We start from the raw sequence: 72,089 nt of genomic DNA on the forward strand, positions 1-72,089 counted from the left end.
ATTAATTAGTCTAAGAAATCTTAAGAGCAACTATGTTGACACAAACTGTCCAGATCATTAGTTTCCAAAACGAATTAAACAAAGGAAAGAAGGAACAGGAAAAAATTATTCAAGAAATGAGGGAATGGAAACAAAAGGCAACAAATAGGCAGGTCACAGTGAGAGTTGTTCTCTTAGATGCAGGAGAAAAAGGGGAAGTGACTCATGAGGCACGTAAAAAACAAACATTAAAAGAGGAATTAAGAGTGAGTAGAGGAGTAATAGCAGCAATAAAGTCTGGTAGTAACCAGTGGATCAGCGACGAAACAGAATCAGATGAAGAGGGTTTTGATTCTCCCTCTTACAACAATTCAGAAGAGTTTCCCTCAGGACCTTATGGTCCACTAAGCAAAGAACTGAAAGAATTACAAAAGCCGCCTTCTATGGCCCCAATAGTTACAACTATTGTTACTAAAACTACTGCACATGGCAATGAGGGAGGATGAGAAGAGCAAACGGAGGAAAGATCCTATACCCCGGAACAAATTAAGGCCTTAGGGAAATCCATGGGTTTTCTAAATAAGAATACCATAGTCAGGTACTTAGCCAAAGCATTAGGGATGCATGGGTTAACAGGAAGAAACTTTTGAGCTTTGATAAAAGAATGTATTAGCTCAGAAGACTTTGCTGAACTTCCTTGCAAAATCCAGGGTAGAGGACAAAGAGATAGAAATGTGATAGAGGAAGAAATTCTTCTCCCTAATGAAGACCCAGTTGTGTGGTTCCATAAGGAAAAACAACAACCAGGGGAAAGGCCAGAACAAACATTCTGGGCTAACCCCATTATGATGCCATACAATTCAAAAGAGCCTTGTTGCTCGGACTCAATCAGATTTTGAGACTGGCTATGGTCTCTGACCACCCTGAACTTACCTCATTACATGAAATTGAAAAGGCAAAAAGGTTATATAAAATACAAAGGGAAACTTTCCCATCCCCAAAGAAAAAAACAGAGTATCTGTAGTAACATTATCCAATAATGGCCTACAGGGAAAAGGAGATAAAAGAATGGGACAGCATAACTTAAGCAGAGGAGAACAAAGAATAGAGTAAAAGAAAAGTAAAAAGCTTGTTGCTCATGAGAAAAAGAAAACTTTTGATTTAGGTAGAAATTGGCTTTGGAAAAAATTGTCACAATACGAGCCTAGGGATCAGATTAATGGGTTGCCCACTGAAGAACTGCTACGAAGACTGGCAAGTCATGAAGTCAAAAAATCACATCTACGGCTCCCCAACACTCCAAAGATCATGGAATCATAAAACTGGAAGGTCATCTAGTCCAGTCCCCTGCACTCATAGCAGCACTAAGTATTATCTAGACCATCCCTGACAAGTGTTTGTCTAACCTGCTCTTAAATATCTCCAATGATGAAGATTCCACAACCTCCCTAGCAATTTATTCCAGCACTCATCCTTTGTAATTTGACCTAGTTTCTACTTTTTGTAGGACTCTTTTTTGATTTTTAGATCATTGAAGATCTCCTAGTTAAGCCAGGGTGATCTTTTGCCATACTTCCTATCTTTCCTACATAGTGGGATAGTTTGCTCTTATGCCCTTAATAATGTCTCTTTGAAAAACTGTCACTGTCATCATCTGTTTTTCTCCAGACTTGCTTCCCATGGGATCTTACCTACCAACTCCCTGTGTTTGCTAAAGTCTCCGTTCTTGAAATCCATTGTCTTTATTTTGCTGTTCTCCCTCCTACCATTTCTTAGAATCATTAACTCTTCCATTTCATGATCACTTTCACCCAAGCTGCCTTCCACTTTCAAATTCTCAACCAGTTCCTCCCTATTTGTCAAAATCAAATCTAGAACAGCCTTTTCCCCTAGTAGCTTTCTCCATCTTCTGAAATAAAAATTGTCTCCAATACATCCCAAGAACTTGTTGGATAATCTGTGCCCAGTTGTGCTCTGTCTGAGTAGTTGAAGTCCCCCTCACCACCAAGTCTTGTGATGTGGATGATCGTGTTAATTGTTTAAAAAAAAGCCTCATCCACCTCTTCTTCCTGATTAGGTGGTCTGTATTAGACCCCAACCATGATATCATCCTTGGTTTTTACCCCTTTCAGCCTTACCCAGAGACTTTCATCTAGTCTGTCTCCTATTTCCATCTCACCTCAGTCCAAGTGTATACATTTTTAATATGTAGGGCAACACCTCCTCCCTTTTTTCCCTGCCTGTCCTTCCTGAGCAAGCTGTACCTTTCTATACCAATATTCCAGTCATGCGTATGAACCCACCAAGTAACCTAACAGCCAGGCATTCACTTCCAGAATGCATCTGCCTCTGCCTGGGTCCCTACCCTTGACCAGAAGTATAGAAGAGAACACCACCTATGCTGAGAGAATGGCTGAGAGAATGTCACCCCATTGAAAGAGCAACCAATCAGAGGCTGAGAAAACTCTATATCACTCAGAGATGACCAATCAGAGACAAGCTGGGTAGGCTGAAATTGTATATAAGGCGACAGGCAAGTAGGCTGAACTTGTAGTGGTTCGAGACCTTCAAGAACAGAAACTGCAAGACTCCTATTTTGGAAGAAAAGGGTTCCTAGTCAGCTTTGGGTGCAGTCTTGTGAAGCTTTGGGAAGGGGTTGTTTTGGGGTTCCAGAAAGACACTGCCTGCAAGAAGCCTCAGGAAGCAGCAGCAGCAGCAAGAGAACCCTGAGGTTGTCCTGGTGACAGTTGCTGTAACAACCAAGCCAACGGCCTCCACCAGCATCAGCTCTATAACTGATGCTGGAGGACTAGTCACTCCCTGAACTGCCTGCTTGATCAAGCTTTAGTATTGTGTCTCACCTGAGAGGAACAGCACTGAGACAGAGCAGAAGGACCTTGAAGATTCAAGAGATACTGAAGAATAATAGAAGTGTAATTTTTCATCTATTGTTAAGGAATGTGGGTTTTGCTTGTAAATAAAGTTGGATGCCAGTGGTCTGAGTGAGATCTTCCCTACTGATCTGGTAGCCACTTGGCCAGCGCCTACGGAATGTTTAAATGTCAAATGGTAAATGTTTATTGTTAGTGTTAGATGTTAAATGTTACTGATAGTGTTAAGTGAATGATTACCTTGTGATAGATTATATAGTCTGTATCAGTTATTTGATGCACTGTTTTATTTTTAAACTGTAATTCTTGCTTTACTCATTTCCTATTGTTTTTATGTAACTACCTAATCCCATTAATAAATGGTTATTTCTATTTTTAAAGAATTTCTGTTTGTTTGTGTCAATCCTTGAGCAGAAGGTGGTATCTGTGTCCTTTCAGGGGTCAGCAAGACTATGTTGCTCTGGGGAGCACTCTGCGGGTCAGAGACAAGCCCCTTGGGAAAACCCTAGCAATTCCTTTAGAGCAGACCACAACCTTGTTTACCCTTTGTCAGACAAATCTGTGGGTAATTTAATTGGCATCTAAAATCTTTAAGGTAACAGTTGGGGTATTCAGAGTCCCCATAACTTCCCCTTACCAGGACCAACAGAGTGTAGTTGAATAGCCAAATAAGTAAAAGGCATAATATGGGGAAAAGTGGTTAAATCTGGATAATGGCAGTGTACTTTGGTGATAACAGACCAATGGATGCAATTATTGAAATCCATTGCTGAAATGCATACACAGATGGGAATAGCACTTAAAGCAAATGCTCAACAAATGGATAAGAAGATGGGACCAATCTTGCACCCTCAGGAATAGCAGATACGGGACAAGGTCATGTACAGGCAATTTAAAGAAAAAGATCATGTGCTTAGCCCTATATGGGAAGGACCAGTAAGAATAGTAAATAAAGCAAGTCCCACAGTGTATCAGTTAGATATTCAACAAGGGGAAAAGAAAGTTTCTAAATGGTTCCATTCATCACAATTAAAAAAAGTGGAAGGGAGACCAAAAATAGTTACAATAATATCTCTCTTGTTATAGAGACAGGCAAAAGATAAGTTAGGAAAAATGCAGAGCGAAGGAGTATGGAACAAGATGTGGGATGAGGAAGATTGGTATCCACCTTCCATTCCCTCTACCTGGATAGAATGAGATTTAGAGGAGTTCCTGGAAAGTTTACCTGGTCTGTGACCAGAGGTTTTGCCTCAGTTGCCTGAAATGCCTTACAATTCAAACTGGGAATTTGCAGAAAAACCTCGGAAAGGGGTTTAAAATTGGAAAAATTATAAACTGCTTAACTGAACATAAAATGGGTGGTGATAATATCAGGATCCTTTGTCATGCTTAGGATAATAATTAGTTTTAGAAATAAATCTTTAATTAAATAAAAATTAAGAATAGTTTAAATTAGAAAATACAATGATGGCAGCTATAGGGGTTATGTAATGGGAAATCCCATGGGAATGTATGGGAGCCCATAGAAATAAATAGGGATGATGCAATCAAGGCAAGGTATTGCATCCCATAGAAATACACTGTAGCCCATAGAAACAAATGGGACTTCCAGACAGGAAGTAGCTAGGGGTCATCTAAAGGTCTATAGCAGCTTCACAGCACATGCTCACAAGCATTGTTCTCAAGCAGCTCTTACAGAAGCAGCAGCAGTCCACACAAGGTTCTGAGGTTGCCCTGACAACGGCCATTTCTGCCACTCCACCAACAGGAGGCCACCACAGCAGCTACCAATCAGGCTTCCATATCTGCCATCTGAGGAGAAACTTCACCTCAGCAGGAGCAAGCGGCCACCCAACGCAGCCACTATCATCTGTGATTCACCCCCTACAAACGGCGATCTCTAGCTACTGACATAGCTGAAGGACCCTTGTAAGACAACTCAGAGGGACTTTTAAGAAGCCTTCTGTAAGTCTTTTATCTTAGCATCCCAGAGCGTATGGGTGCCAAGTGTAAATGAAGTTGGATGTATGTGGTCTGAGTGAGATCTTCTCCCTACCCATCTAATAATTGCCTGATCAGCACTTGTTGGATGCTTAGTATTAAGTATTTACTATTAAATGTTTAACTGATATATTTTCACGTTTAATTGTTCTATTGTTATAAGGCATAGAGCAGTGGTGGGCAACCTGCGGCCCGCACGGTGCACGTTGCCCATCACGGTAATCTGATTGCGGGCCACGAGACATTTTGCTGACATTCCTGGCCAATGGGAGCTATGGAAAGTGTCAGGCTACAGGGAAAGGAAGCGGACGTGCTCTGTCTTTACTAATATGTTCCAGTGTCCAACAGTTTGAAAACATCTAAGGTCAGAAATAAAAGAGATCAGATAAATACCTTTAATCAAAAAAATGACAACCAAAAAGAGAAAGCTAGAAGACGAAGATCGAGAATTTCAAAATGATTGGACTGAGTCTTACGCTTGTATAGCGAGTTCAGCTGGACTCCCATTGTGCCTCATTTGCAACGAGAAATTATCCAACAATAAGAACTCAAACCTAGAAAGACATTTTGAAAAGAAAGATTGAACGTTTGCTGAAACCTATCCAGCTGGAGATGTGAAGAAAAAAGCAGTAGAGGAGCTCCGATGCAAAGCAGAGTAAACAAGATGTACGTTTGCTAAATGGATGAAGGCGGCAAGCAGAACCACTACTGCTAATTTCGTGGCATCTCAAGAAATCGTCAGAAGAGGGAAGCCATTCACAGATGGAGAATATGTGAAAGAATGTTTCATTAAAACATCTGAGCACCTCTTTGGTGATTTTAAAAACAAAGATGAAACAGTTAAGAAAATTAGAGAAATGCCATTATCTGCGAAGACTGTAAAGGACAGAACTATTAAGATGGCAACAGACGATCAGCACCAGGTTTTTCTATTCCCTGCGATGAGACATGCGATGTGGATGACATCACTCAGGTTGCCTTACTCGGCAGATACGTTAAAGATCAAGGTCCTCTAGAAGACTCAAAGGACAAACTTGGAGCAAAGATATTGCATCTGCTGTCACTGAACATCTGAAACAAAAATATATTGACATAAACAGAATAATTTCTATTGCTACAGATGGAGCACGGTGCATGAAGATTTCATTTCTTTACTTAAAAAAAGTATGGAGCACGATGTAATTTCATTTCACTGCATAACCCACCAAGAGGCACTGTGTGCACAAACTTTTCCAGAGGAAATCTCAAAAGTAATGGAAATGGTCATGCAGATCGTTAACAAAATAATCATCGGCAGTTTTGTGAGTTTCTTTGAGAAGTTAACAGCCAATATTCTGATCTTCTCATGTATATCAAGGTAAGATGGCTTTCCAGAGGCACAGTCCTGGTGAGGTTTGTGTCATGTCTTGAGGAAATTAGGGTGTTCCTCCAAGAAAAGGGTCTTAAATATACAGCACTAACAGATCCTCAGTGGCTGCAGAAATTCAGTTTCATGGTGGATTTACCTTCTCTTTTAAACGTGTTCAATCGGAAGCTACATAGGGAAAAGGAAATACTGCAATTTCGCTTCTGAAAGAAGTTCTTTCATTTGAATGAAAGCTGTCTTTGTTCACAAGGAACATTGAGACTGGCATGTTAGTGCATTTCCCAACACTGAAGCAATACAAACAAATGACTGTGACTTTGACATTAAGTTCCTTGCAGAAACAGTCATCAAAATGCAAGCTGCATTTTCTGACTGATTTCATGAGTTCAGAAGGGAAAAGGCCACTTTGTCATTTCTGTTGAAACCGCTTGAAGCTGACACTTCTGCATTAAATTTGTAGAAACAGATCAACTCAAGTAGTGGACATGCAAGACAAGGATTTATGGAATTCAAAATTGAAAGATCTTGTCACTGAACTCGAAAATCTGGAAAGGCAGAAATCTACCCTGGGGCTACAACACAAGTGGTCTGAAATGGATGACCTTAAATGGCAAGACCAGATAGAATCATAGAATATCAGGGTTGGAAGGGACCTCAGGAGGTCATCTAGTCCAACCCCCTGCTCAAAGCAGGACCGATCCCCAATTAAATCATCCCAGCCAGGGCTTTGTCAAGCCTGACCTTAAAAACTTCTAAGGAAGGAGATTCCACCACCTCCCCAGGTAACGCATTTCAGTGTTTCACCACCCTCCTAGTGAAAAAGTTTTTCCTAATATCCAACCTAAATGTTCAATGACTTCCATTGCACTTCAATGTTTGGAATTGTCTACCAGATCGTACAGTCATCTGAAGAAATACATATTTGGGCTTCTCTCAATCTTCGGTTCAATGTACTTCTGTGAACAAGTGTTTTCCAACGTGAATTTCATCAAAAATAAACTGAGGAGCCAAGTGCAAGATATTAGTCTTGAGTTCTGCTTGAAAATGAAAATTACAGAATATTCACCGAACATTGAGCAACTCTCTAAAGATGTCCAACAGCAGAAGTCACATTAAAAGTATTGGTGAGTAGCAATAACTTTAATATGTTCAATTATTATTAGTTGATAAATTTTAACTCTACAAGAAGCTTTGCATCTCATGTAGCTCTCGAAATATTTTGGTCAAAGACAAAAACAAAAAATGGCTCTTCTTTTTTGAAAAGTTGCTGACTCTTGACCCAGACAAGACAGAGGGATTATACAAGAGCTGTAAGTTTGATTTTCTATCAATTTTAAAGAATAACTTTGTGTGCATATGTCAATAAAGCTGGATGCCTGCTTTTAAGTGTGACTTACTCAACCCCATTCTGTGAGAGGCCGACCACTGCTCACAGAATGGTAACTGTTAATTCAGTTTTAATGCTACATTGTAGTGCTGTTTTATGCATATGCATCAGGGACTTGTATGGTACTTTGTAATAAGTCCAATTTTTTTATTAGAGGCCTTATGCATATGTATAAAAAATTCAGTGTGTGCAAATATCACAACATTGTATTTGTCTTAGTCTGTAGTCTCTTGTACCAGTTAAAAGTATGATCTCAAAGAGTAATCCAATTGTGCTTTATTACCTCTTATACATTGTATTTTTTCCCTTTTCATTTCTGCTTTAATTGAACATACTATAACCACCTAATTTTCTCTCAATAAATAAGACTTTGTTTTTGAAGATTTACTGCTTGCTTGTCTATTCTTGATTGGAGGGCTGTATCCGTGTTCTTTCAAGGGTCAGCAAGGTTAACTTGCTTCCCTGGCAATTCCTTTAGGGCGGGTTGGTTACCGGTTTAGGTAAATTGGAAATTAAAGTTGTAAATTAGAAATATTATTTTAGGCAGTGTACCTGGCTTAATATAATTGAATTAAAATCTTCTGGTAACAACTGTTCCATGAATTTTGCCTTTGACCAATATGTAACATCTGCCTAGATGGACCCTTGGTCTGATACAGTATGGCAATGCCTGTTTTCCTACAAAGTTTACACACGAACTCTGCACTGGCTACCACTAAGCATCACACACAAAATTCTAAACAGCCTGGGCCCAGCTATGGGAGGCAACGACTTCCATTGTACTTGGAGCTTGTCAGAAACATAGGGACCTTTGTCTTCGGCAACCCACTAAATCTAAACTGGGCCAAATTCACCAGAGTGTTCCACTCATAAAATGAGAATCTACATCCTGGACTTGCTGATGTTTGTGTGGCCTTACAGTTAGTTCCAGGTATAGCACACTTCAGTCTGCAGTCTAGTCCAAATGTAAAGATGGGGCCATAGGTGTGCGCACGGGGTGTGCCGGATGTGCTCAGGCACATCCTAATCAGGGCTGCCCCAAGTGCAAAAAAAAAAAAAAAGGGACAGCCGGATTGCCAGAGATGGGGGGCACGGGAGTCCGGGGTAGGGGGGGCCCTGGCCCGGCCTCTCTTCTCCGCCTCTGTTCTCCCCCGAGGGAGCAGAAGCTTGGTGGTGCTGCGCACCCCAGGCTGTGTCCTGCTGCTCCACAGCAGCCAGCAGCCAAGCTCCTGCCTCTTCCCTCAACGTGCAGCATACTCACCCCTCCTCCTCTCACTCTCTCTCCCTGCCCCCATTCAGCTGTGTACTGGGGAGAGAGAGGAGGAAGCGGAGAAGAGGCGGGGGCAGGGCCTTGGGAACGGGGGTGGAATCCCTTCTCCAGCCCCCTGCTGTGAACGGCTCAGAACAGGGGGCTGGGAGAACCCCCACAACTCCAGCCCACCTCCCCAGCCCTGACCCCAGCACCCCCCTCCCACACACCCAACCCTCTGCCCTGACTCCTGCACCCTCCAACCCCAGCCCTGACTCCTGCACCCCTCACACACCCTGCCCTGACTCCTGCACCCCCTCACACACTCCAGCCCTCTGCCCTGACTCCTGCACCCCCCACGACCCCAGTCCTGACTCCTGCACCTCCACACATACCCAACCCCCCACACCCCATCTCCTGACTCCTGCACCCCCCACACATACCCCCCAAGCCCCATGCCCTGATTCCTGCACCCCCCCACATCCCCACCCCGAGCACCAAATGGGGAGCTCCTGCGCCCTCCTGCCCATATATTCACCTGCACCCCTTGCACTAAATGGAAGCTGCCCCAGGTAAGCGCTTCCTATTCCTTACATGGGCGTGTACTTGGCGCAGTTCACGCCCGCCCTAGACACCTGTCCCTTTTGCGCATGAGGGAGACACTGGTGCATGTATATCTGGCGTGCGTCAGGTTGCAGCCCCTATTCTGGCTCCTTCTAGATATATTATTTTCCACTGCTCAATCCATTCACACATCAGGGCAGAGTTCCTCTGGGCAGCATCTGCTGGCTCCCTTGACACCTTAGAGGAGTGGTGGGTTTTCTGCTTGGTGTCCCCATCAGGTTCCCCTCGTTTAGCCCTGTGACCTCACTCCCGTTCCTGTTATATCTTTAGTTGTCCCCCACAAACATTTAGAATCCCGGACCTATACATCCTCCCCTTAAGCTGTGGGGAGATCCTTTAGCTTCTGCCAGCCCACTTCTTGGATCCCAACAGGACCACCCTTCTGGGGCTACAGAGCTGACATGGGGAGTGGGAGGCAGCTGCTATCAACTCCTGGCCAGGTTTACTTCGACTCAGGTCCGGGTGCACTACAGCGTGGATGCCTAGAGCCCTAGATTCCACCACAGAACAAAAAAAATTTGTAACCTAGGATTAAAATGCAATGTAGACGCTCAAGTCCAGGGTTCCCTCACATGGGTCTGCTGACTGGACTCCGAATAACCCTAGTGTTTCACACTGCAATGTAGACATATCCAGAGGCACTGAATAACTGTAGTGCTGACGGAAAGATGTTTCTTCTGCTTCACCCTCTTCCCAGGCCCCGTTTATCACAGTCCCCTATTTCCCACAACAGACACCCCTTCCCACCCATAGACGTCTACCCGGGCTGTGGAAGGGAACTGAGCACCCCAGCAGGATAGGAGCCAAACGTAAGGACACGCACCTCCCCACCCTGCTCCAGCGCCAGGCAGGCAGCAATGATCGCGGGAACGCCTCCCAGAGCGGCCCTGCCCTGCACCCCCTGGCAGCCCTGCGAGAATGGGGCACCAGGGTAGCTTGGCTGCGCTGTGTAAGTGCAGGAGAAGGGTGACCCCCTCCCCCCACAACAGACACCTGCCGAGCCGGGAACGAGGCTGCGCAGAAAACACCAACACCCGCTACCCCTTATCGCGCGCGCTCGCTGTCTTGCCCTATATGTGCTGTGAAAGGCCGCGAGCCCTAACGTCGTTTCCCCATCTATCTCGCGGGATTTCCCCCCTAACTTCTCGCGAGAATGAAGGGAGGCGGCCTCGGCAGAGATGGAACCGCCGCAGCGCGTGCCTACCGGCCTCCCCGCGATACTGGCGGTAACTTCCCCCGCCCACCCTGGCGAGGGAGAGAGAGAGTGCGCGCGGGGGTGGGGGATCTTCATCAAGCACGAGAGGGGCCGTGGGGCGGGGCGATGGATGGGTGAGGCCGGGGATCTGTGCGGAGCCGGTGGGTGGGGGGCGGTGAGGGGGGTATTAACGGGGCCCCGCTAGGGGGAACTGTTGGGCTCTGGTACCTCAGTCTGTGGAATAGGGGGAATTCGGCTGCCTTTGGGGCAGTAATCAGGGACCTCTGGTACGTGACGTACCGGGCGTTATTGGGCTCTCTCCCGTATTCTGGCGGCGGAAAGGGCTCTCTGGGCATGAGGGAGTGAAGCTGTCCAACCCCTCCTCACACAGGCCCAATTATGGGTGTCCCTGGCCTCCGAATGTATGCGAGGCCCTACTTTGCAAACACTGGTGATGTGAGGCATCCCACTGCATGGAAGTGAAGTGACTCACACGTGTAAGTGTCCGTAATGTCACAGACCAGTCTGTTTTACTTCATTTTGTTTGTTTCTTTCCTTAAAGGAAGCTTTAAGTTGGGGCTGTCTGCTTTCATGTTAAATCGTTTTCTTAATCTGCATTCCAAGGCTGAGCTTTTCTGATGTCAGTAATTTAGAAGAGTAAAGTAAAATTCCAGGTTTGCCAGGAACACACGTAAACCGTCTAAGATTGTTATATTGTTAATACGTAGGCCTAGAGTAACAAGGTTAGTGTGGGTACACGCAAGATGAAAGTTTTTTCTCTTTCGTAAAAGTTTCTTAGTTGATTTTATGTTTTGTCTGCAGCAGACAGACTGGTCTGAACCATGGCTGTTGGGACTTGCAGTTTTCCACATCCTCTGCTTTCTGATCACTTGCTTTTCATTCCAGCGCTACCACCTGCAGATAGGGCATTTTCTCTGCATGGGTGAGTAGAGAATTAATAACTTACCTGAGTTTGTGTTTCAGTTTGAAATCGGCATCCATATCTTTAAAGTTATATATATTATTATACACCTTCTCTATTGCACACTAGTGATTATAATTTTGTTTGCGTTCATTTGTTATTATATACGATCACACACCACTTAGTAATGTAATATACCACTCAACTGTGTGTGTGTGTGTGTGTATGTATGTGTGTGTGTATATATATATATATATATATATATATATATATATATATATATAATAAACTTCCCCCTTTTTACTATAATAGGCCTGATTTATTTGTGCCCTGTTTCCCAAACAGCTTGAACTAGTAACTCAAAAAAATAGTTTAAATCTTTTGGTCTTGTTGAAGACTTGGCTTTGCTTAATTTAGGGTGGTTTTGTGGTTGAGAATTATTTAGCAGTTAAGTGGTTTGTATGTACTTTGTGTCTATATTGGCCGCATTGAAGATGACAAAGTTGAATAGCAAGGAGGTAGTCTTGGGAAGAATGGGGACTCTGTGTTTTTTTAAAGTGTTTACTGTATGGTAGCCTTGTCTGAACACAGAAGTTTAAATAAGCATGTTCGGTAATTGATCAGCAACGTAACAACGTTAACCAGTACGACTTTAAGTAAGGAGTTACTATATATAAAAATGTGTATAGACTCGGAACTGATCACCAGCTGTGCATTTGTCAAGAAATGTTCAACCTAATATTAGTTTCCTTCTGTGATCCAGTTGCCTTGGTGTATTGTGCTGAATATATCAATGAACTGGCTGCTATGAATTGGAGGTAATTACATTAACTTTTATTTTCATATTTAAATTTTGCTTTTATTGGGAATGCTGGTTTTTCTGTACAGTCCTCAAAGGCAATTTCTAAATGAAGTGTCACATCCCTCAACAGTGGAAAGTAGGATAATGAATGGTTTCATTAGTTAACAAAAAAAAGAACATTAAAATTATAATACAATATGTGCTAAGTATTATATTTTGTTTAGTAGTGTATACCTAACTCTTATCCTTAAGTGAGAAAATGGATTGTTTTTATGCTTGTTTGACCATCTTTAAAAATAACTTTACAGATTCAGGTTATTTGGTTTTTGTTTTAGTTCAAACTAACCCCAGAAAACGTGTGAAAACTCTTAAGTAACAAGTGAAAACAAGGTTAGGTGTGTTTTTGAGAGGAGGTGGAAGGTATTTTTGCTTTTGGTCATGAAATTCATCCATATTTTTATTTGCGCAAGAACATTGAAATTTTTGCATGATTGGTCTCTACTCAAGAGACATAATGCTGGAACAGCAAGTTGTGATAAAACTTGTCTGTTTATATGTCTGAGTCAAGCCTGGGCAAAGTGGGAGGTATGACTTACTGAGGTCAAACTTGGGTGCCTAAAACTAAGCACGTAGGGCCAGATTTTTAAGGGTATTTAGGCACAAAGTTGCACATGGGCAGCTGGTGGAATTTTCAAAAGTGCACAACTACCTAATTGCCACTGAAATCAATGGAGTTAGACACCTAATTGCTTTTTAGAATCCCATTAGATGCTTATCTGCCTCTGTCAAGGTTCCTCCCCCACTCTGAACTCTAGGGTACAGATGTGGGGACCTGCATGAAAACCTCCTAAGCTTACTTTTACCAGCTTAGGTTAAAACTTCCCCAAGGTACAAATTAATTTTATCTTTTGTCCTTGGAATAACCACTGCCACCACCAAAAACTAACTGGGTTTACTGGGAAACGTAGTTTGGACACGTCTTTCCCCCCAAAATCCTCCCAACCCTTGCACCCCACTTCCTGGGAAAGGTTTGGTAAAAAGCCTCACCAATTTGCGTAGGTGACCTCAGACTCAAACCCTTGGATCTGAGAACAATGAAAAAGCATTCAGTTTTCTTACAAGAAGACTTTTAATAGAAATAGAAGTAAATAGGAGTAAAGGAATCACCCCTGTAAAATCAGGATGGTAGGTACCTTACAGGGTAATTAGATTCAAAACATAGAGAATCCCTCTAGGCAAAACCTTAAGTTACAAAAAAGACACACAGACAGAAATAGTCATTCTATTCAGCACAATTCTTTTCTCAGCCATTTAAAGAAATCATAATCTAATGCATACCTAGCTAGATTACTTACTAAAATTCTAGGACTCCTTTCCTGGCCTATCCCCAGCAAAAGCAGCATATAGACAGAGAGACACAGACCCTTTGATTCTCTCCATCCTCCAAGCTTTTGAAAGTATCTTGTCTCCTCATTGGTCATTTTGGTCAGGTGCCAGCGAGGTTACCTTTAGCTTCTTCACCCTTCACAGGTGAGAGGATTTTTCCTCTGGCCAGGAGAGATTTTAAAGGGGTTTACCCTTCCCTTTATATTTATGACAGCCTCTTTAGGTGCCTATATGCCTTTAAAAATCTGGCTCTTAATCTGTATTTAGACACCTAAAAAAAATTGGCCTGATTTTTTTCAGAGGTACTGAGCATCTATATCTTCCCATGACTTATGAGAGCTATAGGTGTGCATCACCCTGAAAATTAGTTGTTTTTATTTAGACATCTAACTATTGATATGTGTGCCAAACTTAAGATATGAATGCTTGAAAATTCTGGCCCTAATGCTTAAATACTTCATGTATTCAAATATCGGGAATAATTGAAATTGGTGCCTACAAAAGAAGGGCTATTTCATAAATGTAAGTGTGTGTTTTCTTTCTGATGCGTAAGCATAGCTTCCTAATGTGAATGTGCACAGACAATTTTCAAAGAGGAAGTTGTATCTATTAGTCACTTTGGGTATGTCTACACTGCAGTTGCGTACCCACAGCTGGCCCATGCAAGCTGACTTGGGCTTGCGAGGCTTAGGCTAGGGAGTTAATGTGGTAGCCCAAGTCAGCTGTCACAGGCCAGCTGCAGGTTTTTAATTGCAGAGACATACCCTCAGTTGCGGTGTAGATGTTGGGGCTCAGTTTGCAGCCTATCCATTAGGATCCAATGTGGGAGGCTCCTTGAGCCCAGGCTGCAGCTGAGCCCAAACATCTACACGGAAGATAAACATCCCGAGTCAGCTGGCACAGGCTAGCTGCAGGTTTTTAATTGCAGTGTACATATACCCTCAATTCTACCACATTAACAAAAATATTGTGCAGAAGTGAAAGGGTAGAATTGGTTACAGTATGCATACAGGCAGAACATACATGTACAGGAATTATTTTTTATTGAAATGTAATGTATGAAGTATGCTGAGTAACACGTGTTTTATTTATTTCAGGTTATTTTCTAAATACCAATATTTCGATTCAAGAGGGATGTTTATTTCCCTAGTATTTTCAGCTCCCTTGCTGTTGAATGCTATAATAATAGTGGTATGTGTTTAATTTAAGTTTATATTTTTAATAAAGCAGATTATAAATTTAATGTGTCCACATTATATGTAAATATATTTACTTTTTCAGGTTACCTGGGTTTATAAAACATTGAATGTAATGACTGAATTGAAGAACCTACAGCAAAAAAGAAGAGCAGAAAAAGAAAAGAAAAAGTGAATATTAATTGATTTATTTTTAATAACACTTTATGTAACCATTCCTTCCATTTTATTAATATACATATATATATATGGTACTCTTTCCCACCCAGCCCCGTCTTGAACTCTGGGCTTGTCAGCTACAAATGGTCATTGTTTACATGTGATATGAATATGGCCATGCAAACAGAAAAAATCTGATCTTAAAAAACCTTCATGCTCTTTACCATACAGTAGTTTGTTTTGTGCTGAGCCAATGTTTTAGCCTCTGCTAGATTAGACTTTCATATCTTCTGCTCAATAATCACTAGTCTATAAATTATATATTTATTTCATAGGCTGCTCATTAAGGGTCTGATTTGATATCCATGTAAAGTTAATTGGAGCTTTGGTACGGATTTCAGTGGGTGCAGGATTATACCCCATCTGTGCCTACAGTGCTTTATTATGAAATTAAAGTGTCAATACATTGAAAAACAACTGTAAAAAAAAAAGTGTTGTGGATCTCGTGCATCCCACCAGGTGTATGTTAATAAGCAACTTTTACAGAATCAGTTTACAAATAAAAAGGTTTGTTTTTTTCCCTAACTCTCACTCCTGTAAATTTAAGCTGAGACATGGTGGTCAAGATGGGTTCTGAAAAAGATTTGGCGGTCATGGTGGATAATCAGCCGAACGTGAGTGCCCACTGCAACACTGGCCAAAAGGACTATATTGTGATCCTGGAGAATCTCAAGTAAGAGTAGGGAGGCTGTTTTATTTCTGTATCTGGCACTGTTGCGACCACTGCTGGCATACTGTGTCCAGTTCTGGTGTCTACAGTTCAAGAAGACAGTTGATATATTGGAAAGGGCTCACAGGAGAGCCACAAGAATGATTTAAAGGATTAGAAAACATGCTTTATAATGACTGAGCTCTTTAGGTGGGATCCCAAAAGGGACTTAGACATTTGCCACACAGCATCACAGTGCCTAACTGTAGGCAACAGGAGCAGTGGGACCCACAAAGCTGAGATAGCATTTAAGCTTCCTATATGATGTATGGGAAGAGCTAGGCACCCAAGAATGTGATCTTCAAAGATAGCACACTAGGCAGGGAGTCGCCTAAGCTAGCAATGGCAAATGCTGACAAGAGTGGTGTGTCCTAAGACCCAGCTGTCTGTCAGAGATAGTGCCTGTCTTTGCTTAGCAAGCCATGACAAGGAACCCATCTGGAATCAGGTGGCTTAGGAGCCTACAGCATTTTTTTGCAGAAATGAGTGGAGGCCTCTAATGTTCCGTAGAAAATGGGGCACTGCCATACAAAATGGGGCACTGCCTACTTGATAACTTTTAGCACAGTGGAGAGAGCACTCACCTGGGATGGGAGAGAGCCAGGTTCAATTCCCCTCTCTGCCAGAGGAGGAAAAGATTGGATTAGGTGGTCTCCCACACCTCAAGAAGGTGCTATAATCAATGAGCTATGGGATATTGTGATGTGGGTCTCTCTCAATCTCCTAAAATGTTCCACTGTGGATACATGATGTTTGAATGGAGGAGGGTGACTGGATGCAAGATTTTCCACTTCCCAGGTTGGTGCTCTAATCACAGTGCTACGGTCATATTCTCTGTCACCCAATGACTGTTCCACTGTGGCTAAAAACCTAGTTATTGGGCCAGAGCCGAATGCAGTATAACTGAAAAGATGATCTGGTACAGACTTCCAAAGAACATATTAACATTAAAGACTGAATATTAATCTACATAAGCCAAATAATAAGATCCCAAGTTTACACACACATATAAGCTTGAGTAGTCTCCTTAATGCCAGTGAGACTACTCATAGGAGTAAAGTTAAGCATGTGCACAAGCTTTTGAGGGACATGGGCCCAAGTTTGTATCACAAGTGTATTTAGGTTGTGGTAAACATGTTCAGTGATTTGGCTGCAGATAATTTCCTTGATCCTCTATACAATAAGACTGACTATTGAGAGATCAAGTGTAGCTGTGTAAAAACTCTTGCCCCTCCAGTGGAAAAAGTAGGATTTTGTGAAAAGAGGTACTGGTTGTTTGCCATACTAGGACTTCATAAGTAAGAAATCCGCCATTTTCAACAAAATGTGTTCAGTGTTGTAAATGGTTATAAGTCACCTTTAATCTAATTAATAAATTTGCACAGTCTGTCCTTTTAATGTGAGATTAGGAAAATGAAAAATAGTTTTTCTAAAACTGTATGAAATTTTCATGGGATCAGCCGTTACAAACAAAACTGCTATTTCTGAACTTAGACATAGAAGAGAATTCATAGAGCAGTTCTCTTAAGTTTTATAAATAAATATAACAGGGAAAAAATAAGGATCCCTTTCTGTTTCCAAGCATCCCGTACTCTCTTTGTCTTTTTAGGCGCTGATCTTGCAAGCTGATCAGTGGGGACAGTTCTCTGCACCTTTGTGGAGCCGAACCAAAATCAGGGAAGCTTGTGCAGGCCCAAGAGTCCACCCACACAGATTTCCTTATAAGGGCTGGGCCCTTCAGCATCAGGGACATGTCTCACTTTGTCTTGTACAGCAAGACCACAGTGTTGGAGCATAATAAATAGCATAGTACAATCCTGAACAGAGTAACACACATGCCAATATAAAAACTTTGATAAGTAAAAATGACAGTTTTAGCATTGAGGAAGTTGAATATCACCATAATGATACAATAGTTTGCATACTTTTAAGTGGATAGAAGCTGGATATTTTCTTTGTTAAAAATCAATTAATATGAAAGCACAGTGGCTTTTTTTTTCTAAAGTGTGGATATGTGCACATTGGAAGAGAATAGGTGCCAAATCAATAAAGTAGGTATTTTTAAAAATTGGAATAGCTTTTTTTCAGTTCCAGGAAACTCTCAAAATACACTTTAGAATTCTAAGTATAATTGAAGCAGCACATGGTTTTAAGTCTTCTCTATTAAAAGGTCTCAAAGGTAAATAGCAATATGTTTAAGAAAAATAATTTAGTCTTATAAATTAATGACTACAAACTGAGACAAATGTGATTTTTTTTCCAAATGTTATAAAATGTAAATAACAAAAATATTCCAGCATTTTTCCCCCCACGGGATTATCAAGCCTTACCTACGTTGATTACTTTTCCTTTAGATAACCTTTTCATGTAACGTTATGAAGGAAATTTTAAGTTTTAGAGTGAGGGAAATACATAAAAGAATAATAAAAAAATGGTTTTCAAATTATTTTTTTTAAAAAGTGTTTTTTAACCATAAGGGCATCCCCCAGAGAATTAAACGGAAAGTGGTGATTGTGTTGGTTATAATAGGAATAGATTTATGAAGTGATGGAACAATAAATGTAACCTAAAAGCCTACTTGCTGACAAACCTAAAATAATTACATCGTTAATTCAGACAGTTTTTGCTGGTTTCAGCTTTCTATATGTGTAAGTAACTTGGGACTAAATTTTTATTTGTGGTGGAAAGCCTGAATCAACATGCTTTGCCTGGAAGATTTCAAAGGAGGTTTTGTGAGAATGCTCCAGGTTCAATGACAAGGAGTCTAAGATACAGCCAAGGGATAGCTGCTCTACTAACTACTGCAGACTTTGGGCTAAAAAGGGGAATTTGGTCATTGGATTCATGTAGCTTGCAGGGACAAGCTTCACCTCCAGCGTGCCCTGATCTTCTCAGTGCTACAGGGAGAGTCACTGTGGAATAATGCTAAAAGGTGCATGAGGAGTATGACATCCACCTGCCATCCTTCCTGTAGCCCAGCTTTCGCTGTATTTGAATCATGGCAATTCTGGGGCATTATGGGTCTTTTCAAAGGGGGGCAGCTAGGACTGTGCCCTAAATTTCCTAAAGAACCCTAAATGCAATAGAATTTGAAGTTATCATTCCAAATGCAAAACTGGTTAATGAACTGAGCTTGAGGTGAATTTGCCCACAGACACTTGATTCGGCTCTGTCTGGGAACTTGACAAGAGGAGGAGGAGAAGAAAACACAAGCCTCCAAAAAGAAGTAGGAGTCGGTTTTTAACAATTTTCATTCTATATAAGAGGGCACATTCTCTGGCTTGGAACATGTTTACTGAAAGTAATGTGTTTCTTCAAGTTCAATAAGACAAAGTCAGATTATTTTGCCCCCTTTTTATTTTAAAGCTAAACTAAATCCATTAGGAATGAGGACACCTACTAGTACTGGCATAGACACCAATACAGCAAAACACTTAGGGCTAGATTTCTGAAAGGTATTCAGATGCCTGAAGACACAGATTGGTGCCTAATGGGATTTTCAAAAGTTTTTAAGCAAGTTAGGCACCTAACTCCCATTGATTTCAATGGTATTGACCATTAACTTTAAAACATGAATTGTTGATGGGACTACTCACATGCATAAAGTTATGCATAGACTTAAGTGCTTTGGTGGATCAGGGCCTCAAGTAGCATACTCACTTTGATAAATTTGTCATGTATGCATTTCAGAAAATGTTCAACATAGCTTCTCTCAGAGTACTATATTAACTTTAAAACTAAGCTTTTTTTTTTTTTCTTTTTGTAAAGGATTGTCATATATCGGAGGAAGGGTTTGGTTTGCTTTTTTTACGTAGGTTTTAGTATAAAAATGTTGGGAAAAAGTTTGAAGTAAGAAATAACTTGAATTTTGGTGATCAAAATTACACTGAAGTTTTGGGCTCAAGACTAGTTATAGATCAAGAAAATGTCAAACAACTGGGTTTAAAAAAAAAAAAACAGCAAGAAAGAGGTTATGTGTTAGGGGTTCAGATGATAAAGAACCAAATTTCTAATTAGTGAATATTTTATTCCTCTGTCATCATTGTTTTGAACAGTTTCTTACATACACATATATTAGTCTTATGCTTTTTAACATGACTGGGGAAAAATACTTGCATACACTGTAACTTTACAGCATGAATAAAACCAGTTTGTGCAAGTTGTTAGACTTTGGTTATCTCAGCACAGAAAACTCAAATACTATGTCTGTTCATATTTGTATCCAATGTAAATATTTTTAAATGCAAAACACCCCTTAAATCTTGTATATGTTCAAGAAATATGGGTCAGTTTTGAGTATGGTAATATTGGTTTGCATCCAATACAGGTGTAATATGAGTAGGGACTACTACAGTTAATTAAACTAACCAGTGAATGGCAATGGTTCATACTCAAAAACTGATTTATTTCTCTTGCAGTATTTTCCATACTACCCATCACCATAGTAGCTAAGCAACTAATTGCAACATATAGGAATGAGCAAGAATGCTTAGACTGTAAACACTTGAGAGCAGATACTTTGTGTTATATATATTTTTACTACTGTAAAGTGTCCCATGCACTCATGATTTAAATAAAACCCTCAACAGGAAAATCACTTTAAAAGGATAATTTATGCATCACAGTGCACTGTAAGGTTCAAATCCAGCAGATATGTATATACTTAATGTAGTAAAGTTAAGCATGTTGGTAAGGGCTTGCAGGATAAAGGCCTATTACTGTAAATAGATTTAAATTAAATAGTAGTGGAATTGGTTAAAACAAAGCAAATTTCTTAAAATGGACAAACTCCAAGTGCCAGTTACGACGTACACACAAACTTAGCCCAGAATCAAATGAACAGCATAACCTACCCTTTCATAAGTTTAGTTAGAGCAGGGCTTCTCAAACTTTAGCAACGTATAGGCCCCCATTTTGATTTTAATTTTTTTGCAGATCCCCAAGCTCCCTCCTTAGCCTCAGGCCCTGCCCCACCTCTTTCCGCCCCTGCCCCTCCTTTTCCCTGCTTCTTTATGCCCCCATCCCTGCTCCTCCTCCTGCACACTGCTGAACAGCTGTTCCCCACTGCATAGGAGGCTTTGGGAGGGAGGGAAGGGGAAGAGTTGATCACCTGGGCCCCTGGACCCCCTGGGGAGTACCCTCATGGACTCCCAAGGGTCTGCAGACCCCAGTTTGAGAAACTCTGGGTTAGATGAATAAGAGACAGATTCCAAAGTCGAGGGCCCTTCATGGGACGCATCATACCAAACTAGTCGTTCAGATCTTAGGACTGTAAGCACCTCAGAGACCTCAGTTGTCGTGGAAGGAAATGTGCAGAAAGGCAGTCTTTCATAAATTAGGACCTAGGGCTTTCTGAATCAAGGTGCAGCCTTAGAAGGGAATGTGAATAAGAACAGCATACCATTCTGGGACATGGATACGGATCTTTGATCATACAATAGAAATAATGATGTTTTAGTAGCACCTCAACTGGTCTAAGAATCCATATAGTGGTATCTGAATATATTTGTGGATGTCCAGCCATCAGCACAAGCTCGATGTGGATAAAACAACTAATTTCCCCCCCATGCTTCATTCCCACTACCTCTCTTTCTCAATCACTATTGATAACAGCACTGATATTGATAACATTGATCATTGATAACGTTGTTATCAACAGTGATCTCAATCACTGTTGATAACATCCTTCCTGTCACTCAAGCCTGTACTCTGGGTGCCATCCTTGACTCAGACCTATCTCTAAGTCCTCACTGTGACCTATGGTGCCTAGGGCAGCCCTCACTGGAAATGCCACGGTCAGGGCAGGCTACAAAAGGGAGAGCAGAAACTCCCAAGGCTGGTGGGTAACACTGACTTCAAACTCCTCAATCAGTCACAAACTCTGCTTCTGATCCCCCCCACTGGTGAGCAAGAAGCAAAATCACACAGCCCCTTTATTGTTTTCTGGCTCTCTGGCTCCTAGTCAGCCCAGAGGTTCAGTGCCATGAGAAGTTATTTAAAAAACTCTGCTCACATATACAAAATGTTCTTCTGACCCCAAAGGGTCAGCCACGTTACCAGGTCAGTGTAAGCTTGGATAAGCAGGCTAGGCAGTTCTTATGCCAATCTGTCTGGGAGTGTCACCCAGATGCACAGCATATGTTTGAAATACAGATATACCCTACATATCTATAACATAAACAAGATTACAAAATACCCAAAGATTACCCAAAATACCATGCTGCTAGCCAATCCTTTAGTGTCTAAAACTAAAGATTTATTATAAAGAAAAAAGAACAAGAAATGGTTAAATATTAGAGCAGTCACATACATACAAAGACTTCAAAGTCCATATATCAGGTTCCTAGTGGTATTGATGAATTTGCTGGCTTGAAAGTCCCTGTGGAACACAACCACAGCTTGGATGGGTCATTCAGTCCTTTGTTCAGAGCTTCTATTGTAGAAAGGTTACTCCAGAGGTAAGAATCAGGAATGAAAAGAAAATGGAGAAGATGCAACTGCCTTTTATAGTCTTTTGCAATGCAGCTTGAATGTCCTTTGTTCCAAACACAAGCTGCCCAGCACGTGACCTGGAAGCCTTAAAGTTCTGTCCATAGGCATGCCCCTGCATGCCTTTCTGAGTCATAAGGTGCATCCCTGACCCTTTCAATGGGTTCATTGTACAATTTATGTCCCTTGATGGGCCATCAAGCAGGCTAGGCAATTCTTATGCCAATCTGTCTGGGAATGTCACCCAGATGCACAGCACATGTTTGAAATACAGATATACCCTACATATCTATAACATAAACAAGATTACAAATTTATAACATTTTCTCAGATACCTCACATGGCATATCTGACACAACTCTTTGCCATTTTACAGTATTGGTAGTCATAATATCCTAAAGTGTTTCCCAGATTCCATACAACATCACACTCACACCCAAGCTATGTCTAAGACTGTCTCTACTGTATGGTGGTGCATACTACAGGGGTATAAATTGCAGAGTGCATCAAAGTGTGCTGTTTGAAAGAGGACTACTTTAATGCAAACTAGCTACCTTTAAGTTCTCTCCAGCAGTGTCCACATGGGGCAGTTAGAGTGCAATGCTTTGGTGCTCTTTGTAGTTCATGCTCTCATAGTCCCCACTGCGGGACAGCATAGACAAAACTTAAGCCTTACTCATTCTTTTTCAATATCATCTCCAAGGCTTGGTCTGACCCAGCAACTTATGTCGGTATAACTACAATACTCAGAAATGTAGAAAATCCACACCCCTGAGTGATGCAGTTATACCAACTCCCAGTGTAGACAGTGCTATGTTGATGGGAGGGCTTCTCTCATCAGCATAGCTAGTGCCTCTCAGGGAGGTGGAGTACATAAGAGGACAGGAGAAGTCCTCCTGTTGGCATAGGAACGGTCTTTGCTGAAGTGCTAGAGCAGCACAGCTGCAGCCTTTTAAGTGTAGACAAGCCCTAATATATGTCCTTTCCTGTCCATCCACACAGCTAAAACTTTCATCAAGGCTGTCATCATCTTGTGTCTCGATTACTACAACATCCTTCTCTCTGGCCTTAACAAATGTAATCTTTTGCCACTCGTATCCATTCATAATGCTGCTGTAAAGATAATTTTTCTGAGGTGTTGCTTTAAACTTGTTACCCTTTCTTTCCATCCACTGGCTTCCCTTTCACTATTGTACCAAACATAAACTGCTTGTCTTCACTTTCAAGGCCCTTCACGCTCTAGCCCCACCCTATCTTTCATCTCTCATTCAGCATCACAGTGTTGACTCCCTCCTCCAATCAGCCCATGATGTCAAACTCCATCACCTACTTGTTACATTTCCAAAAAAGTTCCTTTCTGCTTTTTTCTACCCTGCCCCTCACACTTGGGAGGAGCTCCTCATAAACATCCACTAAACTAACTCATTCTCCTGCTTCAAACCTGCCTCCCTCAAACATTTCCTTTGCCATGATACCTTCAAAGAACTTGACAAAAGCTAGGCTGCCTATCATGCTGATCAATGATATCTCATTGTTTCCTTGTATTCCCCCATTGATCTGTTTATCCATCTGTTGTCTCTTGTCTTGTACTTAGATTGTAAGCTCTTTGGGGCAGGGACTATCTTTTGGTTCTGTATTTGTATAGCATTTAGCGCAAAAGGCCTTGGTCCATGACTGGGGTTTTTAGACACTAATAATGCAAATAATAAATATATATATTTTTGAACAAGACATGAAACTTGTCTTTACATTATTTGTTTCTCTCTACTTTCAATCTTCAATAATTATTTGTCACCAGTCAAGAGTTTTCCCTAAACCTGTGTGTGGTAGGAACTTCACACCCCAGAGTGATCCATTTTAGAACCTTTGTTATAGGGTCATATATCTGAAATCTTGTTCTAAACTGTGCTTTGGGGATTACTGAGAGTAGTCAGGTTCCTAACACTGCAGCTGGCTCTGAGAGAAGGTGATTTGTGAGATTTGTACCTGAGAAAAAGACAATAAAAAACAGGCAGCTGAACAACCAAGTAAGTAAATAATAAAACTAATGCCAAAACTTTCAGTCCTGTACAGCAAGTATTTTGCTATAAAATACTGGGGATCATAACCCTTTTGATTTCTTAAACACATTCTACCCATTTCTATGTTGTAAAATAGGATCAGTGAAAGATTTAATGGCTCTGTTGGTTGGAAGGTGCTGAAGGTTAGTCGTTAGTAAGGCCATTAGTAAATAATCTTGCAGTTCTTCATTTTCTCGTTTAAAATGAAAGATTCTTTTTCTTATTTTGTTTACTCTCTTGCTTGGCATCAAAAAGAAAATAATCTAATTACTGTACAATAATTACTACAGAAATTCAGTACTGAAAACATCTCAAAGCTCCCACTATTCATAAAAGCTCATCTGAGCTAAAACATCCAGCCACCTAAAACAAAGAATGCTCAATCCAAAGCATGACTAAACAAAACAAATTCAGTCACAGAGAACATATTCCAAAAGTGGGGTCCTGTAACTGAGAATGCCCTACTGCTGACCTGGGAACTAACAGCCAAAGGCTCAGCAGACCTGGATTTGTGCTGGAAATGGCCCAACTTGATTATCATACACATTGTAAGGAGAGTGATCATTTTAGATAAGCTATTACCAGCAGGAGAGTGGGGTGGGGGGAGGTATTTTTTCATGCTTTTTGTGTATAAAAGATCTTCTACGCTTTCCACAGTATGCATCCGATGAAGTGAGCTGTAGCTCACGAAAGCTTATGCTCAAATAAATTGGTTAGTCTCTAAGGTGCCACAAGTACTCCTTTTCTTTTTGCGAATACAGACTAACACGGCTGTTACTCTGAAACCTGTCATAGGGAAGAAGATTATCTTAACTGCCCACCACTAACATAATGGGTGTTTTAAAAATTCTTATAGATAGGTGAATTACACAGAGTGTCATGCACTCAAAGCTACTCACCCCACATTGCAGTGAAGAGACATATCAAGAGCTGCTCTAATAGAATGCATTAATCGGCCCACAGGTAACAGTGACATAAATAAATGCAGTGAAATGCATTTCAAAGGAAAGGATGCAATCTACTAGAAAAAGGCATTAAGAACCACCACAACTTTATGCATAATTCTGAAGTAGCTTATAATGTGACACAGACAATTGTGACATTCAGGCTATCTTGTCTACATATGTGTATGTCAGAAAAGAGGACATAGGTGTCAGGACACAAGTATTGCATTCCGCCCCAGACTCACCAAAAAGCCATGGCGTTCACTATTTGCAAAATAGCCATGAACAGAGCTGCAGAGAAATCATGTCAGAGAAGAGGCTAAGGTTGTGATCTATGCATTTGAGCCTATAGAAAAAAACAGAAAATAAAGCGTTCAAGCCAAATCCCACTGAAATAGGAGACTTTCAGCTGAATGTTGGACTGGATCTTAACTGCTTAAATGAAATTAAAATATCTTTAAAAAATGAATAGTATAATTAATTAATTGAAAGATAATTTAGTGTCGTTACAAAGACATTTTAATTTGACTAATGGTGACTGACCAATAAGAAAAATGTGTGAAAAATTAAAATTGCAAAACATCAGAAATGTTTTTATTGAATTTTTACAATTTAATCTTCCTCTGAGAAATGCCAATGCCTCTACTCAATTCTTGACTGTATAATACACGTCTCCTAGTTCATTGATTAGTACACAGCAGGATTGGCAGAATCATCTGCTTCTCTCTAGATTATAAAAATGTGTTTAAAATATTTTAGCTGGATGGATCTTTTAAATTGGAACCCTGAAAGATAGCTTGTCATCCCAATTAAAAGACATCACCATTTAAAATATTCCAATAAGGTCTTAAAATAAAATACTGTGCTGAATAAAAATACCAGAACAAACATTATATTAGTTGCATTTCTTTTATATTCGATCCTTATTTTTTCATCTTTTAATCTTTATTTGTCAACTTCTGGGTTAAAAAACTAGCTATCAGAGTTTTACACTGAAGTAAGCAACACTGAACCCCTTAATGCTCGCTGAATGTATCCCTTTTAAGCAGATTTATGTTAATTATATCCCAATTAAGCAACAGTCATTACCATACACTATGATTAGGCTAAACTGGTCTCTTGAGAGATGTCGTTATAGAGTGGCCATCTCATTTAAGTTTAACCAATTAAATGTACTCTGGATCTGTGTTAACCCATTAAAAGTAAGATAAACTAGGAGACATGCATGATTGTGACAATTAAATATGTAATTGGCAATATTATATCTTGCTATGAAACAATCAGTTTGAACTAATAACCTGTAGAGGGCTCCATTGGTATGTTGTATTGGAACTACTTAATATATTTTGGCATCTACTGTAATTTAATCTAGATTTGATATTAACTCATTTTACATGGTTTTAGCAAAGTGCAGAACATTGAAGACTTACTGAAATGGGGAAAAAAGTGTTGAAAAGACAGATTTAAGGTAGTTGAATAAAGTACAATACCCACAAAAACTATCTGCACTTATAGTTTCGATGCATTAATAGAACTAGGACAGTATTGCTAACGCAAAAGTTCAAAAATCATGAGTCATAAGATTTACAAAAGGGTGACATGTTTTTTGTCCATCTTCAGAATTTTAAATTTCCCCACCCCTAATTTATGTGGGAGAATTACAGTGTTTCAAATGTATCACAAATAATATAGTTTTGACCCCTCCAGCTGTAGCTCTCCCTAGGGTACTCAACTGAGATTGGTGCAGCCTCCTTGTTCTAAGCCCTGTAAAAGCATATGGTAATTGTGTGCTCTGAAAAGTTTACAATCTTATGCAAAGCATAGAGTTTCTAACACAGGAGCTGCTATTGCATCCCACCAAACTTCTCTCATGTAGGGCCACTAAACATCCATGTGATGGGAACAACTTTTAATCTACTGAGCTGAGCTGAATTCAAACTGGTGAAAAACGGTGGAACTCATTAGACTCAGGCCTGGTCTACACTATGGGGTTAGGTCGAATTTAGCCGCGTTAGGTTGATTTAAAAATGACTGCGTCTACACAACCAACCCCATTCTGTTGACCTAAAGGGCTCTTAAAATCAACTTCTGTACTCTTCCCCGATGAGGGGAGCAGCGCTAAAAATGACCTTGCTGGGTAGAATTTGGGGTAGTGCAGACGCAAATCGACGGTATTGGCCTCCAGAGTGCTCCATTATGACCGCTCTGGACAGCACTTTCAACTCTGATACACTAGCCAGGTACACAGGAAAAGCCCCGGGAACTTTTGAATTTCATTTCCTGTTTGGTCAGCGTGGTGAGCTCAGCAGCTTGCAGCAGCACAGGTGACCATGCAGTCCCAGAATTGCAAACGAGCTCCAGCCTGGCCCGAAAGGGAGACACTGGATCTGATTGCTGTTAGGGGAGAAGAATCTGTGCAGGCTGAACTCCAATCCAAAAGAAGAAATGCAAATATATTTGTCAAAATCTCACAAGGCATGTTGGACAGGGCTACACCAGGGACACACACACAGCAGTGCTATGTGAAAGTTAAGGAGCTCAGGCAAACCTACCAAAAGACAAAGGAGGCAAACGGTCTCTCTGGGTCAGATCCCCATATATTCTGCTTCTATGAACAGCTGCATGCCATTCTAGGGGGGGACCCTACCACTATCCCACCATTGTCCGTGGACACCTGCAAGGGGGGAGTCTCACGTCACACAGAGGAGGATTTTGTGGATGAGGAAGAGGAGGATGATGAAGAGGAGAAGAATGCGTAGCAGGCAAGCGGTGAATTTGTTCTCCCCAGCAGCCCGGACCTTTTCATCACCCTGGAGCCAATACCCTCCCAAGGCGGGATCCCCGACCCTGAAACCAGAGAAGGCGCCTCTGGTGAGTGCACATTTGTAACTACAGTACAGGGTTTAAAAGCAATAGTGTTCATGGTCACCTAGTTGAAATAGGGGAATTTTTGTAAGGGAACAGTAAAAGGACGCCATTCAGGCTGGGCTGTCTGCGTTTGGCTAAAAAGGATCATCCCAGAGAATAGCCACGCAGTGGGGAAGGGGTGAAGGGATCATCTCGGAGAATAGCCACATGATGAGGTAGAGGTAGGTGTGTGCTGCACATCTACCCAAATACTGCAGCCCCTCCTTTTAAATGTGAAACCCGACCCATTGCTTGCTCTGGGAAAGGGGGGTGCTGCAGTTTGAAAACATTCCCACATGTTATGAAGGCATAAGAAGCCCTCTCCCTTTTTATCTCCCCCCAGGTGCAAATGTTTCTACGCTCCTCCAATCATTTCCGTCCCTGAGGTTATCGCAGATTAGAAGGCGAAAAAAACATACTCGCGATGACATGTTTTCCAAGCTCATGCAGTCCTCCCGCACTGATAGGGCACAGCTTAATGCATGGAGGCATTCAGTGGCAGAGCCCAGGAAAGAAGTGAGTGTGAAGAGCGGAGGTAGGATGCGATGTTGGGGCTAATGGGGGAGCAAACGGACATGATGAAGCATCTTCTGGAGCTGCAGGAAAGCCAACAAGAGCACAGATCTCCGCTGCATCCACTGCATAACCGCCTACCCTCCTCCCCATGTTCCATAGCCTCCTCACCCAGACGCCCAAGAACACCGGGGGAGGGTTGGGGGGAAGGCTCCAGGCATCCAGCCACTCCACTCCAGAGGATGGCCCAAACAACAGAAGGCTGTCATTCAAACAGTTTGATTTTTAGTGTGGCTACAATAAACAATGTGGCCTTGTCCTTCCCTCCTCCCCCACCCCACCCGGGCTACCTTGTTGCTATCTCATATTTTTTTTTAATTAATAAAGAAAGAATGCATAGTTTCAAAACAATAGTTACTTTATTTCGAAGGGAGGAGGATGGTTGGCTTACAGGGAATTGAAATCAACAAAGGGGGTGGGTTTGCATTAAGGAGAAACACACACAACTGTCACACCGAAGCCTGGCCAGTCATGAAACTGGTTTTCAAAGCCTCTCTGATGCGCAGCATGCCTTGCTGTGCTCTTCTAATCGCCCTGGTGTCTGGCTCAAAATCGGACGCCAGGTGATTTACCTCAACCTCCCACTCCACCATAAACGTCTCCTCCTTACTCTGACAGATATTATGGAGCACACAGCAAGCAGCAATAACAATGGGAATGTTGGTTGCGCTGAGGTCTGTCTGATCTAGTCAGCAAACAGTGCCAGTGAGCTTTTAAACATCTAAAGGCACATTCTACCACCTTCTACACTTGCTCAGCCTATAGTTGAACTGTTCCTTACTACTGTCCAGGTTGCCTGTGTAAGGCTTCATGAGCCATGGGAGCAAGGGGCAGACTGGGTCCCCAAGGATAACTATTGGCATTTCAACATCCCCAATGGTAATTTTCTGGTCTGGGAAGTAAGTCCCTTCTTGCAGCTGCTCGTACAGCCTGGAGTTCCTAAATATGCAAGCGTCATGCACCTTTCCTGGCCATCCCACACTGATGTCGGTGAAACATCCCTTGTGATCCACCAGTGCTTGCAGCACCATTGAGAAGTACCTCTTGCGGTTTATGCACTGGTTATGATCCACCACAGTTAGGGAACCCCATTGCAGCAAAGTCACCCAGTATGAGCTGCACATTTCCCAGAGTCACTACCCTTGATAACAGAACGTCAATGATTGCATTGGCTACTTGGATCACAGCAGCCCCCACAGTAGACTTGCCCACTCCAAATTGATTCCCGACTGACTGGTAGCAGTCAGGCATTGCAAGCTTCCACAGGGCTATCTCCACTCTCTTCTCAACTGTCAGGGCAGTTCTCACCTTGGTATTCCTGTGCTTCAGGGTGGGGGAAAGCAAGTCACAGAGTTCCAGGAAAGTGGCCTTAACGCATGCAAAAATTTCACAGCCACTGGGAATCATCCCATACCTGCAACACTATGCGGTCCCACCAGTCTGTGCTTGTTTGCTGGGACCAGAACCAGCATTCCACTGTATCAACCAGCCCCACTGCCTCCATGATATTCCAATTGCCACAGCCCGTGCTTTCAGGAATGTCTGTGTCCATGTCCTCATCAAAATCCTCCTCGTGCTGGCGTCTCATAGCCCGGTTCTGAATATACTCCAGGATAATGCGCGAGGTGTTTACAATGCTCACAACAGCAGCGGTGACGGTGAACTGAGCAGGTTCCATGCTTGCCGTGGTATGGCGTCTGCAAGAGAGCAGAGTTGCAGTGGAAGCAGTGACAACAGTTAGCAGTCGTACAGCACCCAGGAGGACCAGAAGTGATCCCCCAAGCTCGTCGCTAGGGAGCAGGAGAGCAGAGTTGCAGTGGAAGCAGTGTATGAAGACGGTTAGCAGTCCTACTGCACCGTCTGCTGACAGCAGCACCCAGGACTCAATAGCAGTGGTGATGGTGAGCTGAGCTGAGTGGGCTCCATGCTTGCCGTGGTATGGCGTCTGCACAGAAAACAGGCACGAAACGATTGTCTGATGTTTTCACGGAGGGAGGGGTGACTAACGACATGTACCCAAAACCACCCGCAACAATGTTTTTGTCCCATCAGGCTTTGGGAGCTTAACCCAGAATTCCAATGGGCGGCGGAGCCAGCGGGAACTGTGGGATAGCTACCCACAGTGCACCGCTCCGTAAGTCGATGCTAGCCACGGTAGTGAGGACGCACTCTGCCGACTTAATGCGCTTAGTGTGGACATATGCAATCGACTGTATAAAGTCGATTTCTAAAAATCGACTTCTATAAGAACAACCTAATTTCGTAGTGTAGACATACCCTCATAGACTTTAAGGTCAGAAGGGACCATTGTGATCATGCATCTAGTCTGACCTCCTGAACATTGCAGGCCACAGAACCTCACCCACCCTCTCCTGTAATAGACCCCTGGCCTCTGTCTGAGTTACTGAAGTCCTCAAATCCTGGTTTAAAGACTTCAAATTACAGAGAATTCACTATTTACACTAGTTTAAACCTGCAAGTGATATATGCCCCATGCTGCAGATGAAAACGAAAAACCCCCAGGTTCTCTACCAAGCTGACCCCTTGGGGGGAAATTCCTTCCCGACCCCAAATATAGTGATCAGTTAGACCATGAGCATGTGGGCAAGACCCATCAGGCACTAGTAACACCCTTAAGCATCCGATGAAGTGAGCTGTAGCTCATGAAAGCTTATGTGCTAATAAATTTGTTAGTATCTAAGGTGCCACAAGTACTCCTTTTCTTTTTACCCTGAAGCATGTAGTCCTCAATAAGTGCTAATTTTACACATATTGGAATGGGGCTTGGTTTCTGGAAAGATAAGTTTATTAAATCAAGTTCTTACCCTTCTGGAATGTTCATAGAAAGGGTCTTCCATTCTCTGAACTCAGAGGCAAAATCTCCTACATGTTGCTCCCAGTCTCAAACACATTTCTCACTACAATAAAGTGCCACATCCTGTTCTTAAAGGGCCAGCTCCTACTAGCCCAATTACAAACACTAAAATGCAACAATAAAACAAATATTTATACAAGATCTAAATTTGCTTCTAAATACAAAGATTTCCAATATAAAGTAATTCCAAACTTTCAAAACTCTCCTTTGCTGTGATGTCTATGAAAAACTTGATGATGGTTAGACTGCTGGTGTGCTGAGACCACTGTCTATCATGCTGACCAGTATTGTCTCATTGTTTTCTACTCCCCACCTGTCTGTATCCACCTGTCATTTCTTGTTGTATACTTACACTCTAAACTCCTTGGAGCAGGGACTATCTTTGTGTTCTGTGTTGATACAGCACCTAGCGCGATGGTCCTGGTCCCTAATTGGGGCTTCTAGGTAATACAAAAAAACAAATCATATATTAAAAGTGTAAGGATTGTGGAGTAATTGTTTGAAATTATTTCCTTTACTTAGAGTTGACAGCAGATTTTGGACTCACTATCTTCAGATCCACAGTACAAACCTCCTCTGCTTCAGCAGTAAGTGGTAGGGTAAAAACATACCGATATCTTCAACCTCCAGGGGGCAACTCAAAATGCACTTGCCAATGGGTTATACAACTATTGGTGAAACAGTGGTGGGACAATTGGTATCAGGGTTTCTGTTTCTGAGGGAGAGTGTGTTCTAATGGCTACAGTGAGCACCCACAGACACCTTTTTGGGAGTTGTCTATGGGGACTGAATCCAGGCTCTCTAGATGCAACAGCATGAATTTATGTCACCTGTGCTAAAGAACCAGGTCTGCTAGTATGGAGACAACAGCAGAGTCATAAACTCCTATATGTGGTTTAGTCACTAGATAGTAACATGTAGCTGCAGTGTGTGTTACATAAGTAATTTTGGATGTTCTTTTTGAGAAGCAGTATGGGAAATGAGCTAAGACACGTGTGTAGCTGGAAGCAAGCCCAACGTGAGTGAAGTTGGGGTGGATTTTGCTGGCCAATGAAGGGTCTGTCATAGCTGGTAGCTGTGAGCCCACAGCTGGACCAGGGTCACCTTTCTTTTTCGGGGACACAGAAGTGTCTGCCTCAGAGGGGACGTCATAAATATAAAGGAAAGGGTAAACACCTTTAAAATCCCTCCTGGCCAGAGGAAAAACCCTTTCACCTGTAAAGCGTTAAGAAGCTAGGATAACCTCACTGGCACCTGACCAAAATGACCAATGAGGAGACAAGATACTTTCAAAGCTGGAGGCGGGGGAGAAACAAAGGTTCTCTCTGTCTGTGTGATGCTTTTGCCGGGAACAGAAAGGAATGGAGTCTTAGAACTTAGTAAGTAATCTAGCTAGATATGCGTTAGATTCTGTTTTGTTTAAATGGCTGATAAAATAAAGCTGTGCTGAATGGAATGTATATTCCTGTTTTTGTGTCTTTTTGTAACTTAAGGTTTTGCCTAGAGGGATTCTCTATGTTTTGAATCTGATTACCCTGTAAGGTATTTACCATCCTGATTTTACAGAGGTGATTCTTTTACTTTTTCTTCAATTAAAATTATTCTTTTAAGAACCTGAATGCTTTTTTCATTGTTCTTAAGATCCAAGGGTTTGGGTCTGTGTTCACCTATGCAAATTGGTGAGAATTTTTATCAAGCCTTCCCCAGGAAAGGGGGTGTAGGGTTTGGGGAGGATTTTGGGGGGAAAGGCGTTTCCAAGCGGGCTCTTTCCCGGTTATATATCTGTTAGGCGCTTGGTGGTGGTCGCAATAAAGTCCAAGGGCAAAAGGTAAAATAGTTTGTACCTTGGGGAAATTTTAACCTAAGCTGGTAAAAATAAGCTTAGGGGTTTTCATGCAGGTCCCCACATCTGTACCCTAGAGTTCAGAGTGGGGAAGGAACCTTGACAGGAGCCCAGAGAGGGAAGTCCAGACGGAAGGTGAGGGGGGACAGGAGGGTCTGCCCACCTTTTGCAGGGAGGCTTTTCCCCAGGAAGAGGGTGAAAAATCTGCATCTAAAGTTCCAGACCCCTCACCCATGAATCAGGTTTTGAGGGAAGATAGGGGTTGGATCTCCTGGAGGGGAGAATCCACCCAGCTCACCTGTGGAGAATAAAGAGTTGGGTGACTGAGGGGATCATACCAATCCAAAGCACTCCATTAAAGAATGTTGTTCCTGCTACCCTTGTGAGAGATAACAAGGTCTCTTCAAGGCTAGGGAAAGAAAAACTTTGCATTTGGGAAGCTTCACAAGGGGGTGGGGTCCAACCCAAAGAAATTCCAGAGGGAGGGGCCGAGGCCAGGCATGGTTACAGTGCACCCTTTCCTTGCCAAAGCCTCAAACACATGCCTGAATTGAGACCCTTCTCCAAAGAGGCAGAAGAATCTGTATCGTAGCACCTACCAAGGTACACAAAGGAATTGGGAAATGCAATAGACACTAAACAAGCTAAATTGTGTGAGCAGAGCCTGTTCACCGTAGATTTGCTGTTAATTTTGTGTCTTTTGCTACTTCATCTAGGGGTCAAGACAAAGGAGTTAATACTAATGGTAAATCCTTTAAAGATGTGTGACATACCTGATTTGTAGAAAAAAAACTTTTGTACATGCTAGGGATGGTGACAAGACAGTCCCACAAGCATGTTGCTTTTCAGCTTATACCTGTAAAGAGGCTGGAAGCTTGGCACAGCAGTAAAAGCATAACAGGCCTACACTGCTGTGTGGAACGGGAAACTGAGGCACACTACCACATGGCATTGATGGCTAAATGCCAAGACACCTATACTTTAACAGACATTACTGTCTGCATTCTGTTGGCAATACTACACCACAAGTTTTCAGGCACCCGGGGACCAGAAACCCCAAACCTTGCTAGAACACCTGTTAATGACATCAAAGGGTTTAAAGGTACTGGGAGGGTGTGTGACCAGAGGAAAACAGGGATTTTACATGTACTGCCTCCACCATGGACAGTCCCCAAGACTCTGGCAGTAAGTTCAGGAGGAGGTTGTGACGTTATTGACACGAACAGTGACCGTATAGATCATTGTTGCAACCAGGATCCTATGGTTGCACCAGGTCTTGTACAGAGGAGGTCAAGTGGGGTGTCTATGAAAAGGTTGTAGTTTGCTGGTTATGATTATGCTATCTATATATGTGTATCATTTTTGTATTTGAAGTTATGAATATTGGCTATGTACTTGTTTGATTCTAAGTAGCCTCAGTGAAGCATTTGGTCAGCTTCTTGAGAAAGGACTATTCTCAGTAAGTGCCCAGTCGAGAAACACTTAACTGACAATGGACTTTGGGAGACACCAATCCACATCTGAACTTTCCTGGGAATGTTCAAACTAACCTGTAAACAATGGCACTGGCCTGCAAAAAGCTGAATCATTCATGGACATGTGACTTGCCCAGGTGGCTACAAACTCCATCTTGTTGCTGTGATTTTGCACAGGAGAACAAAGGAGTTTCTGCCCACAAGAAAATGAATATAAATGGTCCTGGAAACCCCTCCATTTTGTCTTCAGCTAGTTTGAGATGGCCTCTCCACCCACAAGAGATGCCTGAAAGAAACTGAAACAAAGGACAGTAACTACGGGGGTGTGCATGATTGCTGGACCCAGACTAGGAAGAAGTCCAGTCTGTGAAAGAAGCTTATTGAAACATCTCGGGGGGGGAGGGGGCGGGGGTGTGTGAGATTTTATCTGAAATCAGTTTCTTAATGTTTTAGGCTTAGACTTGCACATTTCGCTTTATTTTCCTTGGTAACTTACTTTGTTCTGTCTGTTATTACTTGGAACCACTTAATCCTACTATTTATACTTGATAAAATCACTTTTGCTTATTATTGAACCCAGAGTTAGTGACTAATACCTGGGGGAGAAAACAGCTGTACATATCTCTCTATCAGTGTTATAGAGGGTGGACAATTTATGAGTTTACCCTGTATAAGCTTTATACAGAGTAAAATGGGTTTATTTGGGGTTTGTATCCCGTTGGGTGCCTGGGTGCTGGAGACAGGAGCACTTCTTAAGCTGTTTTCAGTTAAGTCTGCAGCTTTGGGGCACGTGATTCAGACCCTAGGTCTGTGTTGGAGTAGACTGGCGTGTCTGGCTCAACAAGGCAGGGTTCTGGAGGCCCAAACTGACAGAGAAAATGGGCTCAGAGGTAGTCTCAGCACATCAGGTGACAGTCCTAAGGGGGTCTCTGTGACCCAACCCATCACAACGTGTACACTTTGAGTTGGTGGTGTAAATTCCAGTTGAAGGAGACATACCTGTACTCACTCTGTTGGAGCAAGCATGCTAAAAATAGAGTTTAGTTGCAGCAGCATGAGGGGAAGAAGAAGGGTTGCCAATTTTGGTTGGATGTATTCCTGGAGTCTTCATCACAGGACATAATCTTTAATTAAAGGTTAATGCTTAATTTCTGGAGACTCCAGGACAATCCTGGAGGGTTGACAACCCTAGCCAGAAAGGGCTAGTGACTCCAAATACATGCCTTTTGTCTGTTGCTGTGTCTATACTCTCTTTTTTTAGTATACCAGCTCAATCACAGCTAGCACAGGTAAACTGTACACACACACCCCACCTTGAAGTGCAGATATAACCGACTTGGGTCTGCTATTTTATAGACTTGGCTTCTATTCCCAGCTCCACTGGAAGTAACCTTAAACACACTTTCAGTTGTCTTATCTGTAGAATGGGAGAATGATCATTACTTCCCCTACAGTAGACGCATGAGGTTATAAAGGACACACAATTATGAATTACGATCATTGGAAGAGCTGGGACGAGAATTCAGTCTCCTAAATTACAACTTGGTGAATTTTCACCTAGACCACTGGACATTATGTGAAGGAGAGAGTCCCCCCCCTTTCTCTGCCTCCCACCAAAAAAATCACACTAAGGCAGGAATTTATCAAGTTTTCACAAGAGCTCCTACAGTAGAGGCCAAAACCATGTGAGTTGGCAACACTGCAAAGCACACCAAAATATGTTGTGAATTAATTTTTTCTTCAAGAAAAAAATTTACTAAATGTGTCAAGTCAAAGTATCAAAGTCCATTCAGCCTCACACACACACCTCTGGATCTCTCCTGAGCCTGGTCCCCTCTGACCTTAGGATGTTACTTCCTTTTCCTGTACCCTAGGGATTATGGAGCACTTTATTGGATAGACATTGAATTGGTTAACACTGTGTCCTACACTGGCTAGATTGTTTCCCTCCAGCTCAGCCCAGCCTGGGTGGAGGGGAACCTGGCTAGTAATGAGCCAGTAGGTTCAGTACAATATTATATTTTTATTTTTATTAATTATATGCAGTAAAAGGTGCAGCAAGTGAGGCAAGTACACAGAAGGGTCTCTGAAAGGATACAGGTTGCTACTCCAGCTCCACAACTTTGAGAGTAAAGAGAAACAATCGTTCACGATTTGAGGAATTGCTCTGAGGTAGAACCACCATCAGTAGCAGCTCATTCCCCTGCTTCTTTCCTTTGGGATATCTTCACTTAGAGGATTTTTTTCATTGGTAAATGTGTTTTCTAAAGGTAAGAAAGGAAGGATTTAGGAGTGTAATGAATTACTGCAGAGTGGTAGGAAAAATGTTTTAAGGTGAAAAATATGTAAAGGATATTTCACTGTTCCAGCAAATTAAAAAAAAAAAAAAAAGAAAGAAAAGAAAAGAAAAGAAAAGAAAGGGAAGGGAGATTATTGCATGACTCATACTCCCCAGAGTGACAGTGTCAGCAGACTTGGAATCATCCCTCATTCTTCAAAGAAACTGTGTTGCATAGGACAAACAGATGAGCAAATTGATGAGTAACTGATGAGAACTTTGATTTCTGAACATAAAACTAACAAAGAGCTCAGATTATTTTTTAATGGATAAAGAATGAGGTAATCATTAACATCCTCCTGAAAGCTGAGAGTTGCAATGAAATAAAGCAGGTGGTACACTAGACTAGTGGCCCCCAAACACAAATAGTTTTACTCGTGTTGCAATTCAAGGTTGAGAAGATTGCTTTCATGAGTCCATGGAAAGGTTACTGGACTGGGAAGCAAGAGTCCTGGGACCGAGTGCCAGTTGTGCCACTGTCATTCTGTGTACACGTGGGCAAGTCAGTCCAACTCTCAGTTTCACCATCTTTTAAACTGGGGTAACAGTACTGACCCTTCTTTCCTAACGTTTTGAAATCTATGAATGAAAAGTACTATACGAGAGCTAAACTAAGCACAGTTATATGGGCCAAATTATGATACCCCTTTCTGTTGCTAAGTAGCACTTTCATCAGGGAACAGTCCTATTGATTTCAGTGGGACTGTTTGAGGAGTAAGGTGCTACTCAATGTGAGAAAAGGTAGCAGAATCTGGCCCTTATTATTTTGGGTTTGGTACTCAAGGGTCCCTCTTCAAACCTTAGGGCCCAGTTCTTTAAACTTTATCTTGAAGAACACTTACTCTTGCAACTGCATAAGAATGGCCATGCTCAGTCAGACCAATGGTCCACTTAGCCTAATATCCTGTCTTCCAACAGTGGCCAATGCCAGGTGCTTCAGCGGCAATGAACAGAACAGGGTGATTATTGAGTGATCCATCCCCTGTCATCCAGTCCCAGCTTCTGGCAGTTGGAGGTTTAGAGACTTTGCTAATAGCTATTAATGGACTATCCTCCATGAACTTATCTACTTTTTTGAATGCAGTTATACTTTTGGCCTTCATGACATCCCATGGCAACGAGTTCCACAGGTTGATTGTGCATTGTGTGACAAAATACTTCCTTTTGCTTGTTTTAAACCTGCTGCCTATTAATTTCATCAGGTGACCTCTAGTTCTTGTGTTATATGAAGGGGTAATTAACACTTCCCTAGTCACTTTCTCCATAACGTTCATGATTTTGTAAGTAATGACTTCAGGGGTTGGCTGTGTGCTCTTGGTCAGCAGAACCACCTGATGGTGAAAGTCCCAAGGCCACTTCACCTAGTAGTTACATTTCAGGATGTGTCCATGGCAGAGAGGAGGTCGGGGAACCCAGGCCCACCCTACCACCAGGTTCCAACTCAGGGCCCTTCAAAACAGTAGCCCCATGTGTGGGGCCTACTGTCTGGTACCTGAAGCACATTCTCTTGGTTCCTTCCTACCCTTGTTCTGGTCCTTCCAGTGTTGCCATGGGTTCTACTGGGGGTCTTTCCTGTATTCCTCTCTGGTCATCTCTGGAGTCTCTTCTGCTGACAACAGCAAGTTATCACCCACAACTCCTGTGGTAAAAGAGCCTCCTGTGTCTCGGCTACCAGGCTTGGTCCTGGCCACATGGAGCCCTGGCAGTTTCCTGGCAGGAGACTGCTGCACTCAATTGCTCTCCTTCTTGGTCAGCCCAGACTGAGCTGAGCTGCTTCCTTTTTAATCTTCCCATCTCTAGGAGCATGCCTACCAGAGGTGAGGGGGCCTGGCTTCCTGTGTCCAGAGTAGCTCCTTAACCCTCACCAGTATGGGGTTGATACACCTCATCACAGTCACTTACACAATGTGACTAGTTCCAGGATCAGATTGCTATGACAAGCCTATGTGCTGGGCCCTGCTGCTTCTATTTCTAGAATATGCACAACTCAATTGGGGGCTGGTACAGCTAAGGTTTTATTCTGATTGGTAAATTACTCAGAAATGTTAAGGACCACTGTCCTACAACATAACTTTCAGCACACTACTTACTGTTGTAAAATGGAGGAGCAAGACAAATCACCGGTTTCTTGTTTGCTATGACATTACTCAGCAATATAATAACTTTTCTGGCAGGGCAATTTTTCTGTGATTATTTTCTTCACTTAAATATATTGTTCTATCTATCACAAGGACCTGACTCAAAACGCTTAATTTATCAAATACATTTAACTGATCATACAAGTAAGAGACTGATGACCCATCTCAGTTATGCACAGGTTCTGTGTAAGCCTTGCCTCACAGCTTTGATGATGTACCTCAGTCCTGAGCTGCATTATCACTGCTATTTTAGCCGTGGGAATTTCATAAGCAAGACTGACAACGCCATTACTGCTTCCATTCAATTATATTTATTTGTATGTATTGTCTTTTATGCAAAATATCTTACAACACTTTACAGTATAAGATGAAATAATATGTAATAAGGCTTTATTAAATCAGGTATGGCAAATTTTATACAAACAGCTTTGCAAAACTGTGGAGAGATAGACCAAAGGAAAAGAAAAGCTGTAACTTATAAGAGGTGCTATTGTACATAAATATCATTGTCCCCCATGCTAGTATAGGATGGAAGCAGGGTGGGATTTAGTGAGAATCTGTATAATAAAGTGAAAAGGAAGATTTTTAAAATGAGATTGGAACAGAAGAGGTCTTTCAATGGCCTTGTGACTGAGAAAGAGAAAGAACTCCAGAAGTAAACAGGGAGGTACAGAAGTAAGATTGAACTTGAACTATGGAGAACATTGAAGAAGAACCCCTGCAAAGCAATGAAACATACTCTTACCTTCAGAGTAGTTTCAGCTCTGCCATTCAGAAAGTGAAGGGCCAAGAATGAAATTTGAACTTGGATCTACTTCACAGTAATACATAGCACTAGAAGAGTGTTTCCCAACTGGTGGGCTGCAACCCCTGAGGAAGGAGGGCGAAGTGTCACATAAGGCACGTGGGGTCACAAGTCATTGAAAATTATTACAATTCTAAAACAAAGAATATAAAAATTCCAAAATAATACTGGGGTGGCCAAAATTTGGGTGCAGGGGGACATGAGGAATCAGAGGAAGACCCTGAGGACATGCAAGGGGAAGTGAAGGGCATGGGCATTGTTGTTGTTGATATATATTTTTACTCTTAGTTTTACAATAAATGTAAGAAGGTCATGAAAATTCTTGCCTCTGAATAAGGGGTCACCAACTTGAAAATATTGAGAAGCACTGCACTAGAACAAGATCCCAGTGCAGTCTACATCTCTAATCCTGCCATTGTTTGCAGCTCAAAAATATCTTGCCACTGGAATGATACATTACATTGATCTAGCATCTTTCATCTGAAGGATGAATGTATGTACATAATATAAATGACAAATTAGTGACTATTTTACTGTCTAAATACTTTGTACCTGTTACATCATATAATGAAGTCTAAGATCATCTCTGAGGTTGTAACTATTAAACAGAATCTACCTCAATATCTTACTAAAACCAGCATGGTATTCTTATTCGATTTAATGAAACTCCTGTCTCAACTGAATCTCCTTTACCCACAGATATTTTTATATATATGTAGATATATATATATATACATTGTGAAATATCCAAATTTAATTTACCTTTACTGATATTTGCTACAAAACCTTTTATTGTAGCAAAGTAGAAAAATGAGGCCAAGCAATCTATTGGCATACATTTATTCATGTAAATTTCTAACCCAAATTTGAGGGCCAAGAAGCAAATATCAAAAGGGAAATTCTGCCCCTCCATCCATGGTGTGGAGGACAGCATCTGCTTTGGAAATAGGGTTGCTCCACTGTGTAAAAGAAAGCAGGAATTGGCAAAGGTTCTCATAATCCTTGTGAGATTACAGAAACAGAAAATCCTGTATCAACCTCCATCTTAAATCTTTAACACTTCGCCTATTGTTCTGACATTCTACAGTTGTAGAGATCCTACAACATTCTCTGCGGCATCCCTGTTGCCACTTGTAGGTGGATGACTCTGTAATCCTCTCATATTGCTGTTGCGAGGTAGCAGTTGTGCTTTTTGCACTGGTCTGCACATTGTGCCCCAATTTGTTGCAGGTTCTATAGAGCTTATCTTTGATCCAACAGTCATGTGCATTGTGAGACTGTTTCCCCACAAATAGTCTTTGAGTGTAGTCCACATCATGCTTTATGCTTGACCCCGTGTTTACTTGTTGCAGCTCCCTGGCATCTTTAATTAGCTTTCTCCATTGATACAGCAATTTCTAGAGCACATTTGAGAGTCAAATCAGCTTCAGTCAATAACCATTTTTGCATTACTTCATTTTGCATGCTATACACTAACTGGTCCCTTAATGCATCATTTAAACTCTCTTCCAACTGGCAATGCTCTGTTAATTTCCTTAATTCAGCCACATGTTCAGAAATTGTTTCATTGTCTTTTGGTATTGTTTATAAAAACAAAATGCTCTGTAATCTCCAGTGGCTTTGGGGATAGGTGACTGTGTAGAATTTCCATTGTAGTCCCCATGTCAGGTTGGGGGCTTCAGGGAGCAGCTCAGTGTCTTGGAACTAGGACATAGGCAGTGAGACCTAGTGATCAGAACAGTGGGGGTCAGAACAGGAGTCAGGAGCCAGGAACCAGAGCCAGGGATCAAAGCTGGAGATAGAGTCAGGAGTCAAGCCAAGGGTCAGGGTCAGAGTCAAAGTCAGGAGTCAAGTCAAAGGTTGGAGCCAGAGTCAGTAGCCAGGGTGGGGTGTAGAAGTAGGGATCTGGAACAAGGCAGGGTACAATCTAGCAGCCAGCCAGTGACCCACCTAGTTGCTCAGACAATTCCTGTGCCTCCTTTTGGTTTAAAAAGTGAGCCTGAGCCAATCAGAGGCCAGACATCCCCTCCCATCAGGAGCTTTAGTGGGTGGTGCATCTGGTGAGCTAGGGTCTACCAGTCCATACTCCCTGCTGGTACCGGAGAGCTACTGGGTGGTGGCTGCGGTCTGGGGCCTGCAGATCTGGTTTTGAGACCCATGATCCCCCCCACACAGCAGCTCCCACAGAGAGCAGCACAGAGACTGGACCCAAAAGTGAGTCTGCCTGCCTACCAGAGCTGGAGGGAAATACAGAGACTGTGGGGACTAGACCAAGAGCCCAAACTGACAAGCAGGGCAAATAACTGGAGAGCCTGCACATGGCTGGAATATGTGAGCTGAGTGTGAGAAAGACGCCATGAACAGAAGGTTGGCTGGCTGCCATTGTGGAGATTGGAGCAGCCAGAGAAGACACAACTCCTATCTTGTTGTCTGCCAAAGAGGACTGGAGACTCCACTTGCTTCTTCATGCCAAGGTCAACGAATCAGATACAATGGTACTTCAGCCTGTCTACAGCTTGGCCCCCTACCGTATTGTGTAAAATAGCCACACACATATTTAGTAGGGACAGCAGGTTGAATTTTCACTGGTGCACACTAAGGAACCATTTGGCTTTATAAAATTGAGGCCAGGGTAGAAATAAATGGTGAGCTAAGTGACTCCTTACTGCCTGCCAGTTCTTCCACGTCTGGGACACTTGTCCCTCTCATCGGTCCTGAGACAACTGCTGAGCAGAGGAAGAGGAGGTGGCAGTGAGGCATGGCAACCTGCAATAGAAGCTGGGAACTACAACCTGGATATTAGAGTGTGATTGTGACCCAAGAACCTCTTAATGCCAGTTGGCAATGGGTGCAGAGGCTTTACAAGGGATCTCTTGAGACTGACATGAACATTCTAGGTCACCAAAGAGAGTCATGTGAAGACTCAAATAAACACCAGTGTCACACTGGTCGCCAATATCATTGTAAAATGTATGTACAGATACTGTGTAAGGAGTTATGTATATATATTGAAAATATGTTCTTAAAGTGTAAGGCAAAAAATTGGTTTTCTGTTGGACAAGAGATGTTTATCCATCCGTTTACATTATCCATCCGTTACATTACATCCGTAAATTGAGTATTGTCTCACCCACAGTCTGAACTGAATGCAAATGAAGGATTGTGAGGACTTCAGAAAGAAATCAAAAGGAGGAGAAAAATAGTGAGGGAGAGTGCCTTATTTTAAGGTGTACTTCAAAGGTTTGTTCCACTATGTTTCAGGGCCAGAGAAGACACCCAGGTACCCTTCACTAAGGACATAAAAGGACAGTGATTCTGCTGTATGTTAACAAGGTCTTAGTCAGGCTTGGTTGAAAACACTGGAGAAAACTTTGAGATAAAGTTTGTTTGTTAAAGTTTGGTCTCCAGAAAGTGTGTTATACTTTTGTTTTATCTGCAGCCATTTGTTTCCAATATTTTTACTCACTATTACCTGAATCTCTGCTCTTTTGATAATAAACTTAGTTTTGTTTTCACTATAAATTAATGTAAGTGTTGCAATATTAAGCAAAGTGATGGTCCTGAATTGAATCTTAGAAGCTGATGCATACCATTCCTTTGGGAACAGAAGGTGTGGTAATTCTGTGACTGCTCAGTAGAGAAGAGGCTGGACACTGCGGGGCATGCTCCGAAGACTTGTGGGGTGGGTTTGCCTATCGCTACCTGCACTGAGAGAGTGAGGCCTGTGGGGGGCCTGGAAGACAGTGCTTGTGCTGTCAGAAACTGGTGGTTCAGGGAGCTGCTCCACAACAGGCACAGACTCGACTTCACAGGAAGGGTGGGTAGTGGAGAGATGCCTCACAACAGTGGGCACCCCTAAGGACTGTCATAATGGTAGCCTCCAGTGGCAGTTGGGGATGACAGTCTGATACTTTCCCAAATTTTTAGGTCTGGTAGGAAAACCCCATCCCTCTTGTGCACCTTCCCAGGGTCTATGAGGAGGATATTTAGCTATAGGCTGCCTAGGGCAACTGTAGACTGCCTAAGTGCAGTTTCATAATACTCAGCACACTCTTGCCTGAAAGAGTACCCTCTGGTGGGTTTGTAATATGTTTTGCTATTTGATTCTTTAACTCTGATTTGCAATGTTGATCTTCCTCCCTAAGGAGGAAGAATTCCCTTTGTGCGGGTATGTGTATGCAGATGTACAGGAATCATCCCATGTCTATGGCCTGAGCTTTTTGGCACTGATCTGCCCTGCAGGACTCTGTGAACATGAGTAAGAGAACCTGGCAGTTAGGATTATCTGCCCTGCTGCACTTTGTGAAGGTGAACAGGGGAAACCCACTCTGATTTATTATTAATTTATTCCCCCTTGGAAGTTTGTCCCCATAATCCTGCTTCAAAATTGAGCTCAGAGATTACTCTGCAAATATTTCAAGTAGACTATGATTTCCCTCCTTCCTTCTCATTCTTTCAAGAAAAGTATGGGTGGGGGGAATAGGATGGATTCTCAAGATGCTCCATCCCTTTCTGTTGTATAGAATCCACATGGGCCAGATAGATTTCAGCCTGGGATATAAATAGGAATCCTAGGGAGGAGGATTGTAACAGGCTTGCCCTATGGGCTGGAGAGCCTGGGACTAAATCAGCCCTGATTACAGAATGGACCCCACCTGAGACAGGAATCACCTGATTCCTATACAAGAGGAGCCAGCCTTAAGTGCTAAGGGGGCTAACTTGGAGAAAGGTGGGAGGGAGGAGACTGCAGGGAGAAAGAAGTCTTGTGCCAAGCCCTGAGTGATCAGGCAGGGAAGGGAGCCTGGGAGAGACCCTGAATAACCAGGTAAGAAACTGGCTGAAGAAGAGCTCCAGAGAGGGTGGAAGTTTTGTATCTGTTAGTGTCCAGAGGGAGATGGAGGTGATATTTATATATAATCTACTTTATTTAGGATGTCTACTTTTAAGGATGATTCTGCTTTCCATCCTGGAGGCACGCTGCTATGGAAATCCCATTGTAACAAGTCTGCGGATCTTAGCACAAAGAAGAATAAGAAAATTTAACTGTGCTTACCTGAACATTTCTCTTCTTCAAGTAATAAGTTCCACAGATGCTGCCTACCCTGGAGAGAAGCAGATAATACAGAATGGAGATGGAAATTGATATACAAGTCTGTAATTTAAGCAAATAGATTTGAATAATCCTGGATATGAAAGTTATCTCAACTGGAGGGAAATTCAGGAGGTGAGGCATTTCCTTGCGTCCAGTGAGTGACAGGTCTGGTTCTCCCCACAAGCTGCAAGTGTAATGCTGATAGACCCCAGTCGCTGGACGGCAGGATTGAACTGGAGTTTAGTGCATGAGCTTCTACCGCATGAGCTAAAAGACAACTGGCTGTTAGCTAATGCTGTAGAGCAGACTCATTTTCTCTCTCTCTCTCAAAGTGGCCTCAGTGCTACTAGATGGGACAGAACACCACACCCAAGAGGTGTGTGGGTTACACAAGCAGGCCAAAATATTTGTTGTAATAGATCTGTGGACCTTATTAGCCAAAGAACAGAAATTTTCAGGTAATCATGGATACACTTTCCCTATTGATTCTCTTGATCAGAGATGTCTGACTGTCCACAGAGCCAGGTAGGCCTCCCCTGCACCAGGAGCTAGGAGAGAGCCAGTGCTTGTGGCCATTAGGGACTTACTCCCGTCAAAAGGAAGAGCTGTTGGCTTCCTAATAAGGGATGCAAGCCCTTTGCACTGAGCTCCAATGCCACCACCCAGGTCAGGCTAACTCACAAGTTATCCAAAAGGGTGGTGATCAGTTCCTGTAAACTACATGCTGAACACCTGCAGCTCCTACAGCCAGATTCTGAGCAGGTCTATAGCAGCATTTACATCAGTGGCTCTGTGCCAATTTACCAAGTCACTATTGTAATCAATGCTTAGCACCTCTTAGGATCAGCTCTAGTGTCTTGGGCCCTGCCCCTGTGAATCTTTAAGGAAAATTACTTTTCCTATTGTCAGTTTTATGACTATTCCCCAGCCCCCGTACGACTTGGTTCCAAAGCTGTAATTCACAGTGTAGTGTGTGCCTTTTGAGATTTACATCAATTGTGTAGTCCCTATGAGACACAGATAATATAACTGTATTAGAACACTGCTGGTTTTACTGAAATTCCTTTATAACATGTGAATTACATTTCCAACCTTTTTAAAATTTGACATAAGAATAACAAATGTCTTATCAAATATATTATACAGAGTTACATCAGTGAGTGTGTCATACCTAGAGCTGTGCAAAAGATTACACGCTCAAAATTTGACTATTTCCAAGTTTGTGAAGGTTCCATGAAAATAAAGAATTTTAGTGCAAAAATTTGTCCGCAAAAATGTAGTCAAAGTTGGGGCACTGATTCTAAAGCAGCTTTTTGCAGTACATTTCAGATGTTTTAAAATTGTGCTTAGTCACATGGTGGCGGCCAAATGACAGATACTCATCACAATGGAATCTGATATGGTATTCTGGTAACTAGATTGGGTGACCCTACCCATGTGTTCAGAAGGGTCAGCGGAGGCCACTCTGGATTTGTGAAAGTATACAGTAAGAAAATAAGTCAATCAGAAAAAAATAGCATGTCTGTTTTCACAGTCCTGAGCCTTGCAGCTTCCTTAGTAATTGCTTGAAACCTGTTGACATGGAGTTATAGCTCTACTCCAGAACCCTGACCGCTGATGACAGCCATCAGGAGTAGCTCTGTGTTTCCTACTGCACTGTGGAGAATTCCATCACACCTATGTCTTTTTTCATTGTTGCTTAATGCAAATCTTGCAAAAATACTGGAATTTGAAACGTCTTTGGAAACTAAAATAAGATATTAAAAATTAAAATCTAAAAGAAGAGGAAAGAAAAGAGTTAAGAGAGAGGATGTGGTTTGAAATAGTTTGCTTAACTGATATTTATGATGCGCTTAAAAATAAAAAGAAGTAAGCATATTTTGGAATTTTTTGACACTTTGTAAATAGATCATAACTTAATTTTTTCTGCCTTATACCAGAAAATGCAGTAAACTCTGTGTTCTCTAATATCTAAAAATTATATTACAAAATTTTAAAAAAGTAAATGGATATCTTGCAAATATTCAAAACAGGTGGGCTAATAACAAATATTTTTAAAATTAAATAGAGGCACAGTGGTAGTAATTTCAGTTTATTCAATATGCCATCTCTGCTAACTAATTCTCGTTAAAGCCGCATTAACTATAAAGTGACTGGTGGCATTCCAGAACTTTATGTACATAGTAAAGAATGTTATTAGATTGATTAAAAAATCTTAGTAAATAGGTCCCCAATGATGCAAACACTTATGCATCTGAGTAATTTTGCTATTCCCATACATAAAGTTACTTATGCATAAGTGTGTGGAGGATAATGTAGAATGACATTAACTTTTAATCACATACACATGTCACAGCTGTGCCATTGCTGATCAGTTTCTTACAGTTTAAATGACTATTAGTCTTACTGTTGTTGACAGCTTTTTCCTGTTTAACCACAGAGAATATTTCAGTGGTATATAATGGCTTTTCTGCAGCTCTCCCCCACAAATTGTCCTCCACTTTTAATAAGGAAAACAGTCACCTTCATGTATGATATTTGACATTTATATTTCAATTGGGATTGATTAGTTTCACACACCAGGGAAATGACCTGCTTGAAATATACAGAAAATATACAGCATTCTTTACTTTGCATGTTAAAACATGTTTAATTGCTGGACAATTCTGAAATTCTGGATATATCAAACCTGTATTATGAAAACAGAATATGACTGAAATGATAAGATATTATTTATGTCCAGCAATGTTGTATGAAGATTTTGTGCTTTATGCTTACAGGTAATTCTTTCCATCTCAATGTCTGTTCCATTATTTAGACTTTAACAAACTGCTAATAATCTCTAATGATTATAACATTACTGGGTTAAAAAATGGATGAACTTGAAAAGTTTTTGAAATTTTGTTTGGATAAGCACCTTGTTAGGATATAGATATTCAGGCCTGTCTGTAAAGGCCTATACTCTAAGAATTTAGGTGTATTCTTATCACTTGGCTAATTATAGAGGTATAAAAGAAAGAATCAAAATCACTGTCTGCTGGTGTAAGGGCCTTCTCTTACTGTCACAGTCTGAGGCCCTGTTCTTAGGCTAAGGCCTTTGGCTAAGCAGCAGAGGCAGCCATAAGCTGGGAAGCGAACAGTCACATCCTCACATTCCAAACTAGTCACATTGAAATAAGGTGCTATTGGGCTGTTAGGCACTATCAGGACAGGATTGTATTCCTATCACCTCCAGAGAAAGGGAAGTGCCTAGAAAATGTAAAAGGAAACTTAGTTTGATAGCATCCTGCCTGGCAAGAACTCACTTATCAATAGCTGGGATGTGAAATCCTCACTTCTGTGTTGTCTTGTCATTGTAGTTCCCACTTTGCTATTGTTTGTCTGTATAATCTCTGTCTCGTTCTGTGATTGTTCCTGTCTGCTGTATAATTAATTTTGCTGGGTGTAAACTAATTGAGGTGGTGGGATATAATTGGACAATATGTTAGGATTGGTTAGTTAAATTTCAGGAAAATGATTGGTTAAGGTATAGCTAAGCAGAACTCAAGTTTGACTACATAATCTGTAGTCAATGAGGAAGTGAGTAGGTGTGGGTGGGGGTGGGCATGGGCATGTGGGTAAGGGAAATGGGAGCAGGGAATGGGAGTAAGAAAGTTGGAATCATGTTTGGCTAAGGGTAGGAATGGGAACAGGGACACAGGTGTAAGGCTCTGTGGTGTCAGAGCTGGGAAGGAGGATACTAAGGAAGGAAACTGGAATCATGCTTGCTGGAAGTTCACCCAATAAACATCGAATTGTTTGCACCTTTGGACTTCGGGTATTGTTGCTCTCTGTTCATGCGAGAAGGACCAGGGAAGTAAGTGGGTGAAGGAATAAGCACCCTAACACACCTAACCGTTTGAGTCCTAATCTTCTGAACTGTTTTCTATGGCACATCACATGTTCTGAAGCTAGCCGGATTGTTTCCTCAAACAAAATACACTGGTATAGTTGCCAAAGGCACAAAAAAGTAACATATGATATATAGATATAGATTATTTATTTCTAATAGGGTTGTCCAGTGATTAAAAAAATTAATCACGATTAATTGCGCAATTAAATAATGAATCATGATTAATCATGTGATTAATTGCTATGTTAAACATTAATAAAATACCATTTATTTAAATATTTTGGAGGTTTTCTACACTTTCAAATATATTGATTTTTAATTACAACAGAATATAAAGTGTACAGTGCTCACTTTATATTTACACTAAAAAACAAAAGAAATAGTATTTTCAATTGACCTCATACAAGAACTGTAGTGCAGTCTCTTTATCATGAAAGTTGAACTTACAAATGTAGAATTATGTACAAAAAACCCTGCATTTAAAAACAAAACAATGTAAAATTTTAGAGCCTACAAGTCAAATCAGTCCTACTTCTTGTTCAGCCAATTGCTCAGACAAACAAGTCTGTTTACATTAGCAGTAGATAATGCTGCTTGTTTCTCGTTTACATCACCTGAAAGTGAGAACAGATGTTCGCATGGCACTGTAGTAGCCAGCATCACAAGATATTTACATGCCAGATGTACTAAAGATTCAGATGTCCCTTCATGCTTTAATCACCATTCCAGAGGACGTGTCCATGTTAATGACAGGTTCTGCTCGATAACGATCGAAAGCAGTGTGGACCAACACATGTTCCTTTTCATTATCTGAGTCAGATGCCACCAGCAGAAGGTTGATTTTCTTTTTTGGTGGTTTGGGTTCTGTAGTTTCCACATCAGAGTGTTGCTCTTTTAAGACTTCTGAAAGCATGTTCCATACCTCGTCCCTCTCAGATTTTGGAAGGCACTTCAGATTCTTAATCCTTGGATCGAGTGCTGTATCTATCCTTAGAAATCTCACATTGGTACCTTCTTTGTGTTTGACAAATCTGCAGTGAAAGTGTTCTTAAAATGAACAATCTGCTAGGTCATCATCCAAGACTGCTGTAACATGGAATATATGGCAGAATGCAGGTGAAACAGAGCCAGAGACATTGAATTCTCCCCCAAGGAGTTGAGTCATAAATTTAATTAACACATTTATTTTTAACAAGTATCATCAGCATGGAAGCATGTCCTCTGCAATGCTGGCCAAAGTGTGAAGGGGTATATGAAAGTTTAGCATATCTCAGACATAAATACCTTGCAATGCCAGCTACAAAAGTGCCATGCAAATGCCTGGTCTCATTTTCAGTTGACATTGTAAATAAGCAGGCAGCATTATCTTCTACAAATGTAAACAAACTTGTTTGTCTTAGTGATTGGCTGAATAAGAAGTAGGACTGAGAGGCCTTGTAGGTGCTAAAGTTTTACATGTTTTTGAGTGCAGTTATGTAACAAAAAAATCTACATTTGTAAGTTGCACTTTCAGGATAAAGGGATGTATGAGGTGAATTGAAAAATACTGTTTCTTTTGTTATTTTCACAGTGCAAATATTTGTAATAAAAATAGTATAAAGTGAGCACTGTACACTTTGTATTCTGTATTGGAATTGAAATCAATATATTTGAAAATGTAAAAAAACATCCAAAATATTTAATACATTTAAATTAGTGTTCTATTTAACAGTGCAACTAAAACTGTGATTAATCACAATTAATTTTTTTAATTAATTGCATGTGTTAACTGCAATTAATTGACCACCCTAATTTCTAATTGTATGCTTTTTCTGCATTTCCAAACCTTGTTTTTTCCATATAGCTGTAGACATATAAAATCACTAGTGGTAGAAACAGGAATTTTGTTTTATTTACAGAAGGAACATGAAAATCTTTACTTGAATCACTTTAAAAGTTCTCATTTCCATTAACTGCACAATAACACATCATTTTTACCTCACAACTTTCATATCCACTTTCCCAGTGTGAAGGTAAAATCTGGCATGGCCTTTTAGCTGCGATTCTCACAAGGAACATTCCTTAGGTATTGAAGTCTGCCTTAATGTCAGGGGAGCATAATACTTCCCTAGTCTGTTCACTTACTGTACTGTAATAGGAAAAAATAATTAGTTAACTTTTTTCTCTCACAAACATTACAAATAAAATCCAGGTAGTATTTGATTTCTTCTCCAGAATCAATTCTAGCAACAATAACTCTAACTCTAATTTCTCTTCTGCATCTAAAAGGGCTCCTAATATAATTCTTGCCTTTTGGAGGATGATAAAGAAAGGATCAGAAAAACAGGCTGCCAAAGATAGTCAACTGATAATGCTTCAGAGTGGACTGCATGGAGAATATAGCTAGATCAATCAACTTTCTTGATGTTATTAACCTGTAATAATACATTTTTATATGCCACTTTTCATCCAGAGATCTTAAAATGCTTCACAAAGATGGGTGAGCATTAGCCCCATTTTACAGACAGGGAGATTGAAGTACAAAGATTTTAAGTGACATGCCCAGTTTCACAGAAACTCATTGGCAGAGTCAGGAACAGAACCTCACTTTCACACTGCCCAAAGAGTCCCTATCTGCTTCCCAGTTCCCTCCCTGGGATAATTGACTTAAATTATTTCCTTTGGCATGCTGATGCAACTATGCCTATCCCCTCCATGTTGTTGGCATAGAGCCAATTCTCTGCCCACTTCCTGCCTCCCCACTTGCCATCTATCCATATTAGAGGAGGAGGAGTGGTTCTACAGAGGCTGCTTCCCATCCCCACGTTGCTATCTATGTTGCGCCAAATCAGTGCCAGGGAGAAAAGAGGCAGTTAGCCCTGAACGAGAGCATTAGCTGGCATTAACCTTTCTTGGAGCAAAAGAGGACTCAAAATGTAGGTCATTACACAGATTGGTATGAAGATTTCAACCATGGCTGCAGGAAAAACTTTTCTGGATTTTTTTTTCTCCTTAGCCATAGATTTTTTTTCCTCCTTAGCCATTTTCTCCATAAATGTGCATGTTTAAAATACATATCACATTCCTTACTTTCATATTTAATTTATAATTTTGAATATAAAACAATACAAAGCAATTAAAAGATGCAATTTAGTCTAGAATTTCCAGCTACTTATTCTGTAAAAATTGATTAGCATTATAATGTAACAGTTTTTCATTTGATTTAATTTCATTCATGCAATTATTAAAGAATGACTTTAACATAATTTTCATTGCATAGAGACACCCTGATTACAATGCTGTGAGAAATCTTATCTTCAAAATTTCTAGTATCATTTTTATGCCAAAATCAACCTTAATTGAAAAAGGAGACTCCCTGCATGTAACTTTACCCTGGGTAAATACTGTTGTCCCAGCTAACACCTTTAAATCATTTCCAGCTTACTGTTTCCATTTTATGCAAGTTTTTGGACATAGGGTCCCTGGGTTTTCTAGGTATGCTGAAAAATTAACAACTAGCTAATAGTTAAGAGTATAAAAGTTATGAGCACACTCCATCTTTCTAAGTTGTTTATTAGCCACCATAAAATGTATTGTCTTGTTCCATTGTTGTGTTCTTTAAAAAGCTGTCATCCATGCTACATACCACTGTTAAACTCTGAAAAATATGTCAATCTTGGTAACTACGTCAAATCCTTTTTAAAAACAGATCTAGGTAAAATAGCAAGAGATTAGTTTTGTCATAAATATAAAGGGAAGGGTAACCACCTTTCTGTATACAGAACTATAAAATCCCTCCTGGCCAGAGGCAAAACCCTTTCACCTGTAAAGGGTTAAGAAGCTAAGAGAACCTCACTGGCACCTGACCAAAATGACCAATGATAAGACAAGTTACTTTCAAAGCTGGGGGTGGTGGGAACAAAGGGTCGGTCTGTCTGTCTGTGTGATGCTTTTGCCAGGACCAGGTCAGGAATGCTCTTCAGAACTTCTGTTAAGTTAGTAAGTAATCTAGCTAGAAATGCGTTAGATTTCCTTTTGTTAAATGGCTGGTAAAATAGGTTGTGCTGAATGGAATGTAGATTCCTGTTTTTGTGTCTTTTTGTAACTTAAGGTTTTGCCTAGAGGGATTCTCTATGTTTTGAATCTGATTACCCTGTAAGGTATTTACCATCCTGATTTTACAGAGGTGATTCTTTTACCTTTTCTTTAATTAAAATTCTTCTTTTAAGATCCTGATTACTTTTTCATTGTTCTTAAGATCCAAGGGTTTGGGTCTGTGCTCACCTATGCAAATTGGTGAGGATTTTTTCAAGCCTTCCCCAGGAAAGGGGGTGTAGGGCTTGGGGGGATATTTTGGAGGGAAGACGTCTTCAAGTGGGCTCTTTCCCTGTTCTTTGTTTAACATACTTGGTGGTGGCAGCATAGGGTTCAAGGACAAGGCAAAGTTTGTACCTTGAGGAAATTTTTAACCTATGCTGGTAAGAATAAGCTTAGGGGGTCTTTCATGCAGGTCCCCACATCTGTACCCTGGAGTTCAGAGTGGGGAAGGAACCTTGACAAGTGTCTTATGGCATTAATTACATTATAATTGTCATATGCTTAACCTTTTTATTACTGAAGATTATTCAGACTACTCTGTACCAGATTTAGGAATCATTTGATTTGTTTTCTTTTGATTACATAGTATCAGATCCTTCTTATAATTCTACCAATATATGGTTTTGTTTCTTTTAGTAATGGAAATGATTTTTTGACTGCATTGTGTTTATGTAGTTAGGAGGGTAAAGTTCTGGCACATGAGACATGTTCTAGGTTTCTGGAACTTGGAATTGCATACACCTGTGGGGCATACAATTAATGGGAAATGAAAAGTTGAGTAAATAAAAATAGTAAGAAAGACTGATTGAAAAATAGAACTGGTCAAATAACAAAATTACATGTTTGTGAACAATTAATAAATACAAAAGTTTCAAATTGATATGACCGTAGTAGAGCCTATTAGTATTGTTAAATGCATGCAAGTTTCAAGGCTGTTCGGATTATTTAGCTAAAAACATATTCAGCATCAAATGTGTATCCATTTGATAGAGATTTTGCAGCCTTAACTTTGAATATTCTGACTCTTAGAATTCTAAAGCAAACTCTGCATTAGTAGTAAGAGTAATATTTAAATCTATGATTCCTAATAGAAGTGTAGGAGAGATTACATAACAGACCATAATTAAGGCTACCATTATGTCACAGATCACGGAAGTCATGGAATTGTGACTTCCAGAGACCTTCGTGACCTTGGCGGCCCCCTCAGCTGACCAGCTGCTGTCAGCAGCAGGGGTCTCTCTCCGGGGGTCGCAGGGGTCTTGCTGCGGGGGACCCCCTGCAACTGACCAACCCCCGCTACCAGCAGGAACCCCTGAGCTGTCCAGCCAATGCCACTGGCAGGCCATGCCCCTGCCCCCCACAGCTTCTCAGCCAAGGCGAGCAACTGACGCCCACCCCACTCACCCCGCAGCTCCTGGAGGCCAGCGGAGGGACTCCAGAGCTGCCCAGCTGCCGACGCTAGCAGGGCCCCCTCCCAGCCCCACAAGGTGGCGCCCTTCTCTCCCCCCCGCCATCCCGTGCTCCCAGACACTGGGCAACGGGGTCCTTGCAGAGCCCAGCTGCTGCAGTCGGGGGGGGGGGGGGGCAGGGTGATGGACCCTCCTCCCTCCCCATTTTGTCAGGGATGTTTTTTGTAAAAGTCAAGGATAGGTCATGTCTTCCATGAATTTTTATTTATTGCCCATGATCTGTCCGTGACTTTTACTAAAAATATCATTGACAAAATCATATCCTTAACCATAATTACTTCTTCAAATAAAGAATTTAATCAAAATCATAAACTAGTCACAAAGGGAAGAGAAAATAAATATGCCTACTAACAAATAATCTAATATTTCCTTTCTAGAGCCAGAAGAGTTGCAGTGGGCAGAGCCTTCTCCCACTAAACACACATCTCATAGCTTATGGGGTCGATACACCTCCTTTTCTTCCTGCACTTAGTCACTGATCTGTGCTGAATAGCTCCACAGAATCATGCAAAGGTGTAAATTGGACAGCAGCCGTGCTACAGCCAATATGAATGAGAAATAGAGTAAATGTTTAGAAGATAAATGTTGTTGTAAAACCAAAACTAGACTTTACCTATTGTGACAGGGTTGGGCCAGATGGCTATAGGAGACTAATAGAAGGCAGATATATTAGCCCCAGGTTAAGTAGGTCCCTTTCCCCTAGGTAAGGTAACAGGGAAGGTTTTTTTTTTTTTTTTTTTTGAAACAGAAAATTGTATTGCGTAACACTTGCAAAGAGTTACCAATAAAAACAAAACAAACTATGCAACAAAACAACGTAAACAGAAGGTATAACACAGCAGCTTTCAGGAGGGAGAAGTGTTCAGGTTAGCCTGGGCCCAGAGCAGGGGGGCTTCCTCGACACTCGTAGTCTTCCACCCTCCTGAGTTACCTGGTCGCCTAGAGTGGGGGGGCTTCCTCGACATTCGTGGTCTTCCACCCCCTCGAGTTATCTAGTGCCGTGCCCAGTGTCACCGATTATACCTCTCCTGAGAGTGCCCGGCAAGATGGGCACGGCTGCGGGGTGGACGGTTTAGGGGTGGGGGGGGTAGACACCCATGTATTATAGGACCCCTCCTAGATGACAGTAATGATGGTATACACAACGGCAACGGCTGGGGCTGGCGTCTCTCTCTCTTCCCCTCAATCAAAGGGTCAGATGGAGGGAACCGGATGGGGTCACCGAGCAGAGAACCCCAGACAGCGTCCACCGCTCCTCGAAGGCGTCAAGCGAGTCGGTGGACGCCACCCAGAGGAAATCCGCCCGGATACGTGAATGTACTGAGGATCGGAAAAGGCCCTACAATAGCAGGATGCTTCATGGGCCAACCTCCTCTCTCTGGTTTTATAAATGGCTGTTTTAGCCAAGGCTAGGAGGAGGTTGACCAGGAGATCCCGTGACTTTGTGGGGCCATGGATGGGAAGTGTATAGATAAAAAGTTGAGGGGAGAAATGAAGCCAAAAGCGCAATAAAATATTTGTGAGGAGCCGGAAAAGGGGCTGCAATCTGGCACACTCTAAATATACGTGCGCCAGGGTTTCCCTCACATTACAAAAAGGGCAAGTATCAGGGATGGGGGTAAACTGTGTCAGAAACACGCCCGTGCTCACAGCTCCGTGAAGGAGCCGCCAACTGATGTCCCCGACGGGCCTTGGGACCAAGGTGGAATACAGGCTGGCCCATCGAGGTTGCTCACCCTCCAAAGGTGGCAGGAGGTCCCACCACTTTGTATCGGGGCGGGACACCAGGGTGTGGGCGTGAAGGGTGTGAAGCGTAAGCGTGTATAAATATTTCCATGGTGCAATTTGAAAACTGACCGGCTGCAGTTCATGCATCCGGCTTGCAGTGAAAGGGTGAGGGGTTTGTTGGGATCTACGGGGTAGGGGCCCAATGGAAAGGTCCGGCGGGCCTGGGGTAGAGGATGTGCAGGGTGCGCCCTCGCGCAAGGCTCGGTTGACATAAGCCCGAGCAGTGGGGGTCAAGGTGGCCTTCACCTTCTGAAGCACGCGCCGGGGGGTACGGAGGCTGGAGAGCCCCATGCGCCGAGCGAGCGTCAGGGGATCCAGCCAGTCTCTCCGGTCGTAGTCCAGGAGGTCTCCGACCCTCGTGACTTCCGCCAGGACCAACCTCTGGCGCACCGAGCGGGACTCCGCCACCTGCACACGGAGCTGGGGGTTGTGTAGCAGGGGCTCCGTGAGGAGATCTGCTCCCACGGTGGCCGCCACGGACCTGGTTGTTCGAAACAGTTTCCAGGTCCGGAGGAGGTCCTGGTAGAAGACCGGCAGCCCGGAGAGGTCTCGCGGAAAACCCCTCGGAGAAAGATAAAAGAGCTGCCGGTCGTATCGAAGCCCTTGGAAGCGGCGCAGGAAGGCATGCGCCAGTATGCTCCACGCCGAACTACTTGCACTATAAAAGAGCCTCTGCAGGGCCTGGAGGCGGAAAACGCAGACCTGAGTGTACAGACACTTCAGGCCCTGCCCTCCTTCCTTCAGGGATAGATGAAGAACTCCAACAGGAGCCCAGTGCATTCCTGACCAGAAGAACTCTAGAATCAATCTCCGGAGGTGGGTCAGGAAACCCAGGGCCGGGGCCAGGGTGTTGAGCTGGTACCAGAGCATGGACAGGACTAGTTGGTTAAGCACCAGTGCTGTCCCTCGGAGGGAGAGACATCGGAGTAGCCTCGTCCATTTCCGGATCCGCTCTATCACCCCGCCCTCTAAATTTTGCCAGTTCTCCGGCGGGGAAGGATGCGTGGCGGAAAGGTAAATGCCGAGAGAGAGCAGTGGACCCTCACTCCACCGGATGGTCTGAAGCGCGGGTGGGAGGGAGCTTACCTGCCGCCAGTCCCCCACCGCCAAGCCAGAGCTATTGACCCAGTTGACTCGGGCGGAGGAGGCTGCTGAATAGATGGCCAGGCATGCCTCCACTCACGCCAAGTCGCCAGGGTCCTGGACCACGAAGAGTACGTCATCGGCGTACGCCGACAGGACCAGCCGCAGCTCCGGCTCCCGCAGCACCAACCCTGTCATCCTCCTGCGGAGGAGACAGAGGAAAGGCTCAATCGCCAGAGCGTACAACTGGTCCGAGAGGGGGCACCCCTGCCGCACTCCTCGCCCGAAGCTGACCGGTTCAGTCAGGGTCCAGTTGAGCCTAACCAAACACTCCGCGGAGGCATACAGCACCCGGAGAAAACTCACAAACTGAGGTCCGAATCCAAACGCCTGCAGAGTGCTCAGGAGGTACCCATGGTCTACTCTATTGAACGCCTTCTCCTGATCAAAAGACAGGAGGGCGAACGACAGACCATCTCTCCGCCCGAGTTCCAGAAGGCCTCGGACTAGAAAGAGGTTGTCAAAAATGCTGTGACCCGGGACAGTATAGGTCTGGTCTGGATGGATCACGTCCGCCATCACGGACCCTAGCCGCAGCGAGATTGCTTTCGCTACGATTTTGTAATCCGTGCTAAGGAGTGAGACGGGACGCCAGTTTCGCAGATCGCGGAGGTCCCCCTTCAGCAGCAAAGTAAGCACCGCTCGCCTGCACGACAGAGGGAGGACCCCGCTCTGCAAGGACTCAGCCCAGACGGTGACTAGGTCTGGGCCGAGAATGTCCAGAACGTGTGGTAAAACTCCATGGTCAGCCCGTCCATGCCCGGAGATTTATTGGTGGGCATGCGACGGAGGGCTTCCGAGAACTTGGCCAGGGTGAGAGGCAGCTCTAGTCGGTCTCGGTCGCCCACGCCGACCATGGGGAGTTCCTCCCAGAGCACCCTGCAAGCACCAGGATCGGTCGGATCCGGGGAGAAAAGGCTTGTGTAGAAGTCACGGGCCCTCCCACACATCTCCTCCGGATCCGTGAGGGGGGTGCCATCTTCCGCAAGAAGGCAGGTGACGTGTTTCTTGGCCCCCCTCGTTTTCTCCAGGGCATAGAAGAAGCGGGAGCCGCGGTCCATCTCCCGAAGGAGGCGGATGCGGGACTGAAAGAAGGCACCTCGGGCCCGGTGGTCCTCGAGGGCCTGGAACTCCTCCCGCTTCTCCCGGCACGCTCCGCAGAGGGACGGGTCCTCGGGATCGGCGGCCAGGCGCCTCTCCATCTCTAAGACCTCCCATTCCAACTGCTCTATCGCTGCATTTTGCCGTCGGCTGGTGCCCCGAGTGTAGTCACGGCAGAAGAGCTTGGCGTGCACCTTCCCGAGATCCCACCATCGCCACACCGAGGGAAAGGCACGTCACTGCTCTCGCCAGGCCAGCCAAAACTCCCGGAAGGACATCACAAAGCTCTCGTCCTCCAACAGGCTGTTATTAAAGTGCCAATAGGCCGGCCCCGGTCTCTCTGCATGGAGGGAGACCGTTATGGTGACTAAATGATGATCGAAGAATGGGGCCGGCCGAATGGCGGAGTGGGCCTGTGAAAGATGGAAATGGGATAAGTAAATACGGTCCAACCGAGAGTGGTGTGACCGATGGGCCTCCACCCGGACAAAGGTGAATGTGGAGGTGTCATCTGGGTGATGGTCACACCAGACGTCCACTAGGAAGTGATGTTCAACTATCCCTTGGAGAATATTCGCGGCGGCCGGGCTCGGTTCAGCCCCTGAGCGGTCCCGTTCCTTGAGGGTGGTGTTAAAGTCCCCTCCCAGGACCAGGCACTCGTGTGAATCCAGGGTGTCGAGAAAGTCGGACACCCGCTGATAAAATTGTGGCCGCCTGGAGCTCATTTGCGGGGCATAGATGTTAACAAGATTGACCACGAGCCCCTCCATACGGACTCGAAGGTGCAGCAGGTGGCCTGGCACGGCCTCATTGACCCCTAGCACCTCAGGCCGTAGGTTGGGGGAGAACAGGGTCGCCACTCCAGCTTGCCAGGTCGCGAAGTGGCTAAAGTATACCCCGTCCCCCCACTCCAGCCGCCACCTGTCCTCGGCGGTCGGGTCCGTATGGGTCTCCTGCAGGAAAACTACAGAGTACTCCCCTTCCCGAAGGTAAGAGAGCACCTGGGACCTGCGGAAAGCCATCCTACCACCCCTGGTATTCAGGGTGGCAATAATAAGAGGCGTCATGCGGAGGGCTGGGGGGGGTGGGGGTTTCGTGTTGGCGGGGGTGTTCAGGGCCCCTGGCGGGTTGCGCATCAACCCGTGACCCATCCCGTGGGTGAGTAGATCGCGTCGGAAGCTGCAGGCTCGCTCGTAGGCCGCAGCACCGCACCTTCCTTGCCCCCTGCCCTCCTTTATAAGGGCCCTTGTGGCCTGGAGGATTTGATCAAAGTCCCCCCATAGCTGAAGAGCCAGCTGTGCCCTATTGCGGGTGCCACGGGTGTGCTCTAGGAACTTCCGTAGTGCATGCCGCAGCTCATGGGGGGGGGTGGGGTTACAATTCCCGAGGTGTTCCCTGGTGGGACTCTTAATACAGCCTCGTGGTCCGCTAAGGCAGGTAGACAGGGTGCGGACCACCGACGGGGCGTCTGACAGGCTGGGGTTATTAAATTCATTTCACGCCTTGGGGTGGAGGGGGATGGCAGGGGAAAAATTGCCACTCCTAATGGGTCGCGGCTAGAAAGTGCAAAGACTGCTCCCTGGGGGGAATCTGCGAAAGGCGGAAAGGAAATAACCCCAGGGGCGGCATTAACATTGCAGGAGGAGGGGACTTGGGCAGGGACTGGGGTGGGGGCAGGGGCAGGGGTAAGGCTCTGGGGTTCAGGAGGCAAGCAGCTAAAGGAAAGTGCCTCCTGAGCAGAGTCAAGGGTTAAGGGGTAAGGGAGGGGGCTCCCAATAATGCTAGGTGCTGGCTCCATGGTGGTCTTAGTGGCCATGGCATCAGGTGGTGGACCACCTTCTGCAGGGTGCTCACCCGGGAAGGCAATTAGGGGGAGGGAGCATGGGGAAAGGGAGGCTGGGGTAAGGTTACCCAGCTTGAGGCCAGCCAGCAGCAGATCATCCCCTCCCTGGGTGACCGGGGTCCAATCTAGGGCCTCAATCTCCACGTACATGGGGGAGAGGCCAGCTCCTGCCACCCCGGGGGCCTCTCCTCTAGGGCCCGCCTCAACGGTCGCCTCTGGGTCCGTGGGGGGTTCAGGTGGTATTCAGGCAGAAGGGGTGTCCTCAGAAGTCTCAGAGGGGAGGGTCTCCCGTGGAGGGGGGATTCTGCCCTCCAATGCCAGTCTGTCTTCCCCTCCCGACACCAGCAGATGGATCTCACTCGTGGCCGTGGTGGGAGGCTCGATAGCAGTGCCTCCTTTCCTGGTCTTCCGGGGGGCTTCCGCGTCAGATGGATGCAGCGGAGCTTGAGCCTTCCGCTTGCCTCGCTTCCCCTGGACTAGGGTCCAGCCCTCCATAGCGTCGTCTGGGGGTTGGTTAGCAGGGGTTGTGTCAGGGGGCGGAGGCGATGGTTCAGGGGTTCGGGGGGGTAGCGGTGAGGCAGCATGGGGGGCGGGGGGTTCTCCTTGGGGCGGGCCCTCTCCTCCTGTACCCGGTAATATCCTTGCCACACCCTCCTCCATAGGCTCTGCTGGATTGGTAATAGCAAGGGTGGAACTCCCTTGCTCGCCCGGGCGTTATAGGGAAGGTATCTCTTGGGCCCGGACGGGAGCAGCAATGGATCGAGTAGGAGGAGGGTTGGTTTCAGGTGCCGGGCAGCCAGGGGCGTCGGCAGCGATGGGGCCGATGTCCTGCCAGGTCTCGAGGGTTTCGGGTGCCCGTCCCCCCCGGGCCAAAGGGCAGTCTCTGCGGACATGCTCCGCTGAGCGGCAGAGGTAGCACCGGGCCTCTCCGGTGGAGTAAAAGACCTGATAGCGGGCTCCCTGGTAGGGGACTAGGAAAGACCCCTCGAGCGTCTCTCCGTCACGCGCCCCTGCCGGCGGTAGAAGCTGCACTTGCCGGCGGAACGAAAGGACGTGACGGAGGGTGGGGTCCTTGCAGCCCAACGGGAGAGGGCTGATGACAGAGACAAGTTTCGCCAGAGTGGAGAGAGCGGGTAACAGGGCAACATTGGGTAAGAAGGGAGGAACGGAGGTGAGGACGAAGCGAACGCCCAGGTCTTCTAGCGGCTCCAGGGGGACAAACACCCCCCCCCACCTCCAGGCCCCTCTCCACTGCTTCCTGGGCAGCAGCCTCCGAAGCTAAGAAAAAAACGACCTTCCCATACATCTTGGAGGCCGCCACAATAGCCGTGGGTCCCACCACCTTCGTCAACGCCTGCACGTATGTCTCCACGTGGGGCGAGGCGGGCACCAGGAGGCAACGGACGCCATGCTTCCTGGTCAAGGCGGGGAAAGGACCCTGGCCGCTGGTGATGGTAGCGGAGGCGGGGGGGCGAGATGACGAGGCGGCAGGCAGGGGGGAGCCCGTCACTGCCCGGGCATACGTTCTGGGGGCTGGGGGAGGGACAATCGCAGAGCTGGTGGAGGTAAACGCAGGGAGGGGCGCCACGGTTGATGACGAGGCCACAGCGGTGGGGGCAGCCCCTCCCATGGAGGGCTTAGTGGTTTTAGCGGGGCCCTTTCCTTTCTTCCTGCCCTGGCCCTTCCGGCCAGCTGGGGGGGGTGTTCCTAGAATCTGGGGTGGTGGTGGGCGCAGCAGTGATCACCCCGGTGCCTCCTGCCACCGGTGCCCCAGCGGGGGCGGGTGGCAAGTATCTTAACAATAGTGGTCGGGGGGGGACCTTGGGGGTCGGGCAGGGGGGGAGGTGGGGGAGGAACAACTGACTTTATTGGAGGGGCCTTGCCCCTCTCATTCCCCGCCGTTGTGAGCAGGGAGAGACGGGGAGACACTGGAAGGAGGAGGAGGGAGGGGGAAGCGGAGTAACCGCTCCTCCCCGCTGGGCTGCAGGCGGGGGGGGAATGCCAAGGGGGTTGGACTGGGGGGGGGGAACAAAATCGGGGTCTGGTAATGGGGGCAAGCTGTGGGATAAGCAATCCCGGGGGGGGGGGTTGCAGACCCACACACGTTTGTCCAAAGAGTCTCGGTTGGTCGGCTGTTATGCCTGGTCCGAAAGGCAAAGTTCAAAGCGAACAGCTGGATCCGAAGGTAGATGGCAGGTTGCCAGCAGGGGCAGGCGGTGGAGGGGCCGTGACAGTTGTAGTAACAATGGGGGGTAGGGGCACCGATGGATCGGGGGTGGGGGGGTCTCCACGCCACACCCCCTGTGCCGCCACAAACGCAAGGAAACCACAGTCAAACTCCCCCCCCCACGAGAGTATAATTCAGAAAGTTGCTCAGTCTTACGGCCCCCTTCATGATGATTTATAGCTCTCCTGAATTATTTCTCCTGTCTTCTGAAATCTTCTTCTCCAGCTGTGTTGGCTGTGTTCCAAGGCTTCCGGCATGCTGAGAATGTTGTAAAGTCCGAGTTGCTAGCAAAACGGCTGGGTCTGGGGGTTTCCACGCCCCACTCCGGACAGCAAAATCGGCAATCTTCCCCCCCTCCTCTGGGGGCTCAGCTGAGGCAAATAGCTGCGCCCGAAAGCAGGCGTGGGGGGGGGGGGTGCTGGCGGCAAGCTGAGGCCCGACCGCATGTAAACAGAAAAAAAAAAACAAAGAATCAAAAGAAAACAAAAAAAGCGTCTGGCCCGGTCGGGGGGGGACTAAGGCAGGTTCAAAAAGTAAGAAAAATCCAGGCCAGGGGGCTTTAGGAAAGAATAGAAAGCAGATAGCTGAGGAGCAAGCAAAGGACGTTCCGTTTCCCAACAGGGAAGACTCCAGTACAATCAGGAACCTTCTGGAGACAATTAAGACAAGCTGATTAGAACACCTGCAGCCAATCAAGAAGCTGCTAGAATCAATTAAGGCAGGCTAATCAGGGCACCTGGGTTTTAAGAAGGAGCTCACTTCAGTTTGTGGTGTGCGTGTGAGGAGCTGGGAGCAGGAGGCGCTAGGAGCTGAGAATGAGAACGAGAACGTGGACTGTTGGAGGACTGAGGAGTACAAGCATTATCAGATACCAGGAGGAAGGTCCTATGGTGAGGATAAAGACGGTGTTGGGAGGAGGCCATGGGGAAGTAGCCCAGGGAGTTGTAGCTGTCACACAGCTGTTCCAAGAGGCACTCTAGACAGCTGCATTCCACAGGGCCCTGGGCTGGAACCCGGAGTAGAGGGCGGGCCCAGGTTCCCCCCAAATCCTCCCAATTCCTGGTCAGACACAGGAGGAGTCGACCTGGACTGTGAATTCAGAAAAATGGCCAAGCTGAGGGCTGCCATGGAGCTCCAAGGCGAGCAAATCCACCAATAAGTGCAAGACCCACCAAGGTAGAGCAGGAACTTTGTCACACTATTTACTTCTTCTTTTAATGAAACCTTATTTTTACATTGTATTGGTAATTCCACTTGCTAATTATAAAACATTCTGTGCATTCAGTTAAAGATGTTCGCTCCTTTTATAATGTTTCCTATCCATGTAATTTGATCAGTCAACTCCTGATTGTGTCTACTAAAAGGTTATGATTCTGTTTCTATTTCCCTGTCAAGCATTGTCTGCTATTCCAGTAATCTTCCTTTCCTGACCTTTTAAAGAAGCTATTACTGTACCATAATTGTAACCAGCATATTATTACTTCTCATATATAGTACTCTAATTGGGAAGCTGATAGAGCTGCAGCTGACAAGTGATCTTGTAAGAAAACAAAAATTACTTACTAACCTCAGAGGAAAGTGAAAACAAAAATATTGTGATTTAGTCTCACAACTGTCTTGTATATGTCTGTATTTTTGACCATTCTGGTGTGTAGTCCTTATTGCTTGCTATTTCTTCACTTGTTCTCTTTTTGAAATTCCTACAGTGATGTGCAGGTGGCAGTGGGGACAGGCAGAGGATGATGCTGTGGGTCCCTAATCACAAATTCGCACACAAGTGATGTGGGAGTGATGGTCATTCAGCACTGACTTGGAGTGATATCAGCATCCATATCCTGCTTGTGCAACAGAGCAATGGTCTTCAGAGACATCACTGCTCTGCCCAATCCAGGGAAGGGCGAGAAAAGGATTCCTAAACATTGTTAACACCATTATTGATTTGCTAGTGTCTCACAACTAGCGGGTAATCCAATTGTGTGGTAAAAAATCAGCATCGCCCACAAAACACTGAACCCTGCCTCCTGGAATGTCACACTTTCTGATGATGCTGGTGGGCTCGAAAGGTGCACTGTTCTCATCAGAATCAAACTTGTCAAATACAACACTGGGTACAGCTGCACTGAATGAAACATGTTTCCCAGGCAAGTCCCATCTTGCTGAGGTCAGTGCTGGATACATGTTCTACTGGATAGGCAAGTCCACAGAAGAGATGCATCTGTAGGGTGAGCTTAACTATTGGGACATCTATCTCACATTCAGTCTGGCGGTAGCACTGCCTGATACATGGACAGCGTGTTGTGGCTGGATTCCCCGCTGACCCAGTGGTGGAATATTCCGCCACTGTTAGGGCCCTGAGTTGGGGCCTGGTGGAGTCAGGTGGGCCCAGGCCTCTCCTGAGAATCTGAATTACAACTTAATAGAGTTTCAGAACTCTAGATGATAAAAACTTCTCCATCTGTCTTCGAAATATTAGTAACTCCTGATTTATTCCAATATATTATTGAGATTTAGATTTCTGATACTTGTGTTCTGCTATTGGTCAGAAATACCTTGAATAAATGTCTCATCTGCTTATATTTGGTGATTTACATTTGCATGAATGAATCTGAGGTTCCGTGACATGTCTGATACATTCATCTTTGCTAAAAATTGCGATCCTGCAAAACTAAACACAATCAGGACTTGGTTTAAGCTTGTGTTATTAATGCATCTACGTTTCTACACATTTTTTGGAAGCTGCAATAATAACCAATGCATCATCCAATGGAAGTCAGGTAGAATTGATTGTAAGAGTTGCCAGATAGAAGCAAAATACCTTAGAGATTTATTAAAGGGCTTTGATAATGACAGCCTTACCATCTATCTTCGAAGGCTGCCTTGTCCTATTAGTTGTTGCTTTTATGTGACATGTATAAGCAAGCAATGAGTCAGTGCCTTGAAGTTTGTGGAATGGACCACTCAAAAATTATGACTAAAATTCCATTTCTCAGTCAGAACATGACTCATGATTTCCACTGAATGTGGTGACTTGTAATCTTCTGATTTATTTGTTTTTCAAACATATCAGTTAAACTTGTCAGACTTATAATTTTTGTTGGTAGATCATACCAGAAGCTTTGGCTTCCAAGTCTAAAAATGCATGAAGACATGTTGAAGATCCAGTATATCTGAACAGGAAAGGTGGCAGCATGAAGTGCAGTGGACTCTACACATGAGAGGTCTTGGAAAAACAGAACAGTTGTCAACATGATTCTTGGGGGTGTCTTCGAAAGATACAAATGCAGCCATATCAGTGTATTCTATCCATCTCTGCCTCATCCAATTGCAGGGCTAACAGACAACACCTTGTAATTGATGGTATCCAAGTTTGCTGAGAAATCTAATGAAAACAACATGGACACCTAACCTCTACTCTTTGCCCAGAGCAGATAGTCTGGCACCAAGATAAGTGCAGTTAATTACTGTATGAAGATTTAAAAGCACATGCAGAAAATTAGAGGAAACCCATTTTAGATAGTGGTGTCTCACCATGGCCTTCTCAACAACTTCCCTGAACAATGGAAGGTTTGAGGCAGGATTGTAATTGACAAGGCAGTTAATGCTAGGTGTTGGATTGTTGATCAAAGATGTATGCAAGTTTAAAGGCTACTTCCCCCAAAAGAAAGCTTTAATATACCCCTTCAATAATGGACCCTGCCATGAACCCTGCATTCACTAGCAATAAAAAACATGGGTCCATCTCACAGAATTCACCTAGCTCATTGAAAAATTCTGACTGCTGCACTAGAGGAAACTGGTGTAAATATGGAGACATTCCACTGACTTCAACACTTGTAAAATACAGTGAGAGCTATATGGAAATACTAAATTATAATACACTGAAATGAGATCAGGATCTAGGGCTCAGTATATTACAATCATAAAATTTGGTCATTCTTCCCTACTCTTGCTTGTGATGTCTTAGCTCTTTTTTTTTTTTTTAAAGGATGCAATCAACTTGAAATCTAGGTGGTATAAAATTTTGATCTTAAAAGTAGTTTCTGCACCTGAGACTGGGGAAACTTACTAACTGATTCATTATACAGGAAAAATTGTGAAAATGACAATATAGAAAGTGCTATCAAACGTACACAGTGCACAAACTAAAAATAGAACATTTCTTTCTCCAGTCTTTTTCAGTTATAGTAATTTTGTAGATTTCTTGTGAGAACATTAGACAAAGTAACTTCAGACGGAAGTGTAATTTTTAAGTTGTTGGTTGTCACAAGGCAGGGGTCTCACCCTTGATTCTTACTGAGAACAGTCCTCTCACACACACTAGTGATGATTTCAGCATCAAGTGCTTTATAAATGTTTATTCACACATCATAAAGCTTCCCCTGAAGCCTTTACCTACTACCAAGGCAAAGGGAAGGAATGGGGAAGTAGGGGGGAAGAGAGATCTCTCATCACTCTGAGATCTTGCACTTTTTCTGACCCTTCCTTTCAGCCTTCCCCCCTAATCCTCCTCTTTCTTCCTGTCTCTCTTTCAATTGTCCTCAGCAGATGAGCTGAATCTCCTTGTTGATTAGTTAATCACCTAGTACTTAATCAATTGTCTTGCCACTTTGGATCACATGGGTATGCTTACCAAGTGCACAAAATAGTGGATTAGCTTTAAGCTATTCACACCCTGTCATGCTGGTATTTTAAATATGTATACACATGGGTAGATTATCCCTTTGCATCTCACTCTGGATAAATACATATTTCCCCAGAAGGAACTCAGTGAAGGAACTCAATTCCTTTCCTACTCCCCCTTTGCTATGGGAGAAGGTGATCTGCTACTGGCCCTAGCTGTGCTGCCTGGTACATTGTAGAGTTAGAGACAAAAGCTCTTTCCTTTCATAGATCCTTGTTGCCCTCTCCACCCACATAGACAGAGAAGTAAGTACTGGGTGGATAGCCTCTGCTCTATCTACACCATGCCTGCAAAGGAGGTTGTACAGGAGAATGTGTGGCCCTTAAAGGGGTTTGACCTGCTGTGGACAGGGACAAAGCCATGCTGTATAACTGTGGCTTATGCACTCCCCATGGCCAGGGAAAGTCTGGAGCTCGGGGTATAATTTCCAATTCATATAGACCTACCCATGCAAGCTCTGATTAAGTACATCTCTAGAGTTTAAGTTGAGTTCATACTTGAGGCAACTAGCCCTTCCTGCCACTTGTGCTGCATCTACATGGCTATTTTTAGTGCATTAGCTCTATCAGAGCTAGCACAGGTATGTCTACCCAAGCTGGAAATTGTACCTTCCAGCTCAGGTGTAGACATACCCTTATGCCCCTCTGTGGCGATGGGGGCCTGCACAACAATCTGGCACACCATTATTAAGCTGTACTGGTACTTGTCAGACACCTCTGCCAGTTAATGTATTGTTTTCTGGAGTTCTATACTAGGAATCAAGAAAATTGAATGCTAGCTTTCATCTGGTTGAAGGATTAGTACCTGACATCAGTGCCCATTGTGAGACAAAACCCAACTGTAAACAGTGAGTCATTGCCATTACTAGAGGAATAAGATTATTTCAGTGATAACACAGTAATCTCTATTTTAATAATTACACATATGCTTCAAAATGTAACAATTGGATATATAATTGTCTTGTGTAAAAGAAAAACATTTAAAGAAATGCAATGATGTAGAATCAATCTCTCAATTTTTCTGAGGGCTACATCAATACAATCATCAGAAATTGTTTAATCAAGGAGATAGTTTCAATAGATTATCAATAAAGCACGTATATACTCATAATATAGTGTGAAGTGCACAAATGCAAGTATATACAGTCATTTTGTTGCTTGTTACAGCTAACTAGAGAGAAGGCAGGGACAGGTGGGGCAGAACTCCAAGCTCTAAGTGGTAAGCTATTGGAAGTCATGGAAAAAAAGAGCATTTTGGATCAGGTATTGTGAAAAGTAAACGTCCACTTCCTATTACACTGATTTAGGTAGGCTCTGATGCAGGAAAGCAATTAAACACATGCTTTAGACCCTCTGAAGTCAATGAATGAAATCCTGGACCTATTGAAATCAATGAGATTTGTGCCTTTGACTTCAGTATAGCCTGGATTTCACCCACTGACATTTAGGAAAGCACCTAAGCACATACTTAAATCAAGGACTCACTGAGGATTTCAGGTGATTGTTAACGTGACTTACATTTTTTTTATGAGTTTAACTACTGAACTAAAGCAATATTTCTATCATATGCTATCTCTGTTACTCTTATAAGTATATGTGAAGCCACGTTACAGGGCCAGATACTGCTGCCATTCAAGTCAAAGGCATTTTTACCATTAACTTCAGTGGAAGTAGGATGAGCTCTATGTTGTATCCTGTTGTCTCTTTGGTATTTTTATCAAAGACTAATAATAACCTCTTTAGTCTAAAGATCTCATAGTCCATTAGTATGGTGAGTAAGTATTATTAGGAACAAGGAATATTTGTAACCACAGTTTTCCCCATTAAGTTGTTTTTAACCACTTTCCTTTATTTCCCCCATTCTATTCCAGTTTTTTCTTTTCTTATACAAATAACTTTACCAACTTTATCACTGTCAAGAGACAAGTGTTAAGTTTTACATTTGGCAAATGATAGGACTGTGAATGCAGAACGCAGCTGGAGTGTGTATAATGAGGATGCAATCTTGTTGCTGATGTTGGAAAACAACAACATGGTGTATATTTATATCAATTTAATGAGGCCCTATTCAAAATCCAGCTGTGAAAATGTGATCAATCCCCACACAGTGTCAGCACCAGAAAGTACAATTCTCCTGGGTTAAACCCGATTTTCACATACCTTGCTCTGTATTTTGTTGCTTTTCATTTCTAGCAAGCCACCACCAAAATATGTAAGCCGAAAACTTTAGTTTTTTTGAATAGTTACACTGAAAAAACTTTAGGAGAAAATGATTGAATTCCCACAAAATTCTTACAAACAAATAACTTCATGAGTATTATGGATTTCTTTTCTTTTTGCTTAAAAAAAAAAGCAAAGACATAAAACCCAATACTGAATTACTTCTGTAGGTGGTGCTAGAGATATTTTCATGCATTTGCTTGCTTATGAATAGGTGTGGTTTTAACTACAGAAAAGCATGCTTCACTTGTTTTCATACATTTATATTCTCATTTTCCATTAGTTAAGCTCATTGTGGGGGTAGCACAGCCTATTTTCAAATGGAAAAGTGGAATGTTCCAGTTATTTAAAGTAATGAAAAAATTACAGATGGTCCTTTAATCCAGACTTTTGCTATCTTGGCCACTGAAACAAATATCTTTTGAGTAAGAGCTGTGTAAGGGCTTCCATTATGACTATCTCAATGTCATTTGTGAAAACATACCATTGGCATTTGACCTATTAAATTAATGAAAAAAAGACCATACTTTCCTTAAGACCACATTTTACTTATAGTTTGGGTACTAAAGAAAACAATTATTTTTTTGTTAAAGGTTCTCAAAGTGTATTAGTAAACAGGGAATTATCACTGCGTTAGTGTGTTTCCCATGGAGTCTGCAGAGTCAGTTCTTGATCCTATATTATTTAACATTTTTATCAATGACCTGTAAGAAACATAAAATCGTCCCTGATAAAGTTTGCAGATGACACAAAATTAGGAGAGGTGGTAAATAATGAAAAGGACAGCTCACTGATACAGAGCAATCCAGATTGTTTGATAACTTGGGCACACACAAACAATTTGTATACATCTAGGACCAAAGAACATAGGCCCTAGTTACAGCATGGGGGACTCTATCTTGGGAAGTGGGGTCTCTGAAAAAGATTTGGGTGTCATGATGGATAATCAGTTGGACAGGAACTCTCAAGGCAATGACGTGGCCTAAGGGCTTATGTGACTTTGGATGCATAAACAGGGGAATCTCCAATAGGAATAGAGAGATTATTTTACCTCTATATTTGATGTGACTAATGTGTCAACTTCTGGAATCTGCAATTCAAGTAGGATATTGATAAACTGGACAGTGTTCATGGAAGATTCATAAAAATGATTAAAAGATTAGAAAAAAAATGCTGGTATAGTGATTTTGTTCCTTGAGTCTATTTAGCTTAACAGAAAGAAGGTTATGGGGGCCCCAATCATGAATAGGGGCCCCAATCATGGACCAGACCCAATTATGCTCGACACTGTACAATCACCTAACAAAGAGACAGTCTCTGCTCCAAAGACCTTACCATCTAAAGAAAAAAGAAGACAAAACGTGTGGGCACAACAAACAGACAATGTGGAACACAGGGAAACAATGAGATAACACTGGTTACTGATAATAAAGAGACACATAGCAGCAGCAGGTGAAGAAAAAGTTACTTCAATACTAGGGTGAAGCAGAAGCAGCAGGGCTCAAAGTACTGAGTAACTGAGGTGAGGCAAGAAACCTGGGGGGTGGGAAAACAAACAGGAGAAAAGTGGGGAGAGTTTTGGGGAAAGAGATGGGGTCCCCTGTGTGGGGAGAAGAAAGGCACAGCACAGGAAATGGGATCCTTTGAGGACAGAAAGATGAATACATGTCCCTAAGACAATGACTGAGTGCTTGGAGAGGGAGGAGAAAAAGCAAAGAGATGGCTAGACCAAGAAAGTAGGAAGGGAAGAGAAAAGCCGGGGGAGGAGGGGAAGGGAGAGGTACACAGCAGTCCTAGCAAAGGCTGGTAGTAGTGCCATACTTTTAGTTTTTTAGAGTAGAAGGATGGTGTAGTGATTAAAGTGCCAGTCTGTTAACTGAGAGACCTCAGTCCAACTCCCTGCTCTCTCACAGACTTGGACAACTCACTTAGCTTCTTTGTGCCTCAATTCTCCATCTATAAAATGAGGCTAATCGTACTTTCCTACCTCAAAGGAGTGTTGCAAGGATAAAAACATTAAAGATTGTGAGGTGATCAGATACTTAAGTAAGGGATGTCCTAAAAGTACCATCAATAGAATGGAGCCAAGAGGTGAGGAGGAACATCAGAGAACTGGGAATGTTGAAGTACAGAAAGAATGAGAAGGGAAGGAAAGAAGAGAGTCCTCGCATCAAAGAAAAAAAA

General features: G+C 43.3%; 1 protein-coding gene across 10 annotated transcripts; it reads left to right on the top strand.

The window, feature by feature from the left end:
- The first annotated feature begins 10,591 nt into the window (after window positions 1-10,591).
- TMEM18 (transmembrane protein 18) lies at window positions 10,592-28,156 on the top strand. 10 transcript variants are annotated; one of them, XR_012667570.1, is made up of 7 exons: window positions 10,636-10,761; window positions 11,518-11,635; window positions 12,378-12,432; window positions 14,900-14,993; window positions 15,084-15,169; window positions 15,765-15,831; window positions 17,536-24,153. XR_012667570.1 is itself a non-coding variant. In XM_075126437.1 (6 exons), the coding sequence occupies exons 1-6, from the start codon at window positions 10,676-10,678 to the stop codon at window positions 28,139-28,141; spliced, it is 492 nt and encodes a 163-aa protein (XP_074982538.1). In that variant the 5' UTR covers window positions 10,592-10,675; the 3' UTR covers window positions 28,142-28,156. The 10 variants fall into 10 exon arrangements, 9 of the variants coding, with proteins under 9 accessions (XP_074982538.1, XP_048701338.1, XP_074982539.1 ...); XM_075126437.1 differs by lacking the exons at window positions 15,765-15,831; window positions 17,536-24,153 and adding an exon at window positions 28,054-28,156 and having other exon boundaries at window positions 10,592-10,723; window positions 11,515-11,635; XM_075126438.1 differs by lacking the exons at window positions 15,765-15,831; window positions 17,536-24,153 and adding an exon at window positions 28,054-28,156 and having other exon boundaries at window positions 10,635-10,723.
- The last annotated feature ends 43,933 nt before the right edge of the window (window positions 28,157-72,089 follow it).

Source organism: Caretta caretta, chromosome 3, assembly GCF_965140235.1.
Source record: "Caretta caretta isolate rCarCar2 chromosome 3, rCarCar1.hap1, whole genome shotgun sequence".
Lineage (NCBI taxonomy): Eukaryota > Metazoa > Chordata > Testudines > Cheloniidae > Caretta > Caretta caretta.

Bases quoted from the DNA above. Each gene is read 5' to 3' on its own strand.
- TMEM18 (XM_075126436.1), top strand. From the start codon at position 10,651: ATGAAGGGAGGCGGCCTCGGCAGAGATGGAACCGCCGCAGCGCGTGCC. The intron at 11,636-12,377 runs GTGAGTAGAGAA...TCTGTGATCCAG, and splicing joins AGGGCATTTTCTCTGCATGG to TTGCCTTGGTGTATTGTGCT. The intron at 12,433-14,899 runs GTAATTACATTA...TATTTATTTCAG, and splicing joins CTGGCTGCTATGAATTGGAG to GTTATTTTCTAAATACCAAT.